At 34.2% G+C, this 72,089-nt stretch overlaps 3 protein-coding genes across 4 annotated transcripts in view; 1 reads left to right on the forward strand and 2 right to left on the reverse strand.

The window, feature by feature from the left end:
- The first annotated feature begins 13,881 nt into the window (after nucleotides 1-13,881).
- On the forward strand, nucleotides 13,882-20,468 carry LOC132039726 (25.3 kDa vesicle transport protein SEC22-1-like). Its single transcript, XM_059430242.1, has 6 exons — nucleotides 13,882-14,080; nucleotides 16,008-16,216; nucleotides 17,453-17,613; nucleotides 17,716-17,862; nucleotides 18,492-18,568; nucleotides 20,031-20,468. The coding sequence occupies exons 2-6, from the start codon at nucleotides 16,029-16,031 to the stop codon at nucleotides 20,112-20,114; spliced, it is 657 nt and encodes a 218-aa protein (XP_059286225.1). The 5' UTR covers nucleotides 13,882-14,080; nucleotides 16,008-16,028; the 3' UTR covers nucleotides 20,115-20,468.
- A 3,021-nt stretch (nucleotides 20,469-23,489) lies between these two features.
- Nucleotides 23,490-47,512, reverse strand: LOC132040967 (nuclear pore complex protein NUP107). Of its 2 annotated transcripts, XM_059431675.1 has the most exons (24): nucleotides 47,389-47,512; nucleotides 44,125-44,456; nucleotides 43,028-43,097; nucleotides 41,784-41,900; nucleotides 40,930-40,960; nucleotides 40,704-40,829; nucleotides 39,738-39,896; nucleotides 39,122-39,214; nucleotides 38,886-39,053; nucleotides 38,551-38,649; nucleotides 32,289-32,524; nucleotides 32,150-32,207; nucleotides 31,337-31,425; nucleotides 30,622-30,753; nucleotides 29,731-29,853; nucleotides 29,276-29,374; nucleotides 28,989-29,177; nucleotides 28,323-28,497; nucleotides 28,058-28,214; nucleotides 27,635-27,837; nucleotides 26,522-26,663; nucleotides 24,414-24,574; nucleotides 24,107-24,223; nucleotides 23,490-23,789 (listed from the first exon to the last, which is right to left on the reverse strand). In XM_059431675.1, exons 1-24 carry the CDS (start codon nucleotides 47,466-47,468, stop codon nucleotides 23,724-23,726), a joined length of 3,222 nt encoding a protein of 1,073 aa, XP_059287658.1. In that variant the 5' UTR covers nucleotides 47,469-47,512; the 3' UTR covers nucleotides 23,490-23,723. The 2 variants fall into 2 exon arrangements, with proteins under 2 accessions (XP_059287658.1, XP_059287659.1); XM_059431676.1 differs by lacking the exon at nucleotides 47,389-47,512 and having other exon boundaries at nucleotides 44,115-44,334.
- Nucleotides 47,513-63,408: 15,896 nt separating this feature from the next.
- Nucleotides 63,409-72,089, reverse strand: part of LOC132040953 (protein TIFY 10A-like) — a 12,929-nt gene continuing 4,248 nt past the window's right edge. Inside the window, exons 3-5 of the mRNA XM_059431651.1 lie at nucleotides 64,488-64,735; nucleotides 63,722-63,779; nucleotides 63,409-63,615 (exon numbers count right to left, since the gene is read on the reverse strand). Coding sequence (XP_059287634.1) covers nucleotides 63,528-63,615; nucleotides 63,722-63,779; nucleotides 64,488-64,735 — 394 coding nt within the window. The 3' untranslated portion in view covers nucleotides 63,409-63,527. The remainder of the gene's footprint in view (nucleotides 63,616-63,721; nucleotides 63,780-64,487; nucleotides 64,736-72,089) is intronic.

The raw sequence follows: 72,089 nt of genomic DNA on the forward strand, positions 1-72,089 counted from the left end.
CTTGTGCGGGGGTTACAATCTTTATGAAATCTTAAATAAAAAGATGTAATCCTCTGATTCTTCTCCTCACGATACGGTCGTCAATCAAGGGCTTTGCTTGTTCTTGAATGGACGGATTACTTGTTGTTGAGATTTCACTACGAATGCGGAGCCGAGCTTTAATCACAAACGTAGAGGTATGGAAACTTGCGGCTCACCACTAGGAGCGAAGACTTCTTAGTATGCGGAAGACTTGCGGATGAGAGCTTCTCTATCTATTTTTCTTCCCCCTTTTGGCTTTATGAAGACCCCTATTTATAGTTGCAGGAGATAGCTAGCTAGGGTTTGTATATGATTGGTTGAACCATGTCATTTGAACACTTGGCGACATTTGATTGGTTCTTCTATTGACTTGACATGCTGCGACACTTATGCACGTGGCATTATTTGACTGGTCCTTGACTTGACTTGGAGCGCCACGTCATTTGATAGGTGGCACGGATCTTGGGCTAATACAGTGGGCTCGTCATGTGAAGACCAACTCAATAGATCAGCTCCAATGAAATTGGACTTTACTTTTTAAATCCATGTTTTGGACAAATAATTTGATCTTGGCTTGGGCTTGATATTTCTTCAATTTAGAAATTTATCCGAATTTTATATGAATTTTAATTCCACAAAATTCATGTGTCTACAGGTAGCATAGTAGTCTGTTGCTTTATAATAATAGAAAAGAGACTACAGGTTTGTGTTATAAAAAAAAATGAACATAAAAAGAGAGAGCTTACAAAATTTAATTTTTTCATAAGGTAAATAATTTTATTAATAAGGAGAAAATCTCTTGTATACAAGCAATACCAAAATGTAGAGAATCTATGGCATAATATAATTCTCTACAAACTACTATTCATAACTCCTAATTCCTTTCATGTCCATAACCTTCAAAAACTTAATGTATAAATTTATAAAACTTAATGTATAAATTTATAAGACTTTATGGTCTTCCTTCGTGTATATATAATATGCTAATATGAGTTCATATGAATTGGGATTTATATTAGTGGGTTGTTGATTTTGATAGAAAAATTCACCCTCAGAAAATGTTTAATTTGAGTCAGTCTACAAATCACTTATTTTTTAGTAAGAAACTTTTTCTCTCGTGAACTTCGGCTCCACAAATCTTAGATCTCGAACAAGGTAACTAATTTAATTTACTCTTCTTTTTTTGTTGTGATTTCAGGTTATCTTTGTGAAAAAGTACGAGGTAGATATTGCAGAAGCACATTTGATGAGAAATAAAAGGTTGTTGAGGATTTTCAAACTTCAATCAACTTGCTTAAGTCAAGCGATTCCAACAAGGTAATTGACATTTAAACAAAATTCCATTTCATAAACCAAGATGGTTCGACTTGAAGATACAGGTTCCCCGTTCATGCACTTATTTAGTTTTTTAGATATCGAATGCTGTGGAGATTTTATAGTATAAATAGTTAGATACACACCAATTAACTATTTAGAGATATGAAAATTGTTTCTAGTAGATACGTTATTATAGGTTAGTACTTAAAAACTGCTCCCAATTGAATAATAAGGCTTAAGTTGTATCGTAACTTTTATATTATCTTTTTTGTGAAACAACGTTGTTGTTCTACTTTATTGCAGAAAAGTAACATAACATTTTTGTTATACATAGCACTTAGGAAAAAATTACATAGTAGTAAATAAGACATTACACAAACACACATATGGGATTTGACAATAATTTTTTTTTTTTAATCCTTTATATCTCATTGAAATTATGAGAAATTATTTTGTGATTTGTTTTTATTTTTAACCGCGCAAAGCGCGAATTAGTTGACTAGTGTAATAAATAAAATACATTTAATAGAAGTTTTTCTCTTTTTTTTTATTTTTTTTTTTTATGTGAAGAACAAAATGGTTAATTATTTTTTTATGGGCATTTTCTTAGTTCAACTTTAGGCTTAGAGTCTTCTCAATTTTGATATAAAAAATAGAGAAAATTACACTGTATGTTAATTGGGACAACAATGCTACCAAAATTGACCCATTTTTTAATTCTTACAAAAAATGACCCAAACTTTTCTCTCTCTCACTCTCTCTCGCTCTCTCTCTTTCTGCCTTCTTATATATTTGTACTAGCATAGACAATACCATGTTTGGTAGCTTTTTTAGTTGTTTTGTAGTATAAAATTTAGCACACCAAGTACCATGTTTGGTTATCACTTTACGATCCAACATAAATAAAACAATTATAAGTTATGAGTTAATTTACGTATTATTTTATATGGAATAACTTATAGACGGATTAGTAATACATGGACAAAATACTAAATGAAAATTTTACCCTTTGGAGAGCAAGAATGGAAATGTTGATGCTGCTAGACTCTTCCTCTTCTCGATTTATTAGAGACAAAACCAGTAATTATAAATAAATATTATATTTAAAAACTATATAATGTACATTAATATCTAATACAACAAACATCTAAAAATATAATTCATGCATCGTAATTTCTGCATTACTTATTCATATATAAACCGCATAACTAATGCATGCTTTTGCTTTATTAATACCTACTAGTATGAGTGTTCTTATCATTTTGAATACTGTTAACAGATTAAGAAACTATACTAACACAACATCGTAATAACATAGAAGAAGTTGTACCGCAGAAAATTTAAATTCATCTTAAAAATCATAGTGATGCTGACAATTCAATTTTCTAATTTATCTAATGCCACCATCATCGTAAAAAATTTCGTAAAATTTCTTAATCCACACATTTGAAATAAATTGTGTTTTCAATATTCGAGATTCCAAATAGTTTAGATTCAACCGTTTATACCTATACAAATAATAGAATTTTTTTTTGCACCAAAAATATAGATAGTACAAAAACAACTTCGATGATTTAATAATGCATCTGACTGGTGAAGTTATCAGGATCTAATTTTTCCACAGATCAACTCCACCGATATAGCTATATATTCTAAACCAAACCCTCAACATCCTAACTAATTTTATATAATAGAAATTAAATTAAAAAATTTAAAACTTAAAAATTGAATATTTTACTATCTCAGAAGCAATGTGTAGTGTGTACCTTTAATATTTGTCCATTCCATCAACACGAATTTAAGACACACTTGTTAACGGAGATTGACATTTTTATGAATATGTATAATTATCATTCTATATTAAATATACTTAGCACCAATTGTATAATTATTTTTACGTCATCATTTTTACTTCACATATTATTTTTAATGAGAACTTGTTCACGCAATAAAAAATTTCGCATGTTCTTCCTGATTTTTATGTACTCTTCATTGTTTTCTTTGTGTGGTTCTTTTATCATTAATTTATGTTATAGACTATTAGACCAAATTTCAAAAATACACAAAATTTATTAGAATTACAATATAATACATAATGAATAATCACATCTTGATCTTTTATATTCTTTGTCGATTTGTCAATAAAACTTCCTAACTTTCAAAGTAATTCAATTGTTTGATATCCATAAAGTATAATGTTTTCTCTATTTTTGTTTTATGACATCCTTCTAATATAAATTTTGCAGTGACTCATAATGTAAGATCGGATACAAAATGATATTATTGAAATTAACTTTAGAATTGAAGCCAAAAATTTGCAAACAGATATGTACCATAGGGAAAAAATATTTCATCATATCAATCTTGCAATCTACATGCTTTAAATAGAGAAGATTTTTTTTTTTTTGTTTGCAAATAACATGTTAAATATCCACTAATAACCACAAAATAAATATGAAATGATTCAATAAGATAAAAGTTTGACTAAGCCCCCGTTTGGCCATAAGAATTATTCACTTTATTCCGGATTTTTTTTTAATTTTTTTCGGAATCAGCGTTTGGTCATGAGAATTCTGAATTCAACTTGAAGTTGTATTCCGGAATACCAAAAACTCAAAAAATTTGTTTTTCAAAAAATTTCACTTTTTTACAACTACATTTCACCAAAAACTACAATTTCAAAAACTATGGCCAAACACAACTCCAACTCCAAAATTCCAAAAAAAAGTGAATTTTTTTTTTTTTTGGTATCTATGGACAAACGGGGCCTTAAATTTTATGAAGTGTTTTTTTTTACTTTTTATTAATCTTGAGACATAAAAGACTTTGATAAAACATGAAGAGGTCTTCAATAGAACAAATTCCCCTACGACTTTGAGCAATTTTTTTTTTTTTAAAAAAAAAAAAAAAAAAAAAGCTGACACGTTTAACTTATAAGAATACTATTTTTTTTTTGTTTGTATATTTTTACATATAGCTATATATTTAAGTAAATAATAGATAATTGTTGCAATTTCCTAGTCTGAGAATTTTAAAAATAATAAAATTAAACCATCTATATTTACAATTTATATGTCCTCTATTATGAGAAGGGATAAAAAGTAAACAAAAAATAAATATAATTGATTAAGAGACTTTATTATGTATCTATATATATATATAATTTCATTCGACACAAATATAAGGCTCAATGTGAAGAATTCGATATGCATGAATAGAGCTAGTAATCAATATAACAATAATAGGAGAAGAAATAACTCTTGAAAAATGCCATGGCGGCCAGTGATAACTTTGAGAAGAAAAATTAAGGTTGATTTATGTATATAAGAGGTTAAAACGTTGAATCTTTAAATTTTACAACTCAAAAAGACTGCCAATTAATAAGATGTTAGAAATAGAATAAGAATTTCTTAAAATAATATGTATATCAAGTATGTATTTGAAAGGCTAGAATTTTAAGATCCTAATTATCCTTTTCGTACATCAAGTATAATGCTATCTAGATACAAACACGTCATCTTGCTACAGTCAACTTTTAATCAAATTTTGATATTCTCTTGCAAGTTCTTTTTTAATTCTGATACAAACACGTCATTTTGCTACGGTAACAAAATAAAGGTGTTAAAATGCTCAAGCGAAAAAGAATAAGTTTAGTAGGCAAGATCAATTTGTTGTGTGATGAGCTATACATGAAGCTAATGTTGTTACTATCTTCATGCCTGTACTAAAGAATGGGTACAGGACTAATACTCCATATATAAATTGCAAAGTTCAAGAAAGTCTTATTCCTTGTATATTTCTATAAACTGTTAGAAATAATATAATATAAAGAATGAAAGAATATATACTATGTATAGCAACTGAAATCTTACTATTGGTGAAAAGTGGATCGACATAAACAGAAATAAACAGTACAAAAATCTTAAACACATAATAATAATAATGTAAATTTCTTATCTATGCCAATACACTTTACCTGATGGTTTTCGCCGGATCCATTTTGCTTGCAATCTTGTATTTTATTTTAGTTTCCTCGTGTCCGTTGGATTGATACCTTTTGGTAGAAATAAAAAGGAAAAAGTTAAATTTAATGATTAATCAATCAATTAGCTAGTAAAATAAATACTAACAAAGAAGAGAAGACAACTGAGTAATATGAAGAAATTTAAAGACCAAGTCGATGATATATATACAACATGACAAATAAAAATTCAGTAGAATTATAAAAATCTTGTACTTTGGGAATGCTGATACTGTACAAACCTCTATAAGTATCTGCAACCTTGAAGAACTGTTTGGCATCCTTAAGCAGAGTGCAGGTGATGGTCGTGCATTATGTGCATGTGTGTGTAGTGTAGGACGTGTGTGTGAGTGTGCTACGTGATGAGGGAAAATGGGGGAAGGGACGTGCTGGTGGGGCGAATTTTCCGAGCTTTTGGTGGCGTGCAGGTTTGGTTAGCTAAGGATAATTTTGTTTATTTATTTTTTTGTCTTTTTGTTTATTTCTCTTTTTGTCACCATTTTTTAGATAAGAATAAGTATAACGATAAAAATATTAGATAATTATTTTTGGACTAAATCGCTAGACCAAAATAAAATGGAACTAAGAAAATACCTAAATCACTAACTTATTTATTAAAATTTAAATTTTTAAAAGTTGTAACTGTTCCTAATTTAAAATCATAGTTAGGTTTATCAACTACAGAACTTTATTTATTTATTTGTTTTACTAATCCAAAAAGATAATAACTTCTTTTTTAAAAAGAAGCATATATCGCGTGGTTTATAACTTGATTATCCCTAATAATAAAGCTCTAAATTGTAATCATTTTCAAATTAAAAAACTTCAATTGGTTAGTGTTGATAAAAATTTGTGTTTTAGTTGCTATAAAGAAGGAGCCAAAAAACGTGGGTTTTAAAGCAGTAAAACCTTGTGGAGAAGTTATAATCAGTTTCAAATTCAAAAATCTCAATTAGATATGGATTTAGTAATTCAATTCAATATAAAAAGAAGTAAATGGAGCTTAAATTTAGGGCACGATTGAGAGTTTAGTTAATTCTTAAATTCATTTTTTTAAAAACTTACATTCAAATATACAAAATTGAGGAAAATATCTAACGTGACTTGAAAAGAAAGGAAAAAACATGCTATAATTTTTTTTACTAAGTAACCAAATAAGAAAGTAACTACACAATAGCAGCATGTATTTGACACAAAAAAAAAAAAAAAAAAAAAAAAAAGAGAAGAATGAAAAGAAAAGAACATTCGCAACCTAGAACGTGCTCAGCCCATATTGGATGATTGCGGTTATGGTTGGCTCTAATATTTTGGAGCACGTCCCTTTTAATATAATTTTATATTTTTTAAATTGTAAATCAGTAGATTTGAATTCAATTCAAAAGATTAACTAATTATTAACTAAATACCTAATTTTTGTCCTAAAATTAACACATGGCATTTTCTTGTGCTACCACTTGTCACAATTCTATTGCAAACTATCCGCTTTTTAATAATAATATATAGATAGATATAGATATGTTGGTATAAGTGTTGGTATATGTTTGTATATGTCTATATATGTTTGTATATGTCTGTATATGTTTGTATATTTTGGGCTATTTTTTGTAATGTAAGTTTTAGGCTATTTTTTGCAATGTAAGTTACTAACTTGTATATTTCTGAAATTTTCCCTAAAAAATATGATTAAACATTGTCTCCTTCTACAAACATAAAGAACCATTTATATTCCGGAAAAGAGTCAAATATACCCCTGTACTATCAAAAACAGTTTAAATATACCCCCTTCATTATACTTTCGGACTAAATATACGTACTTCCGTTATATTCTTGGTCTGAATATACCCCTCCCATTATATTGTGACACAAACTTGCCCTTAATTTTAACAGAGGGACACTTGTAAAGCCCATAATCAAATGACGCACCCCTAATTTTAAATACCTGATTCCTTTAGAAACCCACATGTATGACCCAACCCATTACATTTTGTGCCAAAATATAACGGGAGGAGTATATTTGAACTGAAAGTATAACGAGGGATATATTTAACCTTTTTCTTACATATGAAGGGGGTAAGTTGAACATTCCTAAAACTTAAGGTATCATCAAGTCTTTTCTCAAAATATTCTTAGTTCTAGTAGTGGCATTTTCCCGTGCTAAGCCTGGGCCCAAACCAATATTAAAAATTATATTTCTAGTTATCTTTTTCATTTTCTATTTACTTTTTTATTTTTGTTACATCAATTCGACGCCTCTTCAAGATTTCTAAAATATTAGAGCATGGAAAATATTTGAAAGTTACAAGAGAACATTGTTTAGTTTATATTGTAGATTTTAATTTCTTTTCAAATTAATGCATACACAATAGCTCTTTCATTTTCTATTTTATTGAAAGTTTTTGAGACTATAATCTCTAATTATCCAAATTAAGCTTTATCATATGTAGAACGTCATATGTTTTTTTTTTTTTTTGAATTAACTCATATTAGCTATTACACTTTTGTTTTTGCAAAAAATAATATTACGATATTCAAGTAACATCAAAAATATTTAATGCTACAAATATTTGAAATATGATGAAATCAATGAAGTTAACTTATGAATAAATTTAGAATTTTAAGCTAGATGATTACAAGTTCTGGTACTGCAAAATACTTTTCAGCGTTCCTTCAAATTAAACAACAGAATTATTTTTTGAAAAGTATATGAAAATACTTTTTTTCTTCCTTTATAAATTTTGTTTAACCTTCCAAAAGGAAGTTAACGGTTTTTCCTAAATAAGTTAAAAAAAAAAAAAAAAAAAAAAAAATTAGACACTAAAAAAATGTGAAATTTTTCTTTCTTTTGCAACTTTTAAGGATTATTGCCATTTGGACAGTTAACTATATATTTTCTTATAAATATAATTTTTTAAACATTTTCAAATATACACATGAACATGACACGTTATAGTTCGCCTTTCAACGTAATCATTTGTTAGGTAAAATTTATGTTAAAAGAATGTGCACATAAAATTAAATTAATCAACTTTCATACTTTGAAACCCCTTTTTAAATTGAGACGGAAGGACTAAGATTTACATTTTAAAAATATTTAACAATGTTATAAGTTATTTGTGTTTTATTTTAATTGAGAACTTACCCAAGTGAAATCTTTATTTATTACTTGTGTTTGCCCGCATATGCATATTCCGACATTATTACTACGCACAAAATTCAATCAATTTTTAAAGTATGACCTAAAATTATAATTAGAAAATAAAAGTTCTAATTGTACTCTCTTCATTTCAAAATACTTGTCACGTCTAGTTGTTCGAGAGTAAATTTAACTAATATTTGGAACCAAATTAATTTTGATTAGATCAATTTATAAATGAAAATTTAGATACTTGAAAACTATACGACAAAATACTATAAATTATAATTCTTCTCATACGAAAGTAAGTTACTGTCTTATTAATTTTAATAGTAGAGAAAAATTGGTTAGTTTACATAAAATTCATTAGAATATTTAAGTTAATCATGAACCGATTCTCTGTTAAAAGAGAAAAATCAATTCATGTGCACAAAGAATTGAAAAGTCTTTACTAAGTGTCCCATGATGATTTGTCCAACAGACAGCGAAAAAAAATTATTTACCACAACAACATCAAATAAGACAAACTTCAAAGTATAAAAACATAAAATACCTAAAATGCCCCCGTGAGGACTACAAAAACTTGAAGTTCTCTCTCATATACTAGCCATATATGCCCGTGCGATGCACGGACCGAACATGTTTATTCACTTTAATTAGCCTGTCTTTAAGGTTTGTATTTTGTAAATAATTTTTAAAAAAATTTCATAATCGTGACAATAAAAGTTGTTCATCAATGTGAAGAAAAAAAATTAGTAAGAAGGTGAAGGAAAATTAATATTTTGATTTTAGATTTTTAAATTGTTTAATATCTTATATGTATATCGACAAGTTGATATCAATCTCAATCAATTAACTGTTCAAATCCAAACATAAGAACCATTGTTGTATATATTGGATTTTTTAAAATCAAAACTAATAAAATATTTTTATTAAATTAATTGAAAAATATGAGGAAAAAAATATGTCGGATAATTAAAATTGAAGTGCATACGTCTATGGAATAAATATTAAGTATTATGACATATTAGAAATGTGATATGTTATATCGTAAATCACCAAATTTTAATTCCGAAATGAACTATAAAGTAATACATTTTATAAATGTAAAGAAACAATAATCAGAGAATGCAAAGGAGAGTAAGATAAGTAAAGTATTGACAAAGAAGGAAAACGGGTTTTCCTTCTTTCTTAATACTTTACACGTGAAAAGAGGATGAACAATAGCAATGCAAATTTGTACCAAAAGTTATATAAATTGCACACTTTAACCAACTACTTTTTTATCCCACTTAGACAATTTGTCATAGTCTCTCTCCAATAGACTATTTTCAAGAATATTTATTATAAAGGGTTAATTTTATTTTGGTTTTATAAATGAACAAGTAATTTGGACACACACATATTATGTTTTTCAAGAACGCGAAAAGTCAAGAGTGAACAAGTAAAAGTGCACGGAGAAAATAAATGTGTCGGAGAATTAAAATTGAAGTGCATACGTCTATGGAATAAATATTAAGTACTATGGCATATTAGAAATGTCCACATGGGATTAAAAAATAGTTGGATAAAGTGTACAAGTTATATAGCTTATGCTACAAGCATTCATTGCGTGTACAATTTTATTAAGATTTTGGTACAAGTTTAGGCAGCTGTGTTCGTACCCCTAAGCCACTTATATATATTAGAAATATGGGAAGAAAATAAATATTCAGCAAAAACGTGAAATGTTAAAAGTGAACAAGTAAAAGTGCACGGAGGAAATAAATGTGTCGGAGAATTAAAATAGAAGTACACACGTGTATACATGAGAAGAGAATAAATATTCAGTACTGTGACATATATCCACGTGGGATTTATTAATTCTTAAAGAATGTGAAAAGTCAAAAGTGAACATATTAAAGTGCACGGACGAAATAAATTTGTGTAGGAGAATTAAAATTTGAAGTGCATACGTCTATACATGAGAAGGGAATAGATATTAAGTACTATGACATATGTCTACGTGGGATATAAAAATAATTGGATAAAGTGTACAAGTTATATAGCTCATGGTACAAGCATTCATTGCGTGTACAATTTGTGAAGCTCATGGGAAGAAAATAAATATTAAGCAAAAACGTGAAAAGTCAAAAGTGAACAAGTAAAAGTGCACGGGGAAAATAAATGTGTCGGAGAATTAAAATAGAAGTGCATACTTGTACACATAAGAAGAGAATAAATATTCAGTACTATGGCATATATCCACGTAGGATTTATTAATTCTTAAAGAATGTGAAAAGTCAAAAGTGTACAATTTGTGAAGTTTTTGGTACAAGTTTGAGCAGCTGTGTTCGTACCCCCAAGGCACTTATATATATTAGAAACATGGGAAGAAAATAAATATTCAGCAAAAACGTGAAAAGTCAAAAGTAACAAGTAAAAGTTCACGAGCGAAATAAATATGTATCGGAGAATTAAAATAGAAGTGCACACGTGTATACATGAAGAGAATAAATATTCGATCTTTGTGACATATACCCACGTGAAATTTATTAATTCTTAAAAAATATGAAAAGTCAAAAGTGAACATATTAAAGTGCACGAGCAAAATAAATTTGTGTAGGAGAATTAAAATTTGAAGTTCATAAGTCTATACATGAGAAGGAAATAAATATTAAGTAATATGACATATGTCTACATGCAGTGGCGGAGCCAGGATTTCCGCCAAGGGGGTTCAAAATATAAAAAAGTAAACATACGAAGAAGCCTAAGGGGGTTCAACGTCTACTATATATACATAAAAAATAATTTTAACCTTGTAAAAATAGTATTTTTTTCCGCCGAGGGGGTTTGGATGAACACCCTCGGCATAGTGTGGCTCCGCCACTGTCTACGTGGGATATGAAAATAGTTGGATAAAATGTATAAGTCATATAGCTTATGGTACAAGCATTCATTGCGTGCACAATTTGTGAAGCTCATTGTACAAGTGGGGCAGCTGTGTTCGTACCCCTACCTCACTTATATATAATGAAAAATTGAATAAAGTGTACAAGTTATATAGCTCATGGTACAAGTATTCAATGCGTGTACAATTTGTGAAGCTCATTGTGCAAGTAGGGGTACCTGTGTTCGTACCCCCACCGCACTTGCAAAATCATGAAAAGTCAAAAGTGAACAAGTAAAAGTGCACGGAAGAAATAAATATGTGTCGGAGAATTAAAATAGAAGTGTACACTTGTATACATGAGAAGAGAATAAATATTCAGTACTATGACATATATCCACGTGGGATTTATTAATTCTTAAAGAATGTGAAAAGTCAAAAGTGAACATATTAAAGTGCACGGACGAAATAAATTTGTGTAGGAGAATTAAAATTGAACTGCATACGTCTACACATGAGAAGAGAATAAATATTAAGTACTATGACATATATCTACGTGGGATATAAAAATAATTGAATAAAGTGTGCAAGTTTTATAGCTCATGATTCAAGCATTCAATGCGTGTATAATTTGTGAAGCTCATTGTGCAAGTGGGGGCAGCTGTGTTCGTACCCCTACCGCACTTATATATAATGAAAAATAGAAATAAAGAAAAATATATAATAGAAAAATAGACATATATTTTTAGTAATGTAGCCAAGTAATATGGGACGAAGGGAGTACTCCATTTATTAATTCTTAAAGAATGTGAAAAGTCGAGTATAGTAATGTGGCCAAGTAATATGTGACGAAGGGAGTACTTCATTTATTAATTAATTCTTAAAGAATGTAAAAAGTCAAGTATAGTAATGTGATTAAGTAATATGGGACGAAGGGAGTACTTCATATATTAATTCTTAAAGAACGTGAAAAGTCAAGTAATTTGCCCAAGTAAAGAAGAGAATAAATATTCAATACTATAATATATGTCTACGTGGGATTTATTAATTCTTAAAGAACGTGAAAAGTCAAAAGCGAACAAGTAAAAGTGCACGGAGGAAATAAATAAGTGCATACATGAGAAGAGAATAAATATTAAGCACTATAACATATGTCTACGTGGGATAAAAAAGTAGTTGGTTAAAAGTACAAAGCCAAGTAATATGGGACGAGAGATACTTTATTAAAAGAACGTTGAAAAGTCAAGTATAATAATATGGCCAAGTAATATGGGACGGAGGGAGTACTTCATTTATTAATTCTTAAAGAACGTGAAAAGTCAAGTATAATAATGTGGCCAAGTAATATGGGACGGAGGGAGTACTTCATTTATTAATTCTTAAAGAACGTGAAAAGTCAAGTATAATAATGTGGCCAAGTAATATGGGACGGAGGGAGTACTTCATTTATTAATTCTTAAAGAACGTGAAAAGTCAAGTAATATGGGACGGAGGAAATACTTCATTTATTAATTCTTAAAGAACGTGAAAAGTCAAAAGTGAATAAGTAAAAGTGCACGGAGGAAATAAATATGTGTTGGAGAATTAAAATTAAAGTGCATGCATGTATACATGAGAAGAGAATAAATATTTAGCAAAAACGTGAAAAGTCAAAAGTAAACAAGTAAAAGTGCACGGAGGAAATAAATATATGTCGGAGAATTAAAATTGAAGTGCATACGTAAATACATGAGAAGAGAATAAATATTCAGTACTATGACATATGTCCCCGTGGGATTTATTAATTCTTAAAGAATTTGAAAAGCCAAAAATAAACAAGTAAAAGTGCACGGAGAAAATAAATTTGTGTAGGAGAATTAAAATTGAACTGCATACTTCTATACATGAGAAAAGAATAAATATTCAGTAAAAACGTGAAAAGTCAAAATTGAACAAGTACAAGTACATGGAGAAAATAAATGTCTCGGAGAATTATAATTGAAGTGCATATAGAATAGAAAAATAGACATATATTTTTAGTAATGTAGACAAGTAATATGGGACGAAGGGAGCACTCCATTTATTAATTCTTAAAGAATGTAAGTATATAGTAATGTGGCCAAGTAATATGGAACGAAGGGGAGTCTTATTTATTAATTTTTAAAGAACGTGAAAAGTCAAGTAATTTACCCAAGTAAAGAAGAGAATAAATATTCGATCTTATAACATATGTCTACGTGAGATTTATTAAGAAAACTCAAAAGTGAATAAGTAAAAATGCACGGAGGAAATAAATAAATGCATATGTGTATATATGAGAAGAGAATAAACATTAAGTACTATGACATATGTCCACGTGAGATAAAAAAGTAGTTGGTTAAAGAGTACAAGTTATATAGCTTTTAGTATAAGCATTCATGGAGTGTACAATTTGCAAAGCTGTTGGTACAAGCATGGGAAGCTGTGTTAGTCCTCCTTCCATGCTTATATATAATAGAAATATATATATATTACAAAGAGGACAGCTTTTGCCTAGGTGTAATTGTATAAACCGCTTTTTCACTTTAAAAAAAAAAAAAAAAACGCTTTATTCGCTTTTACTCCCAAATCTGTGCAAATCGTGTAAATATTAATTACAAAACTATCACACAAAAATCAACTCTATTCAATACAAATTGCAGATCGGGAAGTATTTGGATCCACCAGCATACAGAGTTAAGAGTCAATAGGCGTATCATTGGTAATTTGATCTATCCCATATTTAACTTCAATTGCATTTATGTGAGTATAGAAATAGAAATTGAAAGTATTGGTCACTTGTGTGTTATGGAACTTGTGTAAGTTAATTTTATTGCAGGGGTGAAAAGTTTGGTTGCATTTGCAAATGTGTCTATGATCTAAATATAATTTTTCTGCAATTGAGTTCACAATGTTGTGTTTCTTGAATTAGTACGCCTCAGGGTGTGTTTGGTATGGAGGAAAACATTTTCTGGAAAAAAGTTTCCATGTTTGGATGGTCAAAATGTTTTGGAAATTTTGTTGCCTAGGAAAACAAGTTCCTTAAATGAAACAATTTCCACAAATGTCATTCCAATTTTATTTACTCCTCCCCACCCACCCCCAAACACCAACTCCCTACCCTATCTCACACACATAGTGTTTTGCTAGATTACGTATAAATGCTCTTGGGATAATATTTTCTTGCTTACTTACCAAACACGTTAAAATAAGTAAGAAACCCACTTAGTTTTCCAAGAAAACATTTTCAACGTCAAAGGATTTAGGGTTGGTTCTATGAATGATCTATGTTCATTCTGCTATATCTGGACCCACTTCATTCCAACACCATATAGTTTGACTTTTAAAGCAATGTAGAGGTTCTTTAAATTCCAGGACTTAATGTAACTCTAATGACGATAACTTAGTTTTTGACCGAATCAGTTTGTAGTGGATGCACTTTGTCAATTGAGTAGTATTTGAGGAATATAGGTTTAATGAAGTTCATCATAGCTAACGCACCCTTGTTGGGTGGGTTCTTTCATGAAACCACATTTGTGGTATATATAGCTCATTTTAGTAGGCGTTTGGACATGCGATTTGAAACCATGAGATGAAATCAGTGTTTGGACATGCGATTTCATCTCATGGTTTCATGTCATGACATGAAATCCCAAATCATCCAAGAAGGCATGATTTAGGGTTTCAAATCATGTCCAAACGGCTCCTTAGTAGGTCTTTGATAAGTTCAAAGTGGAAACTGTTGTGGGGTGAATCCCTTTTAAGAATCCTTAAATAGCTTCAACATGCCAGGGGTGAATTTGCTTTCGTGAAAATTTTGAATTGACCATATCTTGTTCTTTCCTATGGGTAACTGATACAAAGGACAATAGGGGCAGGAAAAGCTGCTTCATTTGGGGCAGGTGCCAGACATGCTCATAGGTTAAAGGAAAGTTGCATTCAACAGGGCATAATGCATAAGTAATTATCATTTGTGGAAAGTAGGAACGAGAGGACATCAGAAGCTTGTTGGACTGCTCAGTGCAAAGTCTGAGTGAACGAGTGATAAAAAGTCCAAAATCTGAACAATATAATTTTTCAATTTACTCTGCACATTTGAATCGTTCTATCAATTTAATGTCAATCTCCTCCTCTAATTCCCTCAGGAATATCAATTTTTCTATTCACAGTCTCTACATTGCAGACCATCTTTTCTTGCATTGAGGAGTTTGAGAAAATTTAATAGAAATATAGAATGTCTTCAAAATCTTTGAATGATTTATTTTGAGTAACATAGAAGTTGCGAGTCTTTGATTTATTACTCTCTGAAGACATTAAGCATAAAATTTTGTTATTTCCTGTATTAGTCATTTGTTTTGAATTGGTCAAATAGATATCTCTAACAATGATCCACTGATGGATTGAAGTGTTAGTCTCCGAATGAGAGCAGAGGTCATAGGATTCCAAAATCATTTAAAAGATAAAAGAAGCTACTCACTATCTTTCTTACTCTTGAAAAAGACCTGGACTTATTGGAGCCGAAAGCTGGAAAGTTTCATAAAAAGGCCTTGTTGGAATCCATTCCAAATAACAGAAAGTATGAACATATCTGTAATATTTCCCACTTCAAATCTGCAAATTTAACTCTTACCATATTGTGTTTGTTGTAGTTGTATGCTTGTGAAAGCAAGATGGTGAAGTTGACTATGATTGCTCGTGTGACTGATGGTCTTCCTTTAGCTGAGGGACTGGATGATGGCCGTGATGTTCCGGATGCAGATTTCTACAAACAGCAAGCCAAGTCCTTGTTCAAGAACCTCTCTATGGGCCAGATTGATGCATCAAGGATGTCTGTAGAAACTGGGCCTTATGTTTTCCAGTATCCTTGTATTTTGTATCAACATATGTTTCAATGTTCCTGGTGTGTTTACATCTCTCGTCTCAATGCTTAACGAAGTTTCTCAGAGTACGGAGTTATTTTTTCCATTTTATTTTGTGAGATGGGTACAAGTTAAGTAACAAAGTGGTCATCTCCAAATCGCTTCAGTGAATTACTCATAGTCAAGATTAAGATGTGTAGCAATTTTACCCGCAAGGGTGGCTCAATTGGTTGAGCATGGGGCTTTCATAATGGAGGTCTCAGGTTCGAAAACCCCTGCCTACGACAACAGGGGATTTGCCTTATGGGTCGACCTCATCGCACGGGGCTTGCCTAGTGCGGGTTATCCATCCTCCCCCCGCCCCTCTTTTGATTTATTTGCCAACTTTTGGTGTTATCTTTATTGCTGTTATAATCAGCACAGGTTGTGGGGGAACTGCGATTTGGTATATGCTTGAGTGGATTGCTTAGCATTTGCAGTTAGTGTTGCAAAATTTAGGGAACTAGGAGTTTTCATGATATAAGCTGAAGTAGGATAACTAGAGAGGGCTGCTCCATGATTTTTTCCCTCATTCTTTTTTTTTTTTTTTTTTTTTTTTGCCTTTGATAAATTCACAAACTTGTGAATGTGCTGGGAAAGTTATTGGTATACAACTGTTATACAAACATACATGATTTTGCACAAAATATGGTTCTCTACATATAACATTGAATCGATTCTATTAATGGAAACATCACGGGCGGACCAAAAATGAACAAGAAACAGAAGAAAGGCCCTCTTTTGTACAAAGTCATTTTCCACTCCTTAAAATGCTGCCTTGATCCTTCCAAAGTACCCACAAAATAGCCAAAGGGATGAAGGATGGTTTTGGTTTAATGCTTTTGATGAACCAAGACTGATCGTTTCCCTTTTCATATTGGTGACTTATTTCTCTTACGATATATCCCTCTCCTTTCTCTTTTACCATAATTCCTTTCTCAATCTAAAGTAGTATTTTGAATGACATCTGATCTTGGATGCATATGTTATTCATTTTCTGGATTACATAGCAGCATCAATCTTGTAGATGGAAGTATGATTATTGAACAGTAACTCATAGATGGTTTGCTTTCCAAGTTATAATTTGCTCCTCTACTCTTTCCTTTCTGAAATAGATTTACTTAGCACAGCTTGTTTGACACTAAAAGAAAGGTTCCCTCTGGGGATTTAGTTTCTCTCTTAACTGGTTCCCTCAGTTATAACATTGAAGGCCGTGTTTGTTATTTGACAATGTGTGATCGCTCTTATCCCAAGAAACTTGCTTTTCAATACCTGGAAGACCTTAAGAATGAGTTTGAGCGTGTCAATGGGAGTCAAATTGAAACTGCTGCTAGGCCCTATGCTTTTATTAAATTTGGTATGGTCTTGCCTTTGGTATGCGCTGTTATAATTTCTAATTGGTCTTCTGTTGAATACTAATCTTTCTTCTTGCAATTCGTATTTTTCTTGTTTCAAAAAGATACATTCATACAGAAGACGAAGAAACTGTACCAGGACAGCAGAACTCAGCGCAATATTACAAAGTTGAATGATGAACTTTACGAAGTTCATCAGATAATGACTCGAAATGTACAAGAAGTTTTAGGTGTTGGTGAAAAGTTGGATCGTAAGTTTCTCATTCCAATGTTTGCCTGAACTCATTACCTTCTAATAATATGTGCAAAGTTTCGTTTGTCGATGTTAGCACTTCCTCATTAAACTTTTAACTATCATTGATGTTATACTTTCATTAGATCATGTGTTTGTAAGGAGTCCTTTTATTCTAGTTAGAGACTTGTAAGTCCGTTTAGTGGTAAAGTGAGATATAGACTACCTCTAGCTTTAGAGAACTATTAATTGTCTTAAAAGACATCATTAACGTATTTAGTTTTTATTTATTATTATTGTTTTGTTTTGAGAAATTCAGAGGGGTGAGAAATTCAGAGGGGCAGCTGGAATGAAATACATCTGAATAAAGCGGAACAGTACAGATATTCATATCGTTTACCCAACTCATTTGGAATTGAGGGATAGTTGATTGATTGATATAAATCCAAAAGCACTTGTACACTTTTCTGTCAGTCATAACTCACAGGACTCATAGTTTTAGTATAGATCAGCAATACTCTTTCTATGATGTATCATTTTTTATGTAGTTGGTTTTCCCTCTTTTTTCACCCTTATGTTCATTGTATTATCTCCAATTGTTTATGTTTGACAGTAGAGATTTGATTGTTCAAATATGAAATTATGCAGAGGTCAGTCAGATGTCCAGTCGCTTGACGTCAGAATCCCGCATATATGCTGATAAAGCAAGAGACTTAAATCGTCAGGTTAGTGTCATGGAAATTTTGAGATGATATGATCATATTCTTGGCCGAAAATGTGCTTTCTACTTTTCATCGGTTGGAATGTAAAATGGTGATGTAGAAGGATTTAACATGAAACTTGGGAGTCATTCTTTACTTTCTGATGCAAACACAGATGCATATAATGTAGGATGTCACCATAGAAGATTATGGGGCTCGATATGTCCAGTTGATTGTGGATGGAAATTTTCTACTGTTGAACGGAATATTTGGAGGCCTGTGGTTAAGAAATAGGATGGAGAAATGTTTAACCATGATGTATCACCAACTATGACTTTTGTTTCATGCCATTGCACTTCAAAATAGTGTAGTCCTCATCTGTGCTTAGACTAGGACATACAACAGAAAATAGCAATGAAATTTTGCTCATTTCTAGTTCTAGTTCTAGATCCCGTTTGTTTCTATTAAGATTCTGGCATTTGAATCTGAAGACACATCTGAATAGTAAAATGTTGTATTAAATATTAAATAATTAGGATTGTTTGTTTTCTCAACATATAAATATATAACAAATATCTTTATTAAAACTCATTAACTAATAATATATCAACTAACTAATAAAACTCTATGGTGGTTGATGGTGGTGATGGCTAATGGTGGTGGTTGTGGGTGTCGACTGGGGTGGTGGTGATTATGGGTAGTTGCTAGTGGTAATGGTGGTTGACAGTATTGGTTAACGGTGGCAGTAGTTGTTGGTGGTAGTTGGTGGTGGCAGTTGATAATTGTGGTGTACAATAGTAATAGCTAATGGTGGTGGTGACCGATAACGGTGGTTGGCGATATATAATGGTGACTGATGGTGATTGTCAGTAGTAATTGGTGGTTATGGTAATAGTGGTCAATGGTGATGATTGTAAATGGTGGTTAGTAGTGGTGACGGCTGACTGTGGTGATTGACTGCGGTGGTAGTTGATAATGGATAGTATCTCAATTCTGTCAAGATTTTGGTATATGTTTTAATCATTCAGATCTACAGACAGATAACTGGTGAAATTAAAATAGAAAAGCAAATGCACTTGTAATCGAGATTTGAATGATTAAGTTTCAAATCTAAAAAACAAATGCACTTAATTATTGAAATTTGAATGTTTAAGATTCAAATCGAAAAAAAACAAAAAAAAAAAACAAATGCACTTAATGACTGAGAGCTGAATGTTAAATTCATGCACTAGCAAATATGTTGCTCGGACTCTCCGAAAATATTGCCCCACCCGTGTCGAATCCTCCAAAAAAACCAGTACCTTTAGAGGATCCGACACGCATGATGGCATCTTTTCAAGAGTCCGAGCAACATAGACTAGCATAGCGATGCAGTCATGTACATCAAATGTGGATGGTGTTGCCTCCTGTCTTAATGAATATGCTTCTTTTATTTTCTTATTTGCAAGTACTTTAATATACTGACTCATATCTTCATTAACTTTAGGCTTTGATTCGGAAATGGGCTCCGGTCGCTATTGTCGTTGGAGTTGTTATTCTCCTCTTCTGGGCGAAAAATAAGATTTGGTGATGCTACTATCCCATATGCAGCTTAGAGAAGTGTTATTACTACTGATTTTGCAGCATCAAACTCTGTGGCAACCGATAGACCACTTAACATTTCAAGGTGGCTACCGTGTTGTGTGCGCAATGAAGAGAGTTTTTTTTGCGGATGGGACACTCAAGCTGTGAGTTTGATAATGTAAAGACAGATAAACCACGAAGAGCGACGTTGGTAAATGTTGACAAATGATAAAATCTTAATCCTCTCAGCATATTTTGCCTTGCTAAACTTAAAATTTTGAAGTGCAACATTTCTTGTAATTCTAGTGCAGTTGCAACTTTTGATATATTAAAATACAGCTATAAGATTGCAGTGTCCGTATCTAGTTCTCTTTTTTCTGTTCCCCACTTAGGCATGCTAATGAAGTTCTGGTGTTCACACATAAGGCTCGATCGTAATTAAGTTGAAGCAATACTGAATGTTGTGCAACATTTTCCCAGAAAAACGCTAGAGTGTAATGCAACAATTCATACCCTTCCAATTTTTGAACCTTATTTAGCTATTAATCTATTATGATTATGATTCTTGGCATTGTTTCTGACTGTCGAGTCATACCACAAATGGTTCTTTAAAATTGGAATTGCACTCTAAAAGCTTGGAATTGCTTCCATTTTACGTCTTTTTGGGTTTCTTTTGGCAATAGAGTATTTTAGTGAAGATTTCATTTCTTCCCCTTCCATGTATGTACTTGCTTTTTGGCTACTAATACACAGGATATGGGTCCATGTCAAACCTCCTGCCACTGCAAGGCGGGATTAACTTAAAAAATAAAAAAGTACACCGATCCTCGGATACTAAGGAGCTGTTTGGACATGATTTGAAATCATGATGATTTGAAGTTGAAGTTTTGTTTGGACATGCAATTTGGATTTCTTAAGTTGTATTTTTTCTTATAGACATAAAAATCCCACAAGTTGTGAAAACCATCCAAACTTTTCAAATTCTTATATAATCTTACCAAATGAGCAATTCATAGTTCATAACAAAATTAATATGCTACTAGAAGGCCTTTCTAAAAAATACAGCACCAATTGATCAAACTTTAGTTCAATAAAATGAAAAATTGAACATGAGTTGTAGTGTAACTACTCTTCAATATAATCTTCCTACGTGGTTGGTAAGAGAATTTGTTATAAATATACATCCAACTTGTAGGTCTTTTAATATTTGATATAAATGGTTGGTAAACATGATTAGTAAGTATATCTGCCAACTTATGAATCTATTTTTACAAAATATAAATTTATGGATCAACTTTTACAGTTAAAAAATTTAAAATCATGATTTAAAATCCCAAATAATGCCTTTTTGGATGATTTGAAATTTCATCGCATATCCAAACCCCTACTAAGGTTTCTGTCTGCTATAGTCAAAACCTACTTACTCCTTTAGCCAATACCCCTATCCTCGAGGTGGAATTAATGAATTATCCAGTCCATGTGATCTCATTCTCTTCTGAATATTTGAGAGCTTGTTCTGGCGCACTCACATAATACAATTAGTCTATTTTCTCCATAAGTTGCTACCTATGACTTTATTATAGTTAATAAGACGCCAGCTCCAATAATTAGCAAAAGCTTACCACAACAGGACTTGTATTTGCAGCATCCCTGGCATTCATTTTGGCAAAACCCCATTAGGCTGGTAAAAGTGACAAAAAAGCTCCTCAGGCGCGTGGAACGTACATTCTAAAAGGATCTATTTGTGCGTTTAAGATTTATTTTACTAGCTTGTTGAAAAAAGATGAGGAAACAGATATTTGCCTCCTTCTAGTAAGAAAAATTCGACCCAATATGGATGAAATATTTGAGGACAGTGAAAGTTCTGACTTACGTAAATTTTATGGAAAACAACACCAAATTCCCCTAAAATATAAAATATTTACCCGTCCCATGCTCCTCCTAAAGTAATTTCGCTTTTACCTCAACTGGCCATAAATATTTACGCGACATACCCCTCGCTCAAACCCCTTCTTCCGTGATACATGGTATCATCGAGGACTGAAAGTCCTTCATGATACCATCTTAGCATAATATATACCACGATGCTACCATGGTCATGAGGAGTGTCTCATTGAAGGGAAGGAGGCGCATCGAGGCACTTCTGTAATCCATCGTATATGTATATAAGACGATGTTAGCATAGAGGTTTTTTTTGAAAAAAGTGTCTTTTTGAATAAATGAACATGATCATCCATAACACATCTCAATATATGTATATACCATGATAGTATCATGGAGGGCTAAGAGAGGAACTGAAGCAGTCTTCCATGATACCATCTCAATATATTTATATACCATGTTAGTAACATACATCTCAAGTAAATAGTTTTAATTTTTCCTGAGGGTATGAAAATAATAGGGGTATGAGCAAATAATTATTTTGGTTTGAGAGAGCACATGCGTTCTTTCCCCTATATTTTATTAGCAAGATTTGTATTGTGTTCCATCACATGTTCGAGTTCCATAGCAACATACATTTCTTTGGGGGGAAGGACCTGTATCTAGAGTAGAGTAGCAATTGAAACAAGGATCATGAGAAGTAAAAAGGTAAGAGGACATTCTAGGAGAATTTAATACAAAATATAGAAGAGTGAATATAAGATGAAATGCTTAGTGATTAATCCATTATACCTAGAAAAGCATATAGGAGTTTTTCCATTAATTATCTACCTATTAGATTGACAGAAAATTCAACCATTTTTAGACGTCCAGAGATGTTATTTATGCTAAGATAAGGTTGACTCGTTCAACCCCAATGCTTAATACATCTACGAAGCCCTACCACATTGACCATTGAGGTATGGGTGTATGGTAACGTCCTCCCTGCAGAAAAAGCTGTCCAAAGAGGTGACACGTAAATTTTTGAGAATAAAACACAACCTAGATTACATATTATCACCCATAGATTATTTTAAATATTGCACTTGTTTTAGATTGCAACTGTCCTACTTGACAGAGCCTGGAGTTTAAGAACAAGATAAAATTTTTGAAACATGAACATTCATATGGTTATTAGACTTGAAACTAATAATTTTGACCGTCATATCATTTGTATAGCCATAAATGCTTGGGGTAAAATAAGATGTTTAAGTTAAATCTTTTCTCAATTTACAAAAAAGATCATGCTTTTTGAGAGGGAACAACACTGAAATAAGTCCATAAAAATCGAAATGAAGTTTTACTTATCTTGCAGATGACTGAGATTATCTGAAAATTTTTAATATGCAATTAACATCTCAATGCCTTAATCAAGCAGATGGTTGAATACAAAATTGCCGATAACTATAGCTTATGGCAATAGACTCTAACAGGTTTTGACTTAGCACAAACCTGCAAATCCCAATCCACAAAGCATTCCAGATACCGCAGGGAAATTACATTTTCATCTTATAGTAGCAACCATGCGAATTTCATAAAATTTTAGTGCCAAGAAATGGCAGATGTACACTACAGGCAGACTGTTAAAAACAATGCCCTTAACTCTAATTCCAATAGACTACAAAAATAAATACACATTCACTTAAATTTATACAATGTCAAGTAATTAAGCCTCATCTTGTCTTCTTAAACAAAATCAAGCAGTTGACTCCTCAAGCTCCATTTTGAATATTGTATATTCCCTCTCAAACAACAAAAATTCCTGCATGAAATGTGAGCTTCAGCTTTGGTAGCAGTATCTATTTATTGCACGACAGAAATTAACTGATTAAAAAGACAACAAATTCACAATTTCCTTCATTTATTGTGGTTCCAGAGAATCCCACTACCCAATCATCCCTACAAATGGTTGCACAACACTAGCAAGTAGTGGTGTAAAAAAAAAAAAAAAAAAATGCTCATGACAAACAGCGGGGATATGTCGGCTATAGCAGAAGCTAGATATAACTTCATTAGGCATGAAAGCTCTATTATCTCTTTTCCCGTTCATTAAGGGTAGAGGCCTAACAGTTAGCGTACCTGCAATTGATGCTGACTGAAGAGACCAAGGAATCCAGTTTCAGGATTTGTGACAAGGTTGATAAACTCATCATGGTTATTAGGTGGATTACCAGACTCCACCAGCGAGACAGAAACCTACCAAAGAGCCAAAAGATCAGAACTGAGAGAACAGACAGACCCTTGTAGCGTTTGCTTCTATTCAAGTTTTCAGAATTGTCAAATAAGATAAATGTAAAGTTGTGGTTATAGGCATTTTTCTCTAGGTGACAGCGCACACACAATACTATAAATAGTTAGAAATTATGAGTTCTAATAGCAAGCTCACCTGCATACACCGCAGAACAACTTCAGGGATGCAACACCTACGGCAAAGACCATGCACTATGTAGGTTGCAGGGCCTTCAATAGAACCATCACTGCCAGAATACCAAGCATCTAATCGAGAGATCTCCATTGTAACTCCGGCTTGAAAGCGAACAAGCTCCCCTTTAACAAGAAACAGGGTAATATTAAAGAGAAAAAGAAGGAAAAAAGCAATGAGCTTCATCAGAATTTCCCTTTACAAATCATGCCAGCTATAGCATATCATTACTAGTTAGAGTAAAAAGAACTGCCTCCGAGTGTTTTTATGGCCCAAAAGGTCCAGAACGGATTAAGATCTGCATAGTGAGATTGACTTCAAATGACAAAAGATTTGATGATGCGTTGTGGACTTACGCTGCACTATAGAATCAGGGGTAAAAAACCACAGAAGTCAAATGTTCAAGGTTTACGACACCATGTCAATCAAGTGATTTGATATCACTAGAGTTTCAACAAACCTCACTGGATTCATTGGTGATAATATTCAAGTAAAGATTCTTTCCCAAAAGCCACGGATCATTGTCTTGATCGATATATACTATGAGGAAAAAAAAACTAAGAGGGTACCGATTAATGATAAAGCCAAGTTCACAAAGCGACAATAAAGAGGGACTTGAGAAGCATGTTCAACCATACGAAATACAGATGTAAACACTCTTTTATAAGCAATAAATATAGGAGCACAAACTATATACTGAAAATAAAGTAGTACCTAGAAGCTAACAGAATAAATATTTGAAACAATTCATAGACTCATTCCCAAGAAGTCAGAAGTATCACAGAGAACAATAGCCATTTCTCTACTCCGTTTCAGTTTTTATGACCTCATTCTCTTTCCACAGAGAGCAAGAGAAGAAACATTGACTGATTATATTAATAGAGCTCTGCCAACTTAATAGCTGGTTGATCTGAAAAGGTTTTAAGATGCCAATTAAAATTCAAAATAACATTGGATGCATTAAAAAAGTTTTTCTAGAATATAATATTTCCTTGACAAAATCATTTTCCGGTATTTGGTTGCCATAATTGTGGAAAATATACTTCCTGGAAAAAAAACTTTTTACACGCAGAATATATCGAATCACACATGCACAAGTCATTTTCGTATACAATATCCCAACTCTTAATCCAAATCACCAGTTTCAATCAACACGACATGTAGTTAACTCTTAATACTCAAATATATTACCAACCCATCCTAATAATATACCCTATGATACACCTTGTAAGATTGCCATATGTCTTGTCATATTCAACTGACCAAGAAAATGAAATTTAGGGAAAACATTACAGGTAAAAAATATTATCTTCCATACCAACATCCGATAGAGTAGCATTAAGATATATAGCTTGACATAGACTTTGTATGTGTGTGTGTGTTTTAGCAATGGTGGTGTTCGGATTAGCTTGCGCACACCTCAACTATCTCACCAGGTACCAGCTACCTCCCACCAGCATAAGTACCGGGTAACTATGTCCATCAAGGCTTAGACAGATGGGAAATAATCACCTAGTACTTTTGTCTCTACTGGGATTTGAACTCTGGTCTTCCAGGTTTGCACTCACTCCAATGTGGTGGGCTTTGTTGTTCAATTAAATATGTCAATTTTTTGAGAGACACTAAAACAGCAAGTAGATCAAACAATGGGATAGAGGAAGCATTAAGTACGCGAAGGTGAAATGAGAATGTAAATAAGAGGAGTGATGAAAAAGATATAAAAGAAAACACAAATAAAACTGGAGGGAAAAAAAAAAAAAGAACAAAGAAGACGAACACCAGAAAACATGAAAACTACAAATGAAGATAAGGCTAACGCAATTTAATATGAAGGCCTAAGATACACAACACGAAACTAATGACACTAATTAGTGGTAAAAAGATAGAAAGAGATGAAATGCAAAACAATGACACATAGCAAGCCATATTTGGAAGGGCACAATGATTTGCAGCTCAAGATGAATATGGCCCTAAAAGGAGCTCCGCCAAGACAATCGTATCAACGGGAGGCCTTGCCAAATTGGGAGAAGGCTATTCTAAAAACAAGTTCACCAAGTAGAGAATCTCATTACCTTTGAAGCCAGCAGCAAGCACTGCAGCAAGAATACCACCATCATGGAACTGATGCGGCCCAAGCCCATCGTTTTCTGTTGCCAAGCAGCGTAATACAACCTCGACACAATAGTTGTCCTTGGACGATATGGAGACATTCACCTGCATGAAGATCATGGAAATCACCAACATTATTATGCATGTTGAAGGTCAAAGTCCTTCTAAAGCATAACCTTTTGCTTGAATCCTGTTTAATGTATAGTTGATTTTAATAATTCGTTTTAGACAGAAAAGCCTAATAAGGCTAGAGACCCATTACAAAGGTCACGAGCCCTATGGCTGGATTGAGTATGTGTACTATCTATAACTCTTAGTTTAGTTGACCTTCTGCTGTCCAAATCTCAGTGTATGGACTATCATGTTTTATATAAATAGTTACACCAATAGGCCATAACCCCAGACAGATGTATTCATGTTTAGGTATATGTCTAGCTAGCATGTCCATTCTGACCAGTGTTATCAAAGCGAAAAGCGCAAAAAAGCTCTAAGGTCAGCTGGGGATTTAAGCGCGAAGCGCAAATAAAGCGTGGGCTTTAGTGAAAAAAGGCGCAATGGTGCAACTATACAAATATATATATGTTTAGTCGAAGACTAATAATAATAAGCATGAATAACAAATATATGGACAAAGAAATTGTAAAAACATTACGATAAAGTGAAATGTCAATTATCTAGTGTCATCTCTTCAAGAGAGGCTCATTGCAAGGAAAAGTATGTCTTAAAGCGTTGATGATGACACTGATGCGCTCAACATGTTTTGAGCCACGCTTCAGGGCTTAAGCGCGCCTTTGACAACACTGATTCTGATAACACACACCCCCCCCCCCCCCCCGGTTCTCTTCTGGTACTGATATCTTGGCAGGGAGGTTCCATTTTACCATTTCTAAAGCTCACTAAGACTTTTATACTTTCGATAGGTACCTTGATTAATGGAAACCAACTCGGTTCTTAATTAAAATTTAGACACCACAAGAAAGAGAGCAGACTCATGTATTGAACATGTCCTCACTGGACCAGTACAACATCCATTATAAATTTACCATTTGACTTTCTCAATGGAAAGATTATCATACCATTATTTGGCGATTTAATACTTCTTCCTCACTGACTGAAGAGTAAAGAGCGCTCATTAACGTTGTGCATAAGGTGGCATCGGGAGCCATACAATCACCAGATGATGAACAAAGCATCGCAGTCGCATGCAATTCCAGGAAAACAGGGTCGTCACTTTCGAAGACGTGGTCTTCAGTTGGAACTAACCACAGATTCTCTTGCCCTAGGACACATATTCAGAACATTAACTTTCTGGAAGCCCAATAATTCAATTATGTAACGCATATACTTGAGAAGAAAAAATGAGAGCCAATGCACGGGTAGATGAAGAAAGAATGAGACACTATGTGAGGGGTAGGTGAATCATTTATGAGAAAGCAATCATTTTCTAAGACTAGATATCTTCTGACCATTTCTTTCTCACATAGGTTTCGTTCACTCACGTTGTAGAAGCAAGAGTGATGTATCAAGAGTTTCTCTAGCTGCTATAACTTCCTTCTGCTTCTCCTCATCTGAGAGTTCAACTGGTGAAATTTCTGCATTCTCTAGCTCAACCTTTAGCCAGTTTCGATAAGTTGCATCACATGAATAGAACTCACTCTGATTCAGGAAAAACAAATTATTCCTATTAAACTTCTACGAGATCTAAGAAATAACAAGCAAATCAAAGGCATCTAAAGATCTTGTGTAAAATTCTCAAAAGCGTACCCAGTCTTGGAACTCCTTTAAATTCTCCGAGAACTCATGACTCTCAATGGAAACAAGATCATCTGAGAGTTGTTTCAATGGCTCAGCCAGTAAACTGAGCAATGTATGAGCACCGATGGGCATTGCTGGAACCCTCCACATTGAAATAAGAGCAAATTCCCGGAACAGCACATTGCTGTGGAAGTAGTTGCAAGTGAATCCCAATTATATGTTGGGGCAAATAGTGAGAAAAAGTACTCAAGCATCCAAAAAGATTAACAAACATTGGTGGAGGGGGAACGTGACAGCACCAAAAAGATTCAGGTTGGGCATGTTGGCATAGATTTAAAGCAGAAAAGAAGAGTATCACGGAAAAGTTAAAAATAATTACTCCTGCTAGTGTACTGATTTTTATAAAAAGTACTCCTGCAGATACGCATTGTATACACAAACTCAATATAATTAAGGATAAGAACACGTTCAACCAAACGAGTTGCTTCCTATTTGCAGATGAGAACGAACTGTCGGGTTTCTCTCCCTTTATTTTTCTTTGGGGGTGGGGGGTGGGTCTATAAAATTACCTTACCCATCCATGAGACAAACAATAACAGAGTGGAGGGCATGGTCATTTGCATCACCTCAAGGAATATTAAATTGAAAAGAGAAAAAAAAGGGGAGAAAACTGACCTGTGCATCAATGCCCGGAAAAGAAGTTTCATACTGACGGACCTAGAATTATTGATTGTTGAAGGAGGTGTAAAACAAAGCCACTGAATTACCATAGCTTTCTGAAGGCTCTGCAATCGGTGCTGCTCTGCAACATCTGTTTCACTATCATATTTCCCAACTCTGATTTCACGGGACCTTGAAAGAACCCTGTTTAAAATAATTATAAGTTAATGCCAAGTCCTTTTAAGGAATTCTATTTTGCATGTTTTCAAAATTGTAAAATATGTCTTAAGAAATAAAGGAACCTTTCAATGATCTCCTCAAAACTGCCCTTTGAATCATCTTCTGGAGCAAATGGCAAGTATTCAATAGCAGAAAGGAATATTTTATATCTGACACGAACACTGTCAACAATGTAAAAGTGAAAGATGGAATCAGACAGCAACTTAAGCCAGTAAAAAATAGTTAAACAAAAAACCTGCAAATGTTTCCTAGTAATAATGATCAAGTAGAATGAACTGTTCCTGAGTCATAAATAAGAACTTCTCCCACAGTATATGGGTTTGGACAACAAAAAGTCATTATGGTTTGTTGTTGCCATGAGGTTTATTTATAACTTCTTGCCCTATTATTTTGAGATTAGTTTTTATTTATGATGTCCAACAAAAAGTCATTATGGTTTGTTGTTGCCATAATGCTTGCTTTTTCCAAAAGAAAAAAAATTAAAGAGAAACAAAAATCAGCATTAGATAGGTAATACCTGCTATTCAGCCTTAACTCCATCATATGCACAAACAGATCAATACAACGATGACGAGCTAACTGAGAAGCATAAATCCCAACCAACTCTTCATGTTGCTTTGTGAATAGAAACATTGTATACCTGCAATTGCAGTTCTGACTTCAGAAGCAAATAACATAGCCCTAAAAAAGCACAAACACTGGATATTGGATGATGACATTTGACAATTAACACCGAAAATAGTGCAGTACTCCTTTGTTGTCTTACAAAAATGAAGCAGATAAACTTGATACAATGAGAAAAAAAAAAAAAAAAAAAAGAGCAGATGAAGACATTTAACTCTTCATGAAACTTGTCACAAAAGGCAAATCCCAATCAGTAACCAGCATAAACTACCAGTATATGGTACCAACTCTAGTTTCTTTGTTTGAGTTTGAAGTTTAATTATTGCAACCCCATCTCAACCGGAGCTCCATTTTATTTCTTAGTCGATTTGGTATATCATAGCATAAAGATTGGAAGTGTGAGAACGTGTCTAGATTCATCGCATATAAATCAGTCAATTAATATTTTGCAATTAGTACTTACTAAAGCAAGGCAAAATAGGCAGCCACAAATATTCAAACGACATCTCATAATCAATTGAATTACAGACATCGTAAATAAAGCAGATATCGCATTACTACAAATAGTTGATAGGCATTACACGCATTTTCGAGCTTTTAGCTTTCTCTTTAACTCATAATTTGAGTGCCTCGAATCAAATAAAATAGCTATACTGCAAACTTTAACTGATTTTTCCACCAAAATTACATAAGATGCTATAAGATGAAAAGAACATGAATATTGATCCCCATATACCTTCTACATTTGTCAATACTGCCGAAAAAAGAACATGCTAGTGCTTACATGTGAAGAATGAGGTCCCCAACCGTAAGTAATTTCTCTCTAAAATCATCCTTCATTTGATCTTCGAGTAAGTACCGGAGCACAAGCACTAAGTGTGCACCAAGGCGCATCATTTGTGGGTCACCATGAGGTCTAAGCAAAAGAAAATGCACACTCAGCATAAATCACATCTATTACTAAACACAACATGTATGAACAAATCATCCATGTAATTCTAACTATCAAGGACAAGATTATTCTGTAAGATCCAGGATCCAAAAACAACAAAAGTACCTTCTGAAGGCCTAACCCCTTGGACAATTGACACTGGGAAATTAACATGCTAAAGATAAAGGGGAGCTCAGTATGTAAAGTGTTTGTTAAAAAATTTGATGAGGTCGTCACGCAAAATTCAACACAGTGCCAGAATAGAGGCCTGGCTTTATATCTCACTACTACTGTTATAGAAAAGGATGAAACTGAAACGTTAAGAGGCGTGATAGGAAGTAATTAAACAAAAAATGTGTTTTGTTTCTAGCAACTTCAACTTTTTGATGAGGTGGTCACACAATTTATTTAATAGTGTTAAAATACTATCAAGATTCTCAAAGATACTATAAGAAGCTTTACAAAGACAATAAGAATATCAAACAACTGCAGAATGACCTAATCTGGGTGTGTATAAGCAACAGCTAACCTCAGCTCATGTACAATGAAGTGTGAAAGGTTTACTTACCTGAAAAAGGTTTCATCATCTTCAGAAGGCGATATCCAAGACCATATGATGTCCAGCAAACTTGGTATGTCTCCTAACATAAGGTTCATCTGTTCCAAAAGTTTTGGTTAAAGCTGCAGAAATGATCGGTGCAACTAGAATACTTTGGATATGAAACAGGTACTTAGCTAATATACACTAATCCCTTCCTCGTGGGGAAGGAATAACTTAGAATGACACCAAGGGAAAGACCAAGATGAAAGACACTGTAACCAAAGGTATTACCCACCCAATCCACTACATACACAGAATTGTTGAGGCAAAGAAAATGGACGGAACCAGGCTTGTCTGAGAGTGACACATGACATTATGAATGTGGAAAGTAGCCTGCAATGGTACCCTCTTTCTCCTTCTAACGATCATCAGAAATTACATAAATCATAAGACAAGACGGACCAACTTTCACAGGCAGTGCTTCTTTGACATTCAACTCAGCAGACTGTATAACAGCTCATGGAACACCACAAAGTGTTTACAATTTGTAGCACACTGCAGATAAAGCATTTTAATGTGCTACACAGCTTTGCTCATCAAGTGTACATAGTGAACACTTGCATGTAACATAAACTAGACTTCTGGAATTAAGTTGTTTGATGCAAATGATCGTGTGTATAGACTCACAAACATTAGCTGGGAAGACGCATCTCGTCATCAACAAGGGGGATACTAATTTTCCAATTTCCAATAGATCAACGGGACTAAAGAGGCAAAAACAGATTCCTCTTCTAAAGAAAAAGTAAAACTGTTAAGAGAGGATATGAAACCACGAGTTACCTCAATTTGTCTCTGCTGCTCCTTGCACGATCGAGCAACAATTTCATGTACCGTATCACTAGATAACAAAGAATTCTTATGGATTCAGATAGGAAGTAGCACAGAAAGATATGAAGCAAAATCTGGACTGCATAGTTACCTTGAATGGAGCTTCTGAAGAAGGGCAGAAAGGTGCCTAGGTTGCTGATTCACAACTTGAAGTGGCCAACTATCTGGTCCAACAGTTGGCTGAGAAGCGCCATCTTCAAAATCTGGACTTCTATTAATTGCTTCTTCAAAACTCTTGAAGTGTTCCCTTCCACCGGGTTGTAGGCGGGCCAATTCCACATCAACCTGAAAATCAAGCCATGATTTTGCCATGGCCCAGCAAGCAGACTGCAACAAGAAAATATTGATTTCAATATCAAGAGCACCACTAGAAATTAAAAAAGCGGCAGAAGGAAAAACAAAGAGAAATGGTAACCAAAGCTCCCTATGACATGCAAGCACATGGTTGGAAACAAATTCATCCTCCAAACAGAAAGGATGAAGGTTAATGCAGTAAAGCAATTTGTGAGCAAAGAACAAAAGCAGTTTATGGTGAAATAGTGCCGTCAACACAACCAAACCAGGCTTTAAGTGAAGGGAAAAAAATCTGTACATGTATGGAAAAATAATTATAAATACAAACAACAACCAAATAGACCAAGTAATTGACAAACTACTATTATATATACTATTATATATATATAGTCAGACCTCTCTATAACAACACCCGCATATAACAACACCTCTCTATAACAGCCAAGTTTTTTTCAGAGCCGATTTTTCTATGTTATATTTTACTTCTCTATAACAGCATTTCACCTATAACAGCAACAACCAACTTTATAACAGTACGCTCTTTGTAAAATTACCCCCATATAACAACTATCTTCTTTTTTTGGTAATATAATAATTAACCATCTTTATAAAAATAGCATATCTATGATTACCAATAATAAGAGCAGAGATTTTGACCAAATACTTGATCATTTAATGCACTATTTATGACAAAAAATATACTATATATACATATATATATAGTATGCTAGAGGAATGTTGGGTCCAAATTACTATATTTCTCCAGCTCTTAGACAAAATCCCTCAGTACAACATACAAAAAGACACAGACAAGGTGATTTTTTGTGATCACTGTTCTACTATGACTGAAGTGGTCAAGAGATTAAACCAGCAGAACAAGACATTGGTTCAAGGTTATGTTTTTATTTCAATATAAATATAAATATGGCTCTAAATATAGAGTGGTTTTTAGCAAATATTTTAAACAATCCTACTCGGTACTCCCTCACTCCTTCCTCTTATCATGTAGGTATATTTCTTATTTTCTGCCTATCTCCCAATTTTTACGTTTTTTTTAATTTATTTCAATATAAATATAAATATTGCTCTAAATATAGAGTGATTTTTAGCAAATATTTTAAACAATCCTACTCGGTACTCCCTCACTCCTTGATTCCTCTTATCATGTAGGTATATTTCTTATTTTCTGCCTATCTCCCAATTTTTACGTTTTTTTTTTTCAATATAAACTCTATCCAGCTATGAATCTTATTACACTGTTCATCTCTTTCTCTTAATCTTAGTTCTTAATATCCCTCTTCTTTAACCACACCCCGATTACCACGGCCAACATCGTCCCTTATTAGTTGGACATTAAAACGGCCTTTCAAACACCTAGGAATTTACAGGTTAATCCATCGAGTATATTAAGAAATTAAGAGAATAACCATATACTAAGAGTAATAGATTCATAATAACAATTAAGTAATTACTCAAACATTATTACTCCAATATAATATATTAATTAAACATGGAATAATTTACATAATAGGAAGATTAGTACAGAAAATATAGATAAAAACTTATATGACTTGAAGATGGAGAGAGGTTTCCCTTTCGGGGAACCCGAAAACTACTTCACACTAATAGAAAATTACTTGAAGGCTTAATACTATTTTATAAGGAAGTTTATATTACAAAAGGTTTTGTGAAAAATGGGACATTGTGAAAGAGAAGAATATGGAGAAGTTTTTGTTAGTGTCTTGCTAAAGTCTTCTTTTTTACGAAATGTGCTTCCACTAAAGTCTTCGTTCTCTGTAACATCTTCTTTTTAATTTTTGTCTTCTTGCTATTATTATTGTTTCAACTAATGTCTTCAGCCGTCTCTTTTGACTTTGTTCTATCATTATTTTTCTCCATTAATTGATCTAAGTGTCCAAATTGTGTAGAGCAACCGAATCAAAACTCATGCTTGAGTCTACATCATTTGGATCTTGAGAGTCTTGAAATGCACTGTCCTGGAAATTGATATCATCTCCTTCGAAATCTGAACTATGGACTGGTGACATCCTTTGACTTGGATATAATCCTGGATTAGGATTTTTAACTATATGTTTATCTTGTTCCTTTGTCTGAAATTACTTTTCTATTGTCTCTTTTACTATATTTTCTATTTTTTCGTTCTTTTTCTTTTTTACAATTATGCTTTTCTTTGTCGAAGTTGCTCCTTACGTAAGTGTCTTTGGTAGTCTCCGCCTTTTATTTTTTAAAGTGCTTTCTTCTTCTATATCTTTTGTGGTGTGTAATATTTTAAACGTATAGATGTCTCTACTAGAATTAGTGTACATTAGGTGAGATTCTAAAAATCTTTTTGCTATTAAAATCTTCTAAATTCCATTCCATCCTTGCATATCTTTAGGATTTATTTTTATGGGTTATATTAGTCTTATTCCTCTATTTCCCATTGCTTCTACTACGTCTTCTACCTTAATTTTAAATTTTGTATTACTATTATTAGTCATTTTTCCTAAAAATCCTACACACATTAATAAATTATTACCATCACACATCTCTTCATATCCCTTGGTTTGTATTCCTATTTTTATGTATTTTTCAAATTCTGCTAAATTCATTATACGGGTTAATATAAAAGATTCCTCCATTGTTTGTCATGTCTACTTCCGTTAGTCCTATTATTGATTTTTTCATGTCTGACCATCTATCATCATAAATTACGATTAAAACTTTAGTTCCTAAGTTCTTTCTAGTTAATCCTTTTAATCCCACAACTATTAATCCCATAGTAGTAGATGTTCTGCAGAACACTTTAGTAAACTTCATTCTAAAACTTTAGTGGAACAAGACAATGACATTTTAAGAAAAGAAAAAGAAGACTTTTTTCAAGTAGAAGACCGAGACTTTATTAAAGTGATTTTTAATAAAGTAGTAGCTTTAATAAAGTAATGGGACAGCTCGGCAAACGGACAAAAATATACTTTTGACGATAGTGAATACAAATTTTTGAAGTTACACCTATAAATAATATATTTTGAGGAAACAAAGGCATCGAGAAAAAGCATTTCTATATTTATTCTTTCACAATGTCCAAAACTTGTTGTAATATAAACTTCATTGTAAAATAGTATAACTCCTTCAAGTAATTTGATTTTTTCTTCAGTATCTACACTTACTATAGAATATATACTTTCTGAATCTGACATATATTCATCTACATTTATATTCTTCTGCTTCTGAGTTTGATGAGTCTGTTTTGATTTTTTCTTCAGTGTCTACACTTACTATAGAATATATACTTTCTGTATCTGACATATATTCATCTACATTTATTAATGTTTCTTGAAAATCTTCAATTAGCTGAGAATTTCTTGTCTTATTATTTATTCTTTTTGGACATGTATTTGCTAAGTGCTCTACACTTCCACAAGTAAAGCATTCTAGTTTATTTTTATAATTTCTATCTGTTCTGTATTTTCTTACATGCCTATTTCTGTCTAAGTAAGGTTTTCTAGCTGCTGACTTTCTAAGATAATATTTATTTCTATTATATTGAGGATAATTTCTATTATAATGTGTTCTATATTTTTTATGGCCGTTTTAATGTCCAACTAATAAGGGATGATGTTGGCCGTGGTAACCGGGGTGTGGTTAAAGAAGAGGGATATTAAGAACTAAGATTAAGAGAAAGAGATGAACAGTGTAATAAGATTCATAACTGGACAGAGTTTATATTTAAAAAAAAAAAAAAAAAAAAAACGTAAAATTTGGGAGATAGGCAGAAAATAAGAAATATACCTACATGATAAGAGGAATCAATGAGTGAGGGAGTACCGAGTAGGATTGTTTAAAATATTTGCTAAAAATCACTATATTTAGAGCCATATTTATATTTATATTGAAATAAAAATATAACCTCCCTATCACTTTGGTGTGTGTGTATATATATATATATATATATATATATTCATCATTAAACGATTTTCCTTCATTATACAAAGTGTGATTAAACTTAGAATTTGACAACTAAAAATGAAAATTAGATTTTATGCATCTTTTTTGCCTATAACAGAGAAGTGTTATTTAAATGTCAATGTTGCTATAGGTGTATAACAGCCATTCTCTATAACAGCTAAAAAATTTCGGACCCAACGATGTTGACTGTTGTTATAGAGAGGTTTGACTGTATATTAAAACCGATGACAATCAAGTTCAAAGAGCACACTAAATTTATTCAGATGAAAAAAACACAGTTTGGTTCATAATTCATTTCAGTGAGTAGTTTTCTTACACTAAATTTCTAATTTCTTAGTTCTAAACTAATAGCATACTCATCGCTAATATTTTATCAACAAATGTTTTGTCCATTAGTTACTATTTTTTTTTTTTTTTTTTTTTGAAACAGGTAACATTGTCCATTAGTTAATATTGTGGCTCCCTTAAGACAGAAATCATGGACGCTGCCTTAATACCTTGGTCTTGCACCAAAGCTTTGTATAACTACGGTGAAGTGCACTGTACTGCGCCTAGCTTTAGGGCTCAAGCGCGCATCAAGACTCAAGAGTGCCTTTGACAATAATTGATAAAGGAGTATAATGCAGAGTTGACCATTGGACTATGGAATGGCAATGTGTGTATCATGTGGTTGAAGCAACTCCATAAAGAATTGAAACTCAGAAGTTGATAAAGATTAAGTTGATTTGTACGACCAACGACCATTGCATATTGCTTATAACTCATACCCCTGATAGGATCAAGCACATTGAGACTGATTATGACCTTATTCATAAGAAAATGCATTCTAGACCTCTTGTGTGGTTTGCGAGCTATTGCACAGGAGCTGGGTTTACCCTGTGCGCACCCGAAGGGTAGCGGCTGCGGGTTCCCATGTCATCAAAAAAAAAAAGAAAATACATTCTAGACATGTTGCTAGCACTTAGCAGATACATCAACTAATGCTTGCATGTTGCTTCCAACTTAACTCCATAAGAGTATCGACTGATTATCACTTTATTTAAAAGAAGATACATTCTAGACGTATCTACACTAGTTTTGTGGCTCAAGCTAGCAGACGTTCACTAAGGCACTCCAAGGATTAAGTGCATGTGAAGCAAACTAGGAGCATATAATCTTTAATCTACGATATAGAAGTGTTAGTATGTGCCTAGGTTAAAAGATAAGAATGTTCAGGTCGACATGATGGGACCAGGACCATACTTATATATATTTCTTAAGAAAATATGGAATGCATTCTACGTCTTAAATTACATTTTTGCATCTTTTGGATTAAGTCATTATTTTACAGATTCCAGAAAACACCCTAATGTACAACTCGCATAGAAATACAGCTTTACATATATAATTTCTGTGTCAATTTTTATTTTTCTAAAATTTACTTCACAATGAATAAAATTCGAGGAACAAAATGAACAAGGTTATTTGAGGAATAAATTCATTTTTGTAAAAATTACAAGAAAAGCAAGGGCCAGGCCCATCCAGATAACCCGTGAATAAGCCCTCCCTGGAGTTAGGGTCTAGTTTCCGGATAAAGCCTCCTCATTTTGAAGTTTTAACTGGCCCCTGGACAGTGGGCCAGTTTCTTAGGGGCGGTTAGACCCATCCCCTTTTCATGTATACATAGTCTTTTCTTTATCTCTCTCTTTTTTGGCTCATTTGTATATCTAGAGTCATTATATAAAACATTCATATGAACTGGCAATAATTAGGAGTCCTGATAATCAGAGAATTTTATCAAAGAAATTGAATAATTAGATGACATATTGAAGTCCCTCTGTCCCAATCTCACTGTCTCCTAGGGGGAGTCCTTATTTATTTATTTATTTATTTTTTATTTTTTTTAGGATTGGTAACATGCCTTCTAGGGAAAGTTTTAAGAAAATGACAGTTATGACCAGAATCTGTACAATATCTGCAAGATTAGTGAGCTTCTAGAAGAGATCTAGTCAACATTCTGCAAAAAATTTAATCCAAAGGCTACCAAACAACTAGTATCATGGAGATTAAAATACGGAAAACACTGATTAAGAAATGCAGGAATCTTATACCTCCCAATCCATACATGTTGGAAGAATGCGTTTCAGATTACTGCACTGGGCTGCATATACTGCTGCTTCATATTTCCCACCATCTTGATCTGCAATTCTCTTCAATGTAGAGAAAACAAGTTCATTCAGTTCAACTGAAACCAACCCCGTCAACACATTCATAGATGGAAAACCTGCTCTCTAACATAATATGACCCCACAAAGACATACTAGAGATAGACATCCATAAACACAAAATATCTTGCATATAATATGGATAAAATAATTATTTCTGGACAAAACAAAAGCTAGAAATGGAATAGGAAAATCTCTTCACTTGAATTCCTGTTTCCTACCTCTGAAGCACAATAGCAAGCCCATTTCCAGAGACGCCATTGATGACCAATTCCACTTTCCAGCTCAATGGCCTGTAAGGTTCTGTTCTTGCCATTTCTTACTAGGGCTTCCATGGAAGGGAACTGATCAAACCCACCGAATGGAGATAGTGTTGCAGCTCTCCATGACTGTCAAAGTCAATGCTTTTATCAGAATTAACGGATATGGTGTCATACTTCCAAAAATTTTGGCATACCTGTCCAGCAGACCGGCAGAGGCTGCATGCTTCTTCCAGTCTCCCTGCCCTTAACAGAGTCCATACATCCTCCAGAAGAGATTCATCTTGTTTCTATAGGTAAAAGAAGTGTTCAGTGCAAAATGAGTATCACACCATCAGTTGTTGAGACACATAGGCATCATGAAACCCACCAATATAAACTCCCTCTAACGGTGCCTACAAAGATCATGGTTTTCCCATTTCTTTTTCTCCATCCCCCACCTGTCCCCTTTTTCACATGATTAACCAATAAAGCAAGCAGGGAAACCAGAGATGCATAATAAATGATACATAAATTGAAAAGGACTAACATGAATGAACTGAATGAAGGTAAGCATTACGAGGGTGGAAGAAGACATGAGATTCCCAGGAGAAAGCTGAAGCATGGTGGTTTATGCCATATCTAAGCCTACACCTACAGTTCAAGGGATGATACAAGCTCTTCTAATAATTTTACATTTAGAGATATTTTTTCTGTCAAGAAGACAAATTCAACAAATTTTCACGATCCAAAAGAATCATCAATCAACCAGAAGGAGATAGACACGGATACACATATACAGATGATTAAGTCAATTTATTTGCAAGAAAATACCTTGTCATCAGGTAACTGCTGAGCATGTTCACGTGTAGGAGCATCAAAGTCCAAGTGATTAATTGTCTTTGGATTTGAAGCACCTTTCTTCAGGAACCGTTGAGTGTGATGCCAAATTCCTGAGCTGGGGAGATAGGTACCAACGTGAGAGCCTCGCACCTGCAAATGTAATCAAGTACAGCATGATTAGAAACAAACACCACTGGAAAAAAGAATGAAAATGTGTTTACTATAGCAAACAGACACGGCACTGAAGTTATGTGCAGTATTTCCCCATTCATTTTGTCGTTTATGCTAAATAATTAAACAAACAAAACAAAACCATCAAAGTCATCTTACACCCTACGATTGCCGTTCAAACAGGTGAGAAAAAAGAGGTTGAAAAAGATGACATCCCTTTGTACCAGAAGAGAAAAATAAGACCTTGAAACTTTTGCTGCAATTAGAAATACCCAACAGAAAAATCTAAATAGAAATTCTGATGTAACATGAAAAAAAAAAAAAAAAAATCTTGACTCCCAAAGAAAAAAAAAAGATCTTATCCCAAATAACAAAAATCTAGGAACAATAGCCTCTTTTATCCATCCGACTGTCAAGAGTTTTTTTGTTTTTTTGTGAGTGTGACTTCTTTATATCCAATAAAACTGCGATAATATTTCTTTTTCTTTTTAGATAAGGTACGGTGATACATTTCATCACAGTAAGCATCAAGGTTCACATCAATCATCCAACGTTCAACTATCCAGGGAGCAGGTATGGGATGCACAAGAACAATGTCATATATATTTCTAATTAACTCAGACATGTAAAACTGCAAAAGGAAATGTTAATATCCCTGGTTAAATGGGTTTGAAGTTTGATTGATTTGAAGGAATAGGAACGAGCGGATAGGGAACACCAAAAATGAGAGAACTGCAGAAAAATGCGCTAAAACCAAGTTAAACTTTATCACTTACTAACTCATACCTTTCTATCCAAATCAAGGGCTTTGGAGGCTAATCCTTCAAGCCACTGGACAATTCGGAGGCACAGTTGTGCAGTATGATTCTTCACCACAAATTGGCAAGCTTCCAAGTGTGAAGTAGTAGGTAACTGTATACAACATAATACGATACAGAAATATTAAACATAAAAGAAACAAAACACACTAACAGCAATACTACTGGTTTGGTAACAACTAAAAACACATCACCATGATTAGGTCTTCAGGTAGTTCTTCATTCCCTGCAAGAGGATAAAATGTTCAATTCAAAGAACAAGTTTCTATGTAAAACAAGAGAGCTAACATCAAAACAATAAATTTGGGCAGGAAACTATTTTCTGCTATGAAAACGTTTGCAGTAAAATGGCTGAAACACAACAAAACATATCCAATTTATAATGAAATTAATGAATTGTTTCCCACAAGAAGTCCGACGATTTACTACACAGTTAAAAGTGACTCATGTCCACAAATCCTTTTTCAAGTGCCACATGCAGAATACATATTCGGCAATCACTTATGAGAAAGAACATGAAATGTTTTTCGTCAACATCCAAGGGAAATGACAAGATCTACATTTTTCAACCTTTTCCGCATCTAACATGAATTCTAATGTTACACAAAAAGGCTATCTCCAAGTGTCAACTGCCCATAGTTAGATGGAAGAAACAAATTCCTTCCATCCTACCTATGACGAAATGACTTTTTGTCAGTAGAAATTGTCAAGTTTTAAGTTGACAATGATGTCCATTAATTCAAATTTCCAAATTGAATTTTGGACACTTCAAAACTACATTGACAATGCTATCTATAATAATGATTAGATTTTCACGATATTTACTAGTATGACAATTTTAACAAAGAAAATAACCAAAATTGAGTAGTTTAACATCAAAAAGCTAATTTGAGTCATATTAATCCCTTCCCAAAGACATACACAATTTTTTTAGAATTGGTAATATGTCCAATACATGCACAATTTTCTCACTACCAAAAGTAAGAAGTGGCAAAACTTGTCCAGCGATAACTAAAGAACATAGGTATTAAAGGTTGACGACTTATTTCCTTTTCCATAGAGATGCCACAATAGAGACCATGAAGCTGCTTCGTCAAGCAAAATCCGAGCCTTCTGTCTCATCAGTTTGTCCTCCATAACTCTGTGCATTTCATTAGAACCATACCTACAGGAAAACATCATAAAACATTGCAGTCTCACATGAAAACACAACAGATACATCCTTTATTTGGGACTGTATTACAATGTTCAGATTAACATTGAAGGATGTTAGCAAATACCATCAATTTCACAAATTTGGCATGTTAGTTTCTTTTGTTTTACTATTTTCGTCATCACAACCATTAAATTCCTTATCTTTTTTCTATACAAAAAGACTTTCTCTTCAGATTGAAGAGAACGAAAGATTATTTTACTAGAGGAGGAAAATCAGTCAAATAGAGCAAGACCATTTCACAAACAGCAGTTGCAGGTGATATTGTATAATGAGTTAGACAATTTTGTGAGGAAGGGGAAACGGAGGGGGGTGTTGTTGTTGTTGTTGGTGTGTGTGTGTGTGTGGGGGGGGGGGGGGGAGGGGTGAGTGGTGCGGAACTTGAAAGGGACTTATTGTTATTTGAGGTCTTTATAAGATATTTACTGCGGAGAAAAGTTTCTCTGCTACTAGTCAGAGCACATATTTCTATTACACTCACTCGCCAAAATAGACAGTTTGATATACTGAAATGCGCTGGAGCCAAATAAAACAAGGAAGACTAATTGCTACTCCCAGCGGTTCAAAATAAGTGTCCACTTAGCCTTTTTATTTTGGTTCAAAATAAGTGTCCACTTATATAATCAAGATGGAACTAGTTAAGTTCTTCCAAATTTACCCCCATTTAGATAAGTGAGTTTTTATGTAATCAACAAACTATATTAATTAGGTAGTATTTAATTGAGGGTAGTTTAGTCAAAATACCTTTTTTTCTAAGGCTCCCTTACATTTCAGATGAATTGAATGTCCACCTTCCTTTTAGCTTTATTTCAACAAAAATCCAGACAGCACTTTTTCCAGCTCCCAAAAATTCCTCTCTTTCCTTTTCTTTTTTTTTTTTTCTTTTTTTTTCCTTTTTCCATTTATTAAAATCATCTATTTCTTATTCCTATAGAATTAAAGGTAACTTCTGGAACTTGTATTTTAACCAGTCAACATAAACAAAACACATTGTCAGCTCACATATTAATAGACATAAACAGTCAAATAGAGATGTCCAATTTGGGATAGAATGCACTACAACAGAGCACCATACATACCTAATTGACTCTGAAACTTCACGGCAACAATTCTCCAAATGTAATATCAAGTCAGGGATAGAAATTAACCCTACAGCACATAGAAACAGAAATTGTTAGGTATCAAATTCTAAAACATACTTCTTCATTCATGGCATCCTAAGAAAACTCTCCTTAAGACTGATAAATTAATCTACAGTGTGTAATGTCCATATCTCTAAAGTTCAAGTCTTTCCAAAGACCAATGTCTCCTTATTCAAAAGATAAGTCTTCCCAAAGCCCAATTCAGGCCATATATACGACCTAACATGTGCTATCTGTAAAAAAGTGAGAGAACCAAAAGATTTGAAGTTTAGTTTGTAAAAAAGTGAGTGAACCAAAAGATTTGAAGTTTGGTTTAAAAAGAACTTCAAAACTTTCTTTATCCACCCGAATTATCCATGCCAAATAGAGAAGATTATTATGTCTTAACAGAAAAATAATCCCAAGATTTTTTTGTCTAGCTCTATCTCAGCTTCCTATTGAATCCAGCTTCTACTGAAAGCATCGCACGTCATTTTCGTAAATATAGAAGCAATTAAATAGGATTGTGAATAATTAAAGAGCTTGAAATGTCAACTTTAACATCAGATCTGTGTAAGTTACTAGAAAACACGTAGACTTCTTGGATACGAGATTTCACCAGAAAAGACACCATCAGCGCACAGTAAGAAGATTATTAAATTAGTTTTTTAGTCTATGAATCTAAATAATGAGCATGCAGAAAAGCCCAAAGGCAGCTCCATGAACAAAGTTAATTACACAAATCACTATACAGAGCTTACAAATATTTCTCATGCCTCTCTACTTCTCAAACTGCACTTAGACATTCACGACAAGAAATTCTATTTTAGTCATAAAAGAATCAATTAATCAATCCATCCACTACACCTCAATCCCAAACAGTCCTAATAGACTAATAATTTTAAAAATAAGAATCACAAGAAACATTTTGCAAATAGTAACCAAAAAAAAAAAAAAAAAATCAATCAATTTGGAAAGTCCATTAATAATTGTGACCTCGCACTGCACCGTTAATAAGTCTATAAATAGTTTAAAACAATTTTACCAATAAGCACCTTGAAGAGCTGAATCCAGTAGGGAAGCAAATAAAGTAAATGTTGAGTCTCCACTGTCTTGTGATGCATCAGGCTCCTCCTTGCAAGTTCTAAGGGAAAGGCTTCCACCTCGATGAATCAAATCAGTATCTGAATCTAATATCCCATGGCTATCAAGAGAGGGTCTCCTCCTAGAAGCAGTTCGTATTCCAGCAGGTGTTACATCAGCATCAATACTTTCAACTTCTTGTTTGATATTCTCGATAAAAAGTGCGCCATTCGATCTGACCTCACTTACCCTAGCAGCGGATCTTTCCCGATGAGGAGATAGGCTTGAGCCCGAACTCCTTTTCCTGCTCATGGTACCGACGCTTCAGTGCCAGTTAGAATTTTTTAAAAAGGAAAAAAAAAAAAAAAACATATACACACTAAGAGCATAAAAACAATTGTCAACACTATGAAACAGCATATAGTTACTACAAACATACAAGCCAGCGACCTTCAACTACCATAGTCTAAATACTTTCAGCAAAATAGCCGCTCCAGGTCCACTATACACGAATCCACATGCTCTTGTCAAATAATAGGAGTACATATCCAATAGTATCAGTTCAGTTATCTTTTTCTGGTTTTGTTAGGGGGTTCAGAGTTCCTTTTTAAAAAAAAAAAAAAAAAAAAAAAAAACTGTGGTATATGGGCCAGCTTGCGTGCACCTCGACTAACAGCCCTAAGGTACCGGGTAACTATGTCCATCAAGCATCGGACAGATGGTAAAAAATCACCTAGTATGTTTGCCTCCGTTGAGATTTGAACCCGAGACCTCATGGTTCTCAACCAACTTCATTGACCACTTGAACAGACCCTTGTCATTATAAAACTATCCTCTATAAGAATTCTGAAAACAATAAGTCAGGCAGCTCTGATGTTTTAGCGTGTTCATAGCATTGAAGGTGCACATCCTCTCCAATCCCTTGCCAATTTGCTCTCCTCACTGGCAATTGGTACATCCAAATGTGTCTTGCTGGGGATTTGCTTTCACTTATGTGTGCACTGCTGCTTCTTTTAAAGGTCTAGTAGAAGAAATAGACTCAAAGGACTAAACAGGCTCAGCAAGATAGTTAATTTAATGTCCCCTTACTTCATCAAACAAAAAGATAGTCAATTTGATGTCCGACGATTGGTTCAAAGTTATGGACAGGCAAACAGACTTGAAAGCTACAGAAAGAACTAGGTAAGGTGAATGAATACAAAACCAAGACCTGAAAGCCATACCAAAAACAAGTATCAATATTAGGCGTTATATATATGACTATATTTCTACTAAGTCTGCACACATTGCCCGCTGAAGTAGTGGCAATTGGAGCATCTATATAATTGAACTTCTTTTAAAATAAATATATTTTTACGAATTTCTCTCATTACCACACAAAGATAGTGGGTGCAATAGTACTTCACATTAACTGAGGAAAGATTCTAAATCTGGCTCCTAGCAAGAACTGCGCCTTTCTAGCCCTGCCCACTCTCTCTCTTCCTAAAATTAACTGTGAGTTCTCCAAAAAAGAAACTATGAGTTGAACATCTCTTCTCTCTTTCTTATTCTTTTTGCTAATCCGAGTTCGCGTTAGGTAGGCCAAGGGGGTAAAGCACTCCTCAACTAGAGGTTTTCATTCTGAGGGCTCAAATTCGAGACCTCTGATCAAGGATGAAGAGTGTAAAGATATGGCACTTGAACCTAACTCAGCCTCCAAAACTAGCTCATGAGAAGAGGATTGCTCAAGTCCACATAAGCAAACCAACAGCACATTCCCCAACAATGTGGAACCCTAACTCACTCTGACACCCTTCCTTCACGCCCAGGCTAAACTAAAGCGTGAACAATATAACATGGGGATAAGGATTGAATCAAAAGAATTTCTTCTCTTTTTTTTTTCTTCTCTTTTTTTTTTTTTTCTTTTTGGATCTTTTGACTGGTTTACAAGTTTTTGCCCAGCTAGCTTCATGTTAATTCTTGTTTGAAGAAGCTTTATGCTTAGTTGTAGCCTCTCCATCTTCTTGATGCCATTCTAATACATTTTAATTACTTCACCAAAAAAAAAAAAAAAATCAAAGAATTTTTTTTTTTTTTTTTTTTTATAAAGGTAGGTTAAAAGAATCAAAAGAAGTTCGATTGCATCCCTATATATTTGCTAAGCTACGTACATTACAAGGTGTATTCATTCTGTAACAAAGAGATTCCAACAATCCCATTATGATCTGAACATCAAACTACCATAATGAATGAATAAGCATCAGGCCTCATAATACAAAAACATCCGGGTACCCCCATAGGTTCACAACCTCCCAATTCACCCACTACAATGCACGAATAGCTATGCAGAAGCTAAATATACATCAATTGGCAGTCGTTAATCAGAAGGGGAGCCTTGGCGTAACTGGTAAAGTTGTTGCCATGTGAGCAGGAGGTCACGGGTTCGAGCCGTGGAAACAACCTCTTATAGAAATGCAAGGTAAGGCTGCGTACAATAGACCCTTGTGGTCTGGCCCTTCCCCGGACCCCGCACATAGCGGGAGCTTAGTGCACCGGGCTGCTCTTTTTGGCAGTCGTTAATCAATCAACTATATCTCAATCCCAGAATAGTTTAGGTCAGTTAAACCAATCACTTGTATTCATTCTGCTCTTTTAGAACTCGTCACATTCCAATACTAAGTGCCCCTTTGGCCATGGATCATTTTCACTTTTTCCCCGGAATAAAATTTTCCGGAATTCAACTTTCTGGAAATTGAAAAACTCCAAATACCTGTTTTTACATTTTTCACTCCAAATCACTCACAAAATTTCAACATTTTTCCAAGTAGTATTCATATCCAAACACAACTCCAGTGTCACATGTTTTATGTCCAAACGACCACTAAATAAGTTAAGGGGGTTGTTTGGTTGGTGGGATAAGGATAATAATCCAGTGATAAGATGCAGGATTATTTTATCCCGCGTTTGGTAATATCATTATTTTATCCCACGTTTGGTAATGGACATTAATTAGTCCCGGGATTATTTTATCCCAGCATTTGCAGTATCACCATCCCGCATACCAAACGACCCCTAAGGATTTTCTAGAACTAGATGTTCTCTAAATCTCACACTTGTGAGTCTCTAACCTAGAAGCAAACAAGCAAGCAAGTATAAATGTAACAACAAAACCAACAAGTAAACATCAATTTCAACTACTAGTTAGTATCAATTACAATATATATATATATATATAGACGCAATAAAGAAACAGATACCCGTATCGACGAAAACGCTCTCTAGTACTAAGATTTTCAGGGTCAAAATAACTAGAAGATGTGCCCATATCAGTCTCCATCTCCAAGATTTGATAGGGTTTAAGAGCTCGAAGGGTTTTACAGATTGTGTAATGAATAGGTTGAGTAGCCTATGAAACCATTTTTGCTTCAATTTACGCTACTACCATTTCTTTTTTAATAATGTTCTAATACTATTTATACTCGTTCAGTTTTTTTTTTTTTAATGACAAGGTAACGCGCAGTCCTACTCGACGCAAAAGGCAAATCCCAAGTAGGGGGTCTCAACTCTATTATGGGAGCTCTATCTTTCAATCAACTGAGCCACTCTTGTGGGTATATTGGTTCAGAATTTAAAAATATTTTTTTATTTATTTGTCCACTTTTTAACAAATTAAGAAAACATTAATTATTTTTAAAATGTTGTCCTTATTATTAAATTTTGTTCCAACCTAATATTTTCTTCAAGAAAAGTACAAAATACAATATGGAACAGAGTATTAGGTAGTGTCCTAGTCAATTTTTGTGCACTCTAGATTGTTTAATTGTCAATATATTATCTCCGCGAACATTGTTATTAGATAATTTTATCCATTACCAATATTGCTTTACTATTATATATAAGGAACAATCAAAGGACTTTTGTAGTCTTCACAAAAGTTTTCAAACTAATGTCAAACTTTTCAATTAATTACTTTTAGGTCCTTTTTTATTTTATAAGATAAATTTTTTAAGAATGCAATTTTAGCCTAATAAAAAATTTACGGACAATTTTATACGTCACCTTTGAAATATCTATGATTTATTATAAATACATAAAGTAAAAAATTTTAAATGATGCCATATAGTGTTGAAAATGAAGACAATATAATCCATTGAGATCGGGTTATCTTTAAAATCTTTCGTTTGGTTAACTAAATTTAATTTTTTTTTTTTTAGTATAGAGAATACATGAAGAATTAAATTTTATTGAATCTTGAGGTTCAATTTAATAAATATAGGTTATTTCTTGAATTTTGTCTGAAACTAAGGTGAAAAATCACATTTAACTAGCATAAACCCTTGATGAAAGATAATGAATGAAAATTTAATAAATGTCAACAAATCGATGTTTATCTATGAATAAAATCCACGCTCACAAATTCACAAAAATACGAAAATATTTTTTGATTTATGAGCTTTGCAAGTTATAATTATCATATTTTATCATAATCAATGTTAGTATAGGATATCGAGTCATTGTGTCCCTTTGAGATTGCTAATTTTTCTACTTAACTTTCTTCCTCATAATAAATTTTTCATTAAAAATCATCTAATTGTGTGACGAAGATACATTAAATTAATTATGCGGTAGAAAACGTGTCATGTTATATGTATTTAATAAGAATTTATATTTTGAGTTAGGGCCGGGGCTTAGCACAGGCCTTCCGTAACTAGTTTAAGTAGATGAAAGAAAGTACCTTGTATGCTTTAGTTTTATTGAGATTTGAACTATAATATCTCATAGTTTAAATCATTCATGATTAGTTATGCAGAGATTACAAGCATAGGTTATTTCTTTGGATGATTGATTTGTTGTATTGAAAATTAATATACATTTTATTAATTTACAGTAAAATATTAGTTTACAATTATACCCTTGGGAATTTCCAAAGAAATATATTTCAGTTTACTGAGTTCATTTTTAATAGATTGAAAGAGGAAGAGCCTAGCAGTGAGCAGCATCAACATCTTTGTTAAATCTAGACTCTTTAAACAATGATTTAGGGATAGCACCTTTAAGGTCTTCCCCAACTTGTAATGACTTATGAGATAATCCGCCAAGGGTTATCTCTCTTTATGTTCCTGCTTTTCTTTACTTTCGCTATAAAAATTCTATCCTTTCAGCAAAAACAAAAAAAAAAAAAAAAAAAAAAAAAAAGCATCAACATCTCTAGAGGGTAAAATTGTTATTTCAATATTTTTATTCATATATTATTAATTCATGTGTTAGTTATTTCATCTTCTATTTCACATAAAATAATATTTAAATTGACTCATAGCTTATATATATTTAAGTTATGTCGGATTGTAAAATGATAATCAAACGTTGTTCTTGGTATGATGAATTTTATATGAAGCAACTAAAAAACTACCATAGATAATATTACTCTTGAGTCATTGGAATCCAAAGAAATCTTGAATGACCAATGGAGTCTAAACTCCAATGTAAAGAATGCTTTGAGGAAAGGAAAGGATGAGAGACAAAAGATTGAGAGAAGTGAGGGTGAGCAAAGTGACAACTCCAGAGTGAAAAAACGAGAAGAAGTATAGAGTGAAGTGAGTGAGTTGTCACAAGAAAAAAATTGAAGAATTTTACATAAAGCAACTAAAAAACTACCATACCTAATATTACTCTTGAGTCATTGGAACCCAAAGAAATCTTGAATGACCAATGGAGTCTAAACTCCAATGTAAAGAATTCTTTGAGGAAAGGAAAGGATGAGAGACGAAAGATTGAGAGAAGTGAGGGTGAGTAAAGTGACAACTCCGGAGTGAAAAACGAGTGAAAGATTGTCACAAGAAAAATCAAGAGAGAAAAGAGAATGAGAGAAAAGAAAGAGGGAAAACAAAAGACGAGTGAGGATTTTTCTTATTCTAACCATTCTGACCATTTTTACTATTTTTTATAATGAGTTTGTTTCTTATATAGGATTCCTTGGAATGGGAGCTCCGCCGGAAGTCGTCAAGTGAAGAACAATAATGTTTAAAGAGTATGGAAGAAGGTTAACCTACCTTTGCAACAGAATCTATGGAATTAAATGTGCAAGGTCAAGCTAAAAAAATCTTTTGAAAAAACTTCAAGGTAAAATAACTTATCCTTTTACTTAGCCTTTTATTCATTTGAGTTAGGAAGATTAATGCCATAGTGTTATTGAATCAAAAGCTTCTTTATCTTGTAATAAGATTGAAATTTGTGAGTTATCACTACTGAGCCCTTTTGTGAATAGCATGATAACATCACCGGTGAGCTTGTTAAGTTGTCAACTAGTGATGTTAACTTTAAAAGGTCACATGTTAGTTACTTGTCAATATTTGAGAATGGAATCCTTTTGAAGTTGATAGTTTAAGTGAACCTAGAGAGTTAATAGTTAAGAGTTTTTGTGCCTTATTTGATGATTTTAGTAATTTGTTAGATGACATTTTAGCTTTATGCCAACTAGTGATTTTGATAAAGAATCGATTTAGGGAAAACACCAAATCAATCACAAATGCGAAAATTAAGATAATAAGAGATTAGGGGATGAGAATTGAACAAAAAGGGATGAGAAAAGAGGGATAGAAGGTAGAACTCCTTGATAAGAAATCTATGGATAAACTTAAGTATATTAAACCGAGACCCTTCCAATTGGATTTAATCAAGGAAACTTAAACTATTTGAATTCCAATCGAGAGAAATCAAATGAATCCACAAATGACAACTCTAATGAAAATCAATGGATGATGATTCATAGCCAACAAAGGAATCCACCTATGATGAACTATCACTAAATCTATAGTTAAACAAACTATCTCTCCAAAGGAGTAATCTCAATACTCAATTCATCATAATTCATGAACTAAGTAAATGAAATGACTAAGTATAGAATTTATACTAAGAGGCTAAAGAAGACTAGCTAGTTATTACAAAAATGGCCTTAATGAGGCAAGGGCCTTGTTTGGTAGTCTTCTTTAGGGGTATTTCGAAAATAGCCCCTTTATGGGATCTTCATCTTTCAAACACCAATTGTCTTGCAATTGTAGCCCAAATTACATCCCTAGCCTTGAATTTGGGATCTTGGCCATGATTTACATCGTATAGCAATCATTTTCACTTTTAACCCTTTGCGTTTTTAGCCACTTGGTGTAAAAGCCTCTATAATCTCTTCCCATGCTATCTTCCAAACGTCCCACGTCCTTCTAAGCATCCTTGTGCCATTTGTGCCATTTAGGATCATATCATCTTCCTTCTTCAAAAGGATTCGTTCTCGAATCCGAACCTTGCAAAACATGGAAGAGTATACACATCCCCTTACAAGACAAATAAGGTAATCATCATATGGCAAATAATAATACCTAAAGTAAGCAGAGCATGCAATCAACACACTAAACGACTCACTTAATATAATATAACCAAGCATCAAATGGATCTAGAAAGAACATGTATCCAAATAATGCCTAAGACACTTGGCTATTCAAGTCATTTTGACAAAAAAGAGTAAATCAAGGAAACCAATGCAATTAGGAATCCTAACATGCAAATCTACATTGGTCCTAACAATCAATAAGCATGTCTTTCCCCCTTTGGTCAAGCCATAAGTGATATCCCTCATGGCCAAGTGCATTATCATAAACAAGCCCAACCCAAGTCAAGGTCCATTCCTCACACTAGCCCCACCTTAAGAAAGGAATCACTAACGAGTCAACACCGGGGTCAAATACAAAGGTATCACCCACACTAATTTGCTCATTTTCCCCATGCAAGCCCAAATAGTTACATCAATGTATGGAAGTGCTACTACTATACTCAACACACCAAGAAGTTACCTCCATGGCTTTAGAAAGCCCAAGAATAAGCATGAGCCACGAATACATACCTTCCTTGAAGGAAGTACAAGACGTGACTTCATACCCAAGTGTAGTCCAATGAGGTTTCCTCGATTGGTCTTCATCCTCAAGACTCCTCTTTTGATAAGACTTCATAAGCAAGTTAGTAAAATAATCAGGTTCATCAAGAGAGAGAGTTTTACCATTACACTCATTCAACCTATGCCAAGCTAAGAGTAGTATCTCCTCACCCTTTAGGTTAGAAGATCTAGCATAGTTCTTCCAAGAAGTGTGCTCTTTTCCATTCCAATTGCTCCCCTTCTTTAAAGAGCACTCATCACTTTCGGAAGCCTTCCTAAAATATGACGTTGGTCCATCAAGTGGGTCACGAACCCTCAAGAAGGACTTTTCGTCATTGGGGATGGTGTCTAGAACTTCACCCACCCATGTTTATCATCAATACTAAGCTTGTCATCATGACATGGGGGATTACAAAACACATTATAGCAACCAAAGGTGGCTACATGCTCAACATTGCAATGCAATCCACTATGCATATCATCCTCACTAGTCATGTTATCATCAAATAGAACATTATCTTTTAAGAGAGACGAATCAATGAACAATGAAGAGTCAAATCATGCAATCTCATTCTCAAAAAGACAACCTTTCAACGCATTTTCATTTACATGACTATCCACAAGATCAATTACATCAACATCATCACTAATTGAGGTCCATTAAGCACACCACATAATTCCTCAATTAGTGGACTATTATCACAAGCAAGTTGATCGAAACAATTACTCACACTAGTTGGACTCAAATTGACCTCAAAGAAGAGTCAACTCGGTCATCTTTAGGATCAACTAGTGTGTGAGCTACCATAATACAAGACAATGAACTACTAATTTCGCCACAAGTGCCAACATTAGGTGGACATAAATTGATCTCACAAGAAGAATCAACTTGGTATGATCAACTAGTGTTGAAACACCCACATCAACTGCATTGTCAACAATCATATTGGGCCATTAAGCTCAACACAAGGTAAAGTCTCATTAAGCTCACATAAAGACAATCTTTCACTCACACTCAATTCAACAACATGATCATTCACATCATTTAGAGTGTTAAGTTTAGCTATTTTACCTTGAAGTTCACACACAACTTCTTCTTTACCTTGATTTTCAACTTTGGAATCCATTTGCTTGGGAAAGCCTTCAAGTACCTCATGAATTTTCACAATTTGATGCTCATAATTTGGCTTGGTTCCAAGAATACTTGCACCATTATCAATATAACTAGGGAAGAAAGAAAAGTTACAAGGGTTAGAATGGGGTTGTGACAACTCCCTCACATCACTCCTCACAACCTTTCCTTTTTCCACTCTAGAGTTGTCATTTTTCTCTTCCTTACTCCTCTCAATCTTTTCTCTCTCAATTTCATGGGAGTTGGTACAAGTGCCAAGCAATTCTTTAGAAGGGTTAAGGGAACCCTCCACTTTACTCTTCTCTTTCTACCCTCCACTTTACTCTTCTCTTTCGCTTCATAAGGCTTAGACTTCTTCACCTTCATTTGTTGTTCCTTGTGTAAGCATTCCATTATTAGGTGAATCTATTCTAAATTCTTCTTCGCCCATTGTGAGATTTCGGGACCACTTTCCATAGGACTGGGTTCACTTGCAATTGTTTCATCTTTAGGAAGTACGGGTGGAAAGAGAAATCTCCCATTCTTGTCCACTACATACTTGTACCATTCTTACTCATATGGAACCTTATGCTCTTGGAACCAAGGATTTCCCAAACACAAGTGGCAATTGTCTAAGGAAAGCACATCACACCAAATGTCCTCTTAGTATTCTTCATGGGTAAAGAACACCCTTGCACTCCTATCAATCAAGTATCCTATTTGATCATAGCAAGGGTCTCATTTCATCACACACTCTATGCCCAATGTCTCAACCACTTGAGGGGCAAGGTAGTTGCCGTAGCTACAATCATCCAACACAAGGACATACCCCACACTACTAAGTAAGCTCGCCTTTGTCTCAAGAATTCGCCTGTTCGGGTCATTTCTCACTTGAGACCTTGCATTTCTTCTACTTCCATCACCTTTCAATACTTCCCTCCTCCTACCTTCAACATCATAACCATATTGAGAACATGGTTTCTTCGTATTAGGATAAGAAGCTTGATTCATTGTATTTCTTGAAGTAGGAAATGTATACCCTCTACTTTTTCTAGGACGACTCCTACTTGGTCCAACCCACACATTTATACCACTTCGCTTGGAATAGGAAGTATCACAATTCAATGTACGTGAATAGCCACTAAAAGATTCTTCACAATTATCATGTTCAACATTACTATCTTCATAGACATAGTCACCACAAAGCACATAACCATAAGGTTCATATTCATCACAACTTCCTAATTCATGCAAGTCTTCACCAATTGGTTCATAACGTATGTGTGAGGAAGGAATATACCTCAAGTCGCCTCCATGTCCATCGTGTGTAGCATGAGGCTCTTCATAGCTCTCGCCTTCACCATAGGACTCTTCTTTAAGCTCCTCTACTCCTTTATCTTCATAAGACCTATGGGATCTACTCGTCTCACATTCACTTCCAGAGTAGTACTCTTCACCATCATATCGACCATAGTCATAAGTCACATCATCTCCCCCATAGCCTCCTTCACTATCTGTCACGCCCCAAAACCCACCCTAGGTGTAATAGACATCCGATGTTATGAACAATACCGGAAGCACCTTATAAAATCAATAAACGTCTAGTCTCTGTCGGTAATCTTTAATAAATCAAAACCAATCATTAATAAATTGGGTAAAAGAACGATCATACTTTGAGATAATCCAGCGAAAGTCAAATCAGAAATTTACTAAATAAAAGTGGAAAAATGCCCAATGACTCACACAAGACTCCAACACACTACCCACAATCTGACAACTGTCTATGGAGCTTCTAAGATAATAAAGAGTATCTAAAAACATCAGGACGCAACCCAGAACTAAAAAACGAAAAGTAAAGATAGAATGGTGCCCCACGAACAATCATGTGGCTCACCGAATAGTCTGAAAAGCAGCAATTTCTCTTAAGTCGTAGGCGTATTACGAACCTACTCCTCAATGATACCTAATATACCATAAAAAACAACGATGGTATGCACGAGGTCGGGTATTGTACTCGGTGAGTGTACAAGTGGGCAATAGTTAACAAAACAAGATATGATGAATAAAATAAATAAGCGATATCAATGAGAATAACAGTTCAAACCAAGGAATAAAGTACGTCAGCAACATTAAAGAGTCATCAGAGAATCCAACAATGAAGAACACATTAACTTAACTCCTTACCATTTACCATTCCAAGTATTTCACTTACGAATTCAATATCGCCACAAGCCACTCACAGGCAAAAAAATATCAATCACTCAATACTCCGGCTAAGAAGACACGGAGGCTAATCGTCCTCCGGACTAACACAACAACGATGATGCAGGGCGGCATGCCTTGGAGGTTAAACGTCCTCGGATCGACACGGAATAGATACTCCGGCCAGGGAAGAACATAGGTCAATCATCCTCCGGACCGACACAACAATACTCGTATCGATACGTTAGGATCTATTATGGCTAATCGTCTCTCGGACTAGCACGGCTTTGCCCATACAGCCCAAACACAAACAAAAATACAGATCATGGCATATTAACCGAGATCGGCAATGCTTGAGCCGAATTTCACTTCTTAAGTCATTATCTCAAGATAGAGGTATTTCAAGTCATAACCAATTTAGAAATCTTATTCAAATCCCTTATTCAATTTCAAGATCAAGAAACTCATTCAACAACAAAACAAGTTTAAAGTCCAACCTTTAGAAAAAATGAGTTCAATCATTCAATAATGGGAAAAATAAGTTTCAAAAAGTAGTATAAGGTTCGATGCGGGCTTGACCCTACACACGCATGACCTTGTCTAAAAGAAATCATCTTTAATTCCAAAAGAACTTCCACCAAACAAGAGTTATAATCATGTTCATATTCCAGAGGAAGATTTCAAGTCATGAACAATCATCTACACGTTTCAAACAAGAAAAATACTTCAAAAGAGTGGGTTTTGAAAAGTAGACATACTTCAAGAAAGATTTTTTTTTTTGGAAATCTAGACATACTTGAAAAGATGATTTTTGAAATATAGACATACCTCAAATCCCGCTCAAACGTACTTCCCAAGATTCAACAATCAATCTACAATGGATTTAGATGAGAAAGATTAAAGCTTTATTCGTTTCTACGAACTCTCTTTATCTTTCGAAAAAATACAACTTTTCTAAGCCTATAAACGTGTTCTTGAACCTCATGTGAATCATTAGTGGATTCCAATAGCGTAGTATAATATCTACTAGCCTAAAAGTCATTAATTAAATCAGGGAAACCAAAGTTCATACCTTTTAGATGAAGTTCTACACGCCCCTTCTTCTCCTCTCTAGAGTTTTCAAGAATCTAGGGTTTGGAGAGATGACTCAGGTTAATTTGATACTAGATTGATGAAGTAATGATGGGAATTGATCAAAAACTTACCTTATATGTTTTAGGGATATCCTAGGGTTGTTTCCTCTCAAAAAGTCGGCCAAAATGAAGTGGGAATAAATATAACTAAGTTAGGCTTTTATAAAATGCGGAAAAAATCGCTTCCGGCATAAAATGGCCTGGTGAGTCACCTGGGGCGTCGCCCAGGGCGGCACGCATAGAGTATCTATTTTGATGGAGTCAAAATTTTGAGTTTCCTAAAAATTTGGCCTGGGGCGCCGCACACGCCTAATTTTTATACTGCACTGATAATGTTCAGTAAAATGCGCATAAATCCTAGCACAGAGCTCTGTTGGAGCTGAGAGACCTACCATTGAAAAGGTATTTCAAATACCTACAACTTTCATGGAGGAAGTTTTCCCAAATTCCCAACATATTTTCACAAAACTGGCTTAGAAGTCAGACCTACTGCAATTTAGACGAGTTTGAGAACTCTTACGAACTTCACTATTTGGTTTGACTTCAAAACGACAGCTTATCACCCAAATTCATCCCGAATGGATTAACATAGCCATAGTATTATCTTAATACCAGTTTTTACACATACACACTTTACTCAGGTTTACGGGATGTTACATTATCATAGTCATGTCCTCCATCGCTAGAGGCATAACTCTCCAAATCATTACCACAAGATTCTGAAGCTAAGGATGACATGATTCCTTATCTCTCCTCTCCTTATGACTTCCCTTCTTGTACCTACAAAATGAGCAAACAACATTAGTAGTAAAGTTCCTTACATCACTCGTATTTGCACTCAAGCTTACCACTCAACCTAAAGCTTCTTCTAAAGTTGGCAATGAACCCCTAATCCAAATCAATTCACAAAATTGCTAATATATGTGGAAGAATATATTCTTGTTTAGATGAAAGAAGGACGGCTAAAAGAAAACGGACAAGAGCTAATAAAGTTTCAACGCGATAAAAGAGAAAAGCTTCAAAGAAATTAGCACGATATTAACTTAACAAGCTCTCGTTGTTGCTTATATTTAATTTTACATGTTATTTTATTTTTATTTAAAGAATCAAACAAAATAAATGAGGAAAGATTCAAATCGTTTTGGACACTTAGAAAAATTTTCGGATTTTTTTTTTTATGTTCAGGTGTTCCTCATGCGTCGTGGGTGTAGCACACAAATATGTGCCTCTGAAAGTGTAGTGCACGCGCTCCGAAAAAAAAATTTATCTCGCGCATTGGGCGCTCGATGCGGGCTCAACACCTGATTGGTCCGCGCGTGTTAAGCGTGATTGGTCCACGCATGTTAAGCGTGCGATGCACGTGCGACACACGGATCCCTGTACCCGATTCCTCGAACTTCGGGCTGGATTTTCTTGACTTTTGTTGATGTATTGGGCCCACTCAACCTAGGATCTTTCCCTTTTGGGCTGGAAAAATAACTCTTCACAACTTGGGTGAATTTCTTTGGATCAAGCTCCCTTTTTGGTCTTCTTCTTCTTCACTATGAAGATATGAAGATGCTCAAAAACATGAAGAACACCCAAAATCCAATTCACCTCCAAATCAACTTATTTTTCCTCCAAATTTCAGATCTAGACTCCCTTTCACCTAGAGAGCAAAGCCCAATAAGAATTAACCTTCAATTTAACCTCAATCACCAAGACCCATTTGGAGTTCTTCAAAAGGCTTGAAGGCCTTTAATGGTGATTTTCCAAAACACCTCCTAATGCTCCCAAATTCGAGATCTAGCGAGATTTGATATCAAGGAACTCAAATCTAGATTCAATTTCGCACAAATCAACACACAAACCAATTTTTCTAATTTTTCAAGTTTTCCCTTTTTTTTGTTCAACTAAGGATTGAAGAATTGATAAAACAATCCCTCAATCTTTCTTTGATACCAAATGATAAAAAAATCGATTTGGGGAAAACACCAAATCAATCACAAATGCGGAAATTAAGATAATAAGAAATTAGGGGATGAGAATTGAAGAAAGAGGGATGAGAAAAGAGGGATAGAAGCTAGACCTCCTTGATAAGATATCTACGGACAAACCTAAGTATATTAAACCTAGACCCTTCCAATTGGATTTAATCAAGGAAACCTAAACTATTTGAATTCCAATCGAGAGAAATCAAATGAATCCACAAATGACAACTCTTATGAAAAATGATGATGATTCATAGCCAACAAAGGAATCACCTACATGACGAACTATCACTAAATCTATAGTTAAACAAACTATCTCTCCAAAGGAGTAATCTCAATACTCAATTCATCATAATTCATGAACTAAGTAAATGAAATGACTAAGTATAGTATTTTTACTAAGAGGCTAAAGAAGACTAACTAGTTATTACAAAAATAGCCTTAATGAGGCAAGGGTCTTGTTTGGTAGTCTTCTTTAAAGGTATTTTGAAAATAGCCTCCTCATGGGATCTTCATCTTTCAAACACCAATTGTCTTGAAATTGTAGCCCAAATTACATCCCTAGCCTTGAATTTGGGATCTTGGCCATGATTTGCATCGTATAGCCACAATTTGCACTTTTAGCCCTTTGTGCTTTTAGCTACTTGGTGTAGAAGCCTCCACAATCTCTTACCATTCTATCTTCCAAACGTCCCACGTCCTTCTAAGCATCCTTGTGCCATTTGTACCATTTAGGATTATATCAGATATTAACCTTGAAAAGTCACATGTTAGTTACTTGTCAATATTTGAAAATGGAATCATTCTGAAGTTAATAGTTTAAGTGAACCTAAAGAGTTAATAGCTAAGAGTTTTTGTGCCTTATTTGATGATTTAGGCCATTGTTTGATGACATTTTAGCTACTGAATTTGTGTGTGATGAAGAGCTTTATGGCAACCCACAATTATGGATGAAGAATGTAATGGTGAGAATTATGACTCTTTTGAATTTACTTTTTCTTCATTTGTTGAATTATATGACGATGGTAATGACTAGAGTCTAACTGAAAGGGATGAGGTTGAGTTAAAAAGTGAGCATCTCTATCTTGCGTGTTGCCAAATGTGATGCTTATGTTGATCCTCGTGATGTGATTTGGGTCTTAAATATGCTACTTGTAAACATGGATATAGGAGAATAAGATTTGCATTTGTATTCAAATTAAATGAGTTGACTTCTTTCGTATTTGGTGTTGATGATTCTAATGCATATTTAAGTGACCATTAGTTGAGGGCAAATCGAAACTGGATTATTTGAATATTAGTATAAACTACTTTACTTATTTAATTCCGAACTTTATGAAAGAATATTCTTGTTGGATTTTGCAAACACTTACATGAGAAATGGTAAGAATGTGTCTTTTGTTATTTTAAATGACTATTTTGAGTTCAAGGGTTCTCTATTGGTTATTTTAACTAGAATATTCTTGTTGGATTTTGCAAACACTAACATCAGAAATGGTAAGAATGTGTCTTTTGTTATTTTAAATGACTATTTTGAGTTCAAGGATTCTAATTCTATTGGTTATTTGTTAAGGATCAACGAAAGGATGTTCTTAAGGGAAAAAGAAACTCTGAGCTAACAATTGGGCATCCTTTATCTCACGAGATTTTTAACTTTCCTAAGTGCAAGAATGGTATGCACACTTGACTTATTTTTGGATTATCTAGAGCCATGAAGATAAATAGTTCTCTCCTTGAGTACTTAGAAGACTCAGAAGACTCTTATGTGATGACATTGTAACTATTTTAGTCTATTATTTTTTAAGTTGTCGTATAAGGTCTTAGTTAAGGTTTGCGTTTGACTCCGGAGTTTACTTTTGCTGTACTTATATGAAAGGATTGTCTCATGCCTCATTTTTTGTTGCCCCATTTGACAATTTCATGGATATTGTCTTCTTTATAGTCAAGCATTTGTCATTTCTGTCGCGGATAAATTCTTTTTGAATTGGCATCATACTTAAAAACACTTCTACACTTGGCTTGGATTGTTAGTTCCCTCCTTAAAATTATGTCTCATCTTAATTACTCCATGAACTCGACCATTTGATATATAGCCTTTACCCTCCTGAACGTTGATGTGGCAAAGAGCGCGAATATACTCTCTTTTAGGTGTGTGAGAGTGAAAAAGAATCGAAGAATCAGCTTTCAGATGAGGTACTTTTCAACCGTTAATTGTCACATAGTCATATATAATGATATATTTGTTCCAATTATATATTTTTTCTTGCTTCATCTTAATATAAGCATATTTTACCCCACCTTTGTATATTGTTTTCAAAAATCATTATTTCTTTTTCGGTGAACTTTTTGCCTAGAACTCCATTATTTTTAATCAATTTTTTTTAGCCTGAATGATGAAGTTTAAGCCAAGTTTTTACATATTTGACCCCATAAAGATGATTTTAAAAATTAGTGAATCTTTTAAGGTACGAATATATATTTTTATTTTTAAAAAAATGCAATTTGGACAAAAAAATCCATATGGTTGGCAAGGATATACCACTATCCTAAGATTACAAAAGCTATTAAATAACCAAGTTCATAAGGGTAGTTAGGACTAGTCATATATATAGTTTAAGAAGGGAACTAGTAAGTAGGGGTGGGCATAAACGAAATCGAAAAGACTGGACCATGCAAGATTAATTCGGTTTTGTTCGGTTCGATTTTGGGTTTTTTAATAACAATTTCTTCGGTTTACGGATATTGTTCTTCGGTTAAGTCAAAGTTTTTTTTTTTTTTTTAATTTACTACATGAATACAATTTTTTTTTGAAAAAAACATGAGTGAATATAATATTATAATATTTACATACTCTTAGCAACTAAATGTTATTAAACATTACACTCGAATATCTTTAAATGTTTTATAGTAAATCAAATTGCTATAGATAAGGAAACCACGACGTGAATAACTCACGTATGTTGATATATAGTAACTTTATACGTTAATTTCAATGCACTCTAGATCTTATAAATTTATTTTGATATTTCTTCCTTTTCCTCTTCTTCTTTCATTGTTCCATAAAAAATAAAATCTCGGTTTTCATTTAACACTACGGATATTGAATACAAGTATACTAATAATTTGAGTGTTGATTTTTATTATATATAGTATAATAAAAATGTTATACATAGAATAATATTCATATAATTTATTTCACCTATTATAATAAATTAGATATAACTCACATAATTTGATTATACACTATACAAAATTTTATATACCTCGTATGATTTTATTATACGTTGTATAATACATTATATTTTGTATATCAAGATATTTTTAGTGAATGATGAAGCTATATTTTATTTTAAACCTTCAAACATTTAATTTGGACAAAAAAAGCAATCAAGAAGGAAAAAGAAATAAATAGAGATGTGTAATTTTAAAAAAAATCGAATTTGGAAAAACCGAACCGAAGTTCATAATTCGGTGCGGGTTCGAGTAAAGCACAAAAATCCTAGATTACAAAAAATATATACTTTGATAAAAAAGGAGCTAAGAAAAGTTTAAGAAGGGAACTAGTAAGGAACAAAAGGACATCTTAGGTAATAGATAACACAAATTTTATCACTACTTTGTACAAAAAAACCTGAATTGGACTCTAGGATCAATTTAATGTCAAATCTAGCCACCCTATCTAATTTCCGAAAAAAAAACGTACGAATTGACCACGACAACGGCGATAAAGCGGCGTTCTTACCTCCGTCACCGATGCTCAATTGATGGTTGGTGGTGGCGTATTTTATTTCTGGGCCTTGTTTAGATCCTCTGATAAATGGTCGAAAATGCCTTCTTCCCTGCTAAATGTGATAAATATTAAAAATTTATAAGAAATCATTTATATTATAAGATATCTCCAACTGCTGCTAAACTGATGAAGGGGCTGGTCGAGGGACAGTGATTTAAAAGGTGGAGAAGAGGTGCTTCCCATGGATGAAATCGGTGAGAAAGTGGCGTTAATGGCTATATCTCTTTATCATAATATGTATAATTAATGAGTATACGTTGATTATACATTTATTAAACACAAATTATACAATAATGATATATTTTCTATATAGGGATACGTATATACAACAATGATATAGTTTCTATACGTATGATTCATTTGCTATATATATACAGTAGCTTACATACTATATACAACAATAATACAATATCTATACATATGCTGGAAATAGTTTAAAAAATGCTACGAAATGGAATTATTTTGAAAAAGCTAAACAATGTCTATTAAGCTTCTTGAGTCATCCGATTATCAATAGTTTACTCGGATGACCATTTATGTCTTTACCCCAACTAATAATCGAACCAATTTAGGGGTGGAGGCCACCAACACTCTCGGGACATCGGGACTCAAGTTTGGCAATGAAAATTTTTCAATTTTTTTCGGAAAATCATTTCACTTTATCTGGAAATCAAGGTTTGGCTATGAAAATTTCAAATACAATTTGAAGTTGTATTTGAAATTTGAAAAACACTCAAAACTTTATTTTCACTTTCAATACATTCAAACAACCAAACATTCTTTGCAAAAGCCATAACCAAACACAACTCCAATTTCAAAATTTCAAATAAAGTGAAAAATATTTGGTTTTCATGGCCAAACGCCTACTAAGTTTAAGATTGAAGTCCGACTTGGCCAAATTCAAAGAAATGAATTTGCGGGCCTTACAAAAATATGTCTAAATTATGTTTGCATTTGTCACAGGTTAATAACGAGTGCAATAACACTATCTTAAGATTTTAGATCAGTTCCTATACTTAGTGTAAGTTGGATATGGACTGACAACGACAAACAATATGGAGAATTACATTTATAACAACAGAGCGAAACATTGTACACTAACAATATACACATTTTTTGTATAATTAAGTAAAATTGACATAAAACAATAGATAAATCTTTATATCAAGCTTTCATCATCAGTCTTAGGTACTACTTACTAATTAATTTTTCGGCAATCCTATCGATACATATAACTCATCGGTATACTAGACGTGTAGTTGATTATAACTAGAAGTTGAGATCAAAATGGCCTTCACTGGTCCTTGAAGAAGATGGCAACGGATTGGGCATTTGGTACGGCACTCTAGCCGGGTCCCTAGATCAAAGACACCATAAAAGAGAAAAAATGTGAGACCAGTCAGTACTATATATAAAAAAAGAATATGAACATATACTAGTGTTGCAGAAATATAATTTCTTACTTATCTTTTCTCTTCTCAAGGAACCTATAAAGTGAAGATCTTCTTGCAATAGGTAAATCTGAAGAGCACAAGCAAGAAAGAGGCAGACTTATTATTTAAACATAGTGAGTGCATATATACATATTATGAAAATTTATTACACTCCTCGCTTATCTCCTCGATTCGTCTTTGCGACCGTGCAATATTTGAATAGTTGTATTTGATTTCTATGGTCCACTTAAAATGTCGTTTAAGGTTTTATCATATCTTTTAAGAAATTAGTATATTAATCATATAAGGGTTGTTTGAGTAAACTACCATTTGTATCTCCTCAAAAAGAGAAATTAATAACCCTTAGACGTTTTAAGATAATATATTCCACCTGTGTGAGCTTGTTCACATTGTTGGTCTTGAATCTGGATAAAGGATGAGAATTGTGGTATGTTGACAATCAGTGTAAAACTTATTAATTCATGAGAAATCCTCAAATATAAGATCAATGATGATTCATATAGTCGATCTCAACTTGTTTGAGACTGAGGCATAACTAATATTATTGTAGACTTTTGGAAAATCATACTTATAGATCATTTATGGTAGCAAGGGTAGGTTTGGAAATGTCTTTTTTGTTCCTATAACAATACTTGTTTTGGTTAAATTTGTTTAGCTAAAACAACATTTTAAAATGGACGGGAGGGAGTACTGACTCCTAATTAATGTTTTCTTAAGGGGCGTATAAAAGAAAAATACGACAAATAATTTGAGACTGGGGGAGTAAAATACTTACCAAAGCTGTTAGCTCCATAAGTCTCTGCTTGCTGTTTTAAATCAGAGCCCAACTTAAGTGGACCAGTTTTGTCGATGGTGCTGGTCTGAAAAATGGCACAAGAGTTGTGAGGGATTCCTTTGCTAGCTAATAAAATGATTGCTCTGACTTTGTCTGCTGGGAAATCATCAAAAACCATCACTTTACCCCCATAGAATATAGACAGTTGGGCTGGCTTTTCCTCATCCTTATTTGGTAGTATCTCCTTGCTGCAAAAGTCAAAGAAACAGCAGTACTGTCTCACATTAATATTCAGATCATAATGAAAATGGAGGAAAATGATGCTCCCTTTGCCTCGGTTTATGTAACACTATTTTCTGTTGGTTAAAATACAAATTCAATTGAAAAATGTAATAAAGAAGAAAAATTCTTCAGCGCGGATATCACGTTTTCTTTAAGTATATTCAAGCTCATTGTAATACTCCAGACTTTCTTTAAGTATATGAAGCTCACTGTAATACTCTGACTTATCCCCTCTAGAATACAATAAGCTGACAATGTCGTGTTATTCGAACAAACTTTGGACTAGCTATTGATGAATCCAAAATCCACACACAAAGGACACTCTCCCTCAACAAAATAATACTCTCTTTTATAGTGAATAATAGTTAAAGACCGATTAGACTCTATTTTTTCCTTTCTCACGACACAATCTCAATTTTACATACACACTAACAATATTTTTCATACACCATACATGCAGGAAACACTCCTAGTTATAAGTATAATTTTTCTTCCGTGGAATAAAATAATAATGGGTAATAAACATGTGTTACTAAGTTGGTGGATAATCTAATAAGTAATTAAGTAGTAGGGTAGATAGTGGATGAGTGGATGAAAGAAATGAAGTTACATTTCAGATTTTGGGAAGAATACGACGTAGTGGTTTGGAAGAAATTATGACCATAATCTTGTTTTGAAGCCATTAACATTAAGCTTGTCAAGTGGGCCGGGCCGGGCCGATATGGACCTTGCTAAGGGGGAAAGGGCTGGGCTATATGGGATTTATTAATTTATGGAGGATAAGTGAATAGCCCCACCACCACCGGTAGCTGTGATAACCAGCGGCACCGGCCTAACCCGGCCCACTTAGAATTAAAAAAAAAAAGAGAAGAGATATTTGCTTGATGCGTCAAATTTAGAAATCATGTACGTAAATGGCACAATTTTTACAGTTCATCAAGAATAGCAAGTTTTATAACATTTTTAACATATTTAAGAAATTACTACATTTATTACTAATAATAAATATTTCAAAAACATTGTATCCCAATAAATTAGGAGTCTCTTTTTACGGAGTACTTTAGTTTTATTTGAAATTGTATCTTAGAGCTACACAATCTTTTTTTTTTCTCAACAAATATACCATTAATATATTTTCAGTATATATTAGATTGTGATAGTTTTATATAAAAGTAAATATTTCATTAGCATGTCATATATACAGTGGATACGTAGATTATACCAAATATAATATTCCTTGCGTTTCAATTTACGTGAACCTATTTCCTTATTAGTCCGTGTAAAAAGAATGACCCCTTTCTATATTTGGAAACTATTTACCTTTATGCTAGAAGGTGGAGTTGAGAGTAGAAATGTACACTAGTTGAATAACAAATTTAGATAAAGAGAGAATTGTGTGAAAATGAAGAAGAATGGAGGGGTATTTATAGTTTGGAAATATGGTCAAAGTGTAGTTTATTCATATTAGGGGTTCAAGTAAAATTGGCAATAATTAGTTTTTAAAATTTACAACGGCTAGCTTTTTGAATTGGACAACGACTAATTTTTCTTTAGCTTACCAATTTTATCATTAGATGTTAATGTTAATTTTATTATTATTAGTAAATGTAAATGTCTATTTTAATAATATAATATTTTTATCAAAACTAAAACTAGCCTAAGCTGACCCACTAACTAAAACGCGGTGTACTCCTGTCGGGTAGGGCTTTAGTGACACTTTTTGCCTCCCCAAGCCCATCCCCTTAACTATGGCCCGGTCCGGAATGGACCAGGTGTGGCCCATGTTTAAATGGCCCAGCACGGTCTGGCCCGACCCACTTGATAGGCTTAATTAACATAACTCACAATCTAAATATTATTAGTATTTTAATATTTAAATGGCTGAAGTCTCCAACAGATCTAGTTTAATTATTCTATTTAAAAAGAGAATTACACATTTCTATATATGAACTAGATGTCACTGGCCGGTGCTAGCATAGGCCCAACAATCCATTATTTTTTGTTTGTTAATATATTCCTTGTTACACTTTTTCTTTTAATTTATTAATAATATATTTTATTAATCTATTTAAAAAATAATAATATATTTTTATATTTGATAACAATTAAATTTAAACAATTTTGAAAACATACTAAATGCTAAAAGTAAAAAAAAAATAAACTTAAAAGTAATTTAATTATCAAGAAGCAGACATGTTGAACATGATTATTCTATTTATATAAATATTATAGTAGAAATTTATTTGCAAATTGATATTCTTCCCATAATTTATTTGTTTATTTAACGTTAAAGTAATACTATTTCGGGAAAACATAGACTGCTAAGAAATTAAAGTTTGCTACTTTGAAGTCAACTTTGGTGGTATCTCTCCTGATATATTCGCGTTCTTGGGTATCAAATATTTAAGGTATATTTTCGCCAAATAAACCTAGATTTGACATAAAGAGTTCTACTTATTGAAAAATATTTAATATTGTATAGTATATATTTTCTGAAAGAATTTGGGTATAAAAACAAAAACGACATTTCTTCAACTTTCTAATATATTGGAATGAAATTATTACAATGTGAACCTGAACCTTTTTAACATCATTTACTATTAACAGACAACAACAATGAGAAGAAACACATTTTAATGTTTTGTTCTTTGTTACTACTATTAATTAAGCACTTCTAAAAAGTACTTCAAGAACATTTTTATAAATCAAAAGAAGTAGAAGAATTTCATCCTCCATCAAAATTAATTATTTCCCAAACATTTTTATTGCATTAAATTTTGATGTTTTGTTTTGATATGTGTGTATTTATAAGTTAAATTTGTTTCTTGCGTATTAATAAGTTAAATTAGTTCCTTCTTAATTATATAATAAAATTATTTTATGAAAGAGGCACATATGAACGTTTGATTTAGTTCATAAAGACAATGAAATTAATTACTACGGAATAAGCATAGAGCTTCATTTGGATTTTTAAGAAGTTCTGCCCCAATATATTACACCATTTGTCCCAATTTATAAGCGGATATTTGATTAGGCACGGAGTTTAAGAAATAAAGGAAAATTTCTGAAATTTGTAGTCTAAAATTAGAAATTCCTATGATTTTAAATCAGAGTTTTGTTTGAATTTTTTCTCAGTGCCACTTCTCTCTCTCCTCTGCTCTGCTTTCTCTCTCCTCTGCTCCACCAACGGTAAGAGCTGCTCCCTCCCTTCCCCCCCCCCACCCGCCACCACGTCGGCGACCATACGTATTCGGAGTGACGCGCGGCGACCCGTAACGCCGGCCACTTTTCCGGCCAGATTTACTTTCCCTCTCTCTTCCCTTTTCTTCTTCTTCTTCTTCTCTCCTTCTTCTTCTCCTCTTCTTCCTCTTCTCCCCTTTTTCCCTTTTTTTTATCGGCGCGGCGCCGCGGTAACACCGCTGCGCCTGGCGACTTTTTCGGCACCATTTTCCGGCCGACCCTCTCTTCTCTCTCTCCTTTTTTCTTTTTTTCTTTTCTTTTTCTTTCTTCTCCCCCCCCCCCCCCCCCCTTCTATTCTCCCTTTCGTGTCATTGTGAATATTATTCTAAGAGCGGTGAACAGTAACTCGACGGTGAACGATGCTCGGAGGTTGAATAGTGTCTTCGCTGCCACCGAGTTCGGTTCGGCGGAGTTGGTACCATTTCCATATCCATTATTTGTCCATACACTTGTAGTTACATTTCTTTGACTTTAAACCTTTGAATAATTTTTAGTTCATACTCGTTTACGTGGGCTTTGGTTAGTGATGCTAGACTAGGGTCATGTTCGTTCGGGGACGGGGCGAGGTTAGGAGGGTAAGTGGGTTAAAAAAGCGTCTAGGTTAGAGAGTAGGTTCTTGGAACATTGGGACATTAACGGGGAAGTCCATAGAGCTAGTTAAGATTCTTAAGAAAAGGAAGATTAATATAGCTTGTGTCCAAGAGACTAAATGGGTAGGTGCTAAAGCTAAGGAGGTAGACGGGTGTAAGCTGTGGTTCTTTGGTAGGTCGAAGTATAGAAATGGGGTAGGCATTTTAGTAGATAGTGAATTAAAGGACCAGGTGGTAGAGGTTAGGAGAGCCACTGATAGGATGATGTCGATTAAGGTGGTCGTTGAAGGGCTCACTTTGAACATTATTAGTGCATATGCGCTTGCTGTGGCTTAGGCGAGGAGGAGAAGAGGCGCTTTGGGAGGATTTGGACGAGTTAGTGGGAGGCATACGCCGCCGAGAAGCTATTCGTAGGAGGTGATTTCAATAGGCGCATCGGGCCTATTTCGGGAGGTTATGATGATGTGCATGGAGGCTTTGGCTTCGGGGACAGGAATGGAGGAGGAGTCTCACTTTTGGATTTTGCAAGAGTTTTTGGGTTAGTGATAGCCAATTCGAGTTTCCCAAAGAAGGAGGAGCACTTGGTAACCTTCCGTAGTTCGGTGGCTAAGACTCAGATAGACTTTTTACTCCTTAGGAAGGATGATAAAGGTACGTAAAGCCGTAAGGTCATTCGAGTGACTACCTTACAACCCGACATAAGCTGCTTGGTGATGGATTTAGGGATTAAGATGACGAGAAAGAAGAGGGTCGTGGATGACCGATCTAGGATCAAATGGGGGAGTTTGACCACGACTAGTGCCCTGGAGATGGGAGAGAAATTGAAGGACATGGGGGCCTGGGATAGTAGTGGGGATGCGACCAGCGTGTGGGATAGGACGGCTAGTTGCATTAGAGTGGTAGCAAGGGAAGTGTTGGGGTCTCGACAATTGGTAGTCGCGGTCAACATCGAGGGGACTGGTGGTGGAATGGAGAAGTTTAAGGGAAGGTGGAAGCAAAGAAGGTGGCGTATGCGAAGTTGATAGAAAGCAAGGACGAGGTGGAGAAGTGGACGAATAGGGAACTTTATAAGATGGCGAGGAAGGAGGCGAAGTTGGCGGTTTTGACGGCAAAAACGACAGCTTTTGAACGCCTTTATGCTGAACTAGAGGAGAAAGGAGGGGATCAGAAATTGTTCGGGCCAGCGAAGGCGAGGGAGAGAAAGGCACGTGATGTGGATCAAGTGAAGTGTATCAAGGACGAGCATGGCAAAGTATTGGTAGAGGAGACTCTTAGACGGAGATGGCGATCATACTTCTACAAACTCTTGGAATGAAGAAGGGACGTAGAGACATTGTGTTGGGAGATTTAGAGCACGGGGAAGGCGTCATGATTTTGGGTATTGCAGGAGTATTAAGGTTAAGGAGGTTAAGGGTGTTGTTCATAGGATGCGCAAGGGAAGAGTGACCGAACCTGACGAGATTCCTGGGGAATTTTGGAAGACAGCGCGGCCCGGCGAGTTTGGGTGGGCGACTAGGTTGTTTAATGTCATCTTTAAGACGACAATGATGCTCGAAGAATAGAGGTCGAGTGTAATGATCCTCTATACAAGAACAAGGAGATATCCGAGTTGCGTAACAATAGAGGTATCGAAATTGTGCGCCATACTATGAAAGTGTGGGAAAGGGTGGTGGAGATGAGGGTGAGGAGAGACGTGTCTATTTCGAGAACCGGTTCGGATTCATGCGGACGCTCAGACAAAAAGCCATCCATCTTGTGAGGAGAGCTGGGTGGATCGGTATAAGGAGAGGAAGAGGGACTTACACATGGTATTCATCGACCTAGAAAAGGCTTACGACAAAGATCCAGAGAGATCATGGAGATGCTTGGAGACTAAAGGTGTACCTATGTGGCGTACATTAGGGTGATCAAGGACATGTATGAGGGAGCCAAAACGGGATAAGGACGGTAGGAGGAGACTCGCAGCACTTTCCAATTGTGATGGGGTTGCATCGAGGATCGGCTCTTAGTCCGTTTTTATTTGCCTTGGTGATGGATGGATTGACGCGGCAAATTCGGGTGAGGTGCCATGGTGTATGCTTTTCGCGGATGACATAGTCCCGATCGACGAGACTCGTAGCGGAGTTAACGCTAAGCTGGAGGGTTGGAGACATACTCTGGAGTCTAAAGGGTTTAAGCTGAGTAGGATCAAGACAGAGTACTTAGAGTGCAAGTTCAGTGAAGCACCTCAGGAGGATGGCTTGGAAGTAAGGCTTGGTACCTGTGCCATCCAGAAGAAAAGTAGTTTCAAGTATCTTGGGTCTATTATGCAAGGCTGAGGAGATTGACGATGATGTCACACATCATATTGGAGCGAGGTGGATGAAATGGAGGCTTGCTTCGGGAGTGTTATATGACAGAAGGTGCGGTGCCACCGACTTAAGGTCAAGTTCACAAAGTGGTGGTTAGATCGACTATGTTGTATGGGGGCGGAGTGTTGGACGGTTAAGATCTCTCACGTTCAAAAAATGAAAGTTGCTGAGATGAGAATGTTGAGATGGATGTGTGGCCACACCAGGAGTGACAGGATTAGGAATGAGGATATTCGGGACAAGGTGGAAGTGGCCGCGGTGGAAGACAAGATGCGAGAAGCGAGATTGAGATGGTTTGAGCATGTGAAGAGGAGAGACACGGATGCCGCCACAGTGCGGAGTGTGAGAGGTTGGCCATGGATGGTTTCGGACGAGCGGGAAGGGGTAGGCGAAGAAGTATTGGGGAGAGGTAATTAGACACGACATGGCGCAATTACGAACCGAGGGACATGACTAAATAAGAGGGTTTGGAGGACCCAGACATTAGGTAGAAGGCTAGTAGATAGTCTCGTTATCCTTCTTTATTAGTAGTCGCATTGTTATCGCAAAGATAATTTCTTGTGCTCGATTTACGCTATTATCCGTTATTTCCGTGCTTTGATTATCCTATGTTATCCGTGTCGCTTGCGTTATTTCATTTCCATATCGCTTTGAATCTCTTAGCCTTATCCGACCTCTTTTTATGCTTTTTATTGAGCCGAGGTCTTTCGGAACAACCGTCCTACCCTGGTAGGAGTAAGGTCTGCGTACACTCTACCCTCCCTAGACCCCACGTTGTGGGATTTCACTGGGTTGTTGTTGTTGTTGTTTATGATTTTAAATCATTTCATTAAGAGTGAAATGAGAAATTTGAAGTTAAATTGTTACTAAATATAGAAATATGTTATTATTTTTTGAATTGACTAAAAAGAAAAAAATATCACATAAATTGAGACAGAGAGATGATGTAAAACACCCCCATTAAATATAAATAGTGTATATTAATGTCATCAATTATAGAAGTACTAAAGAATATGTAGATGAAATGAAGAAGTGAAATCATGGAGTACCTAAAATGTCACTCATGCATTGAAAATTGCCTACAAATATCACTTTTATTTGTTTTAGGATTAGAATATCATCCAATTATCATTATTTTT

The sequence above is a fragment of the Lycium ferocissimum genome, chromosome 12 (assembly GCF_029784015.1).
Source record: "Lycium ferocissimum isolate CSIRO_LF1 chromosome 12, AGI_CSIRO_Lferr_CH_V1, whole genome shotgun sequence".
NCBI classification, from domain to species: domain Eukaryota; kingdom Viridiplantae; phylum Streptophyta; class Magnoliopsida; order Solanales; family Solanaceae; genus Lycium; species Lycium ferocissimum.

Bases quoted from the DNA above. Each gene is read 5' to 3' on its own strand.
- LOC132040967 (XM_059431675.1), bottom strand. From the start codon at position 47,468: ATGGAGACTGATATGGGCACATCTTCTAGTTATTTTGACCCTGAAAAT. The intron at 40,830-40,929 runs GTGATGTGTTTT...TGTTGTATACAG, and splicing joins TACCTGAAGACCTAATCATG to TTACCTACTACTTCACACTT. The intron at 39,215-39,737 runs GTATTTTCTTGC...TTTTACCTATAG, and splicing joins AGCAGTTACCTGATGACAAG to AAACAAGATGAATCTCTTCT.
- LOC132039726 (XM_059430242.1), top strand. From the start codon at position 16,029: ATGGTGAAGTTGACTATGATTGCTCGTGTGACTGATGGTCTTCCTTTA. The intron at 17,614-17,715 runs GTATGGTCTTGC...TGTTTCAAAAAG, and splicing joins CTATGCTTTTATTAAATTTG to ATACATTCATACAGAAGACG. The intron at 18,569-20,030 runs GTTAGTGTCATG...CATTAACTTTAG, and splicing joins CAAGAGACTTAAATCGTCAG to GCTTTGATTCGGAAATGGGC.